The sequence below is a fragment of the Zea mays genome, chromosome 2 (genome assembly GCF_902167145.1).
Source record: "Zea mays cultivar B73 chromosome 2, Zm-B73-REFERENCE-NAM-5.0, whole genome shotgun sequence".
NCBI classification, from domain to species: Eukaryota; Viridiplantae; Streptophyta; class Magnoliopsida; order Poales; family Poaceae; genus Zea; species Zea mays.
In genome coordinates this window covers 229,082,773-229,154,861 of record NC_050097.1, presented here as the reverse complement: position 1 = coordinate 229,154,861, position 72,089 = coordinate 229,082,773, and the positions used below count along the sequence as shown (strand labels likewise).

General features: G+C 45.2%; 1 protein-coding gene across 3 annotated transcripts; it reads right to left on the bottom strand.

Annotated features, from left to right (window-relative positions):
• Window positions 1-43,319: 43,319 nt before the first annotated feature.
• Window positions 43,320-56,490, bottom strand: LOC100281739 (transport inhibitor response 1 protein). Of its 3 annotated transcripts, XM_008669721.4 has the most exons (5): window positions 56,304-56,490; window positions 55,683-55,845; window positions 54,361-54,870; window positions 52,877-53,378; window positions 43,368-44,372 (listed from the first exon to the last, which is right to left on the bottom strand). In XM_008669721.4, exons 3-5 carry the CDS (start codon window positions 54,810-54,812, stop codon window positions 43,605-43,607), a joined length of 1,722 nt encoding a protein of 573 aa, XP_008667943.1. In that variant the 5' UTR covers window positions 54,813-54,870; window positions 55,683-55,845; window positions 56,304-56,490; the 3' UTR covers window positions 43,368-43,604. The 3 variants fall into 3 exon arrangements, with proteins under 3 accessions (NP_001148131.1, NP_001398811.1, XP_008667943.1); NM_001154659.3 differs by lacking the exon at window positions 55,683-55,845 and having other exon boundaries at window positions 43,320-44,372; window positions 56,304-56,430; NM_001411882.1 differs by lacking the exon at window positions 56,304-56,490 and having other exon boundaries at window positions 43,320-44,372; window positions 55,683-56,285.
• Between the last annotated feature and the right edge of the window lie 15,599 nt (window positions 56,491-72,089).

Sequence of the window (72,089 nt, the reverse complement as noted above, 5' to 3'; positions counted from 1 at the left end):
TAACATATACAGTATAAGGTATGGTGTCATCATATCCCAAAGTTTCATTTCTACAAGAACAGAGCGTGTTTTTCTTTTCTCCTCCGTTGCTCTCTTCAACAATTTTTATTATATGTTGGGACAGAGAAAACGTCAACCGTGAGCTCAGCACAGATAAGGAGTGACGATCTGGCATACCTCACGTCCACCAGTCCTCCTCACTCGCACCGGCTTTACTTGCTCTCCCCAATTTTAAAGCGCACTATGCTTTTCTAATCACAAGTGTAAGATGATTATGGTAATATAAGGTCATATACAATCCGATTTACCACATCATCTTCTAAGTAGTTTCTAATTTTTTTAAAAAAGATGAAGAGGGTAGTTTTTTTTTAAAAAAAGAGGTCATCTGTAGGTGCACGAATTTTTAAACAGAATGAACGACGCCTTGTCATATTTATGAGTTTTAGTTATGTTTTTTTTCCGAGAAGACATTCAATACAACTACTAAAATATATTTATTAAAATAGTTACTTCCAAGACATAATAGTACAGTAGTTTTTAACTGTTTTTTTTATACTTGAAAAAACGTCGTGTATGCTCTAGGTTATATACATGTCCCAACGCCATTGACTTTGCATTGCACCATCAACGTCGCAATCAAGCAAGCGTGACGACTCACGATGTGTAGTTTAAACGCGACGCTCACGCTGAGATTCCTTTTGCCACCACGGCCTGCTAGCTGGGTTGCAATGCATGCACTGGTCGGTCTGCCAGTTCCTGTGCAAGTGTTATGAAAATTTTATTACAAAAATTGACATGTACTCCGTAAATATTTTTTTATAACATGATAATATATCTAAAAATAGTGAAAATAAAAAGGAAAAAAACTATGTTACCATCTATATAATTAAATATCTATAGGTTATGGAAGTATATAGGACTGACTATACATCGAAATTTCCTATTGATATTTTATCTACGTTTAGGGCTCGTTCGGTTGTACCGGAATAAGACAGGATTCGTTACAGCTCATCAAAATCTATATAAATTAGAGAAGTAATCCGGCTAGGGCTCCAATCCGGAACAACCGAACAGGGCCTTAACGTGGCCATCTTGGAAATGACGCCGCGAAACTACACTGGTGTCACGTGCCGATCGGGGTCTCCTTCACCCGCCATCATCATATCGGTCCACGGTGCAGCTCGTCGAGGGACAGTGAGTCTTAAATGCCTGTCAGTCTCAGTCTCAGCTCAGCTCCCTTATGGAATGTTCGTCGTGTATGGTGCACGCCAATCAAGTAGTGTGCGTCCACAATTCTATACTCCAAGGTAACGTACAGGTAAGGTAGTTCATTGTTGACTTCACGAGATCTGACTCCGACTAGCTTGCCTATCGGCTATATATTATTGATATTATTGGGTCTTTGCTCGCTCATTTCTTTACAGTAACAGTTGGATGGTTAAAAAAAGCTGCTCTTCTGACAGGAAGTTTCTTCTAAGATGTTTTTTTTTCTGAACCAAATATCAAAGAATCATAATTAAGATCCGGAAAGTGCTTTCATATACAAACTATACGTGGCGCCGTTTAGTTTAGCTTGGAAACTCAAATCCTTTAATTAGTTCATTTCTCTTTCAATTATTCCAATCTCCAATACAATTTAAGTTTCTAAAGTAGGGATATTTTTCTCTTCTTAATCTAATTAAGTAGTGGAAGTATATATTTAGAACCCAAGCAGAGCGACGGGTCGTCGTCGACTGCCGCCCTTCGGAGCCACGTGCATGTCTCGTGCTAGCCTGCTAGGTTCAGGTCCACGCGATCTCTCTCTCTATAGGTCTCAGCGTTGTTGCAATGGGTGGTGGACTGGTGGCAGGGACAGGGTTACCTCGGCGCGGTCACATTGCCGTCCACTGCATGTGAGTGACTGCGGCGTCTCGTCTTCTCGTCGCGTCTCGTAACAGAAGAAATTTGGAGCAATTACCTTTTCAGTTTCTAGATTCAATTTTCCCTTTTTTTACCTGCCTTCACTTTTAAATGTTTGTACTACTCAGCAAGAAGAAAGTACCTGAACAAAAGTATAACAAAGCAGAGCTCCATGCCAATGCCAATACATTACTAGTACCGAATTTTTTGCATTTTGGTCCTTCATCAGAAAAAAATTCACGTTTGAACCCTAAAAAATTTTAATGTTATTTTTGGACCCTTTACTCGGCGCCGTAGCCTGTGGCGCCGAGGTAACACAGCTCGGCGCCATAGGCTATGGCGCCGAGGTACGTGCTGCGTTGCACAAACAGACGTCGTGGCGCTACGATTTTTTGCATTTTGATCCTTCATCGGAAAAAAATTTACGTTTGGACCCTAAAAAATTTTAACATCATTTTTGGACCCTTTACTCGGCGCCGTAGCCTGTGGCGCCGAGGTAACACAGCTCGGCGCCATAGGCTATGGCGCCGAGGTACGTGCTGCGTTAGCACAAACAGACGTCGTGGCGCCGACGTGGCATCGAGCTCGGCGCCATAGATCATGGCGCCGAGCTCCGTTCTGTATAGAAAACTTGTCTAACTCAGTTGGTAAAATACAAGGCTCTTAACCTTGTGGTCGTGGGTTCAAGCTCCACGGTGGGCGTTTTTTAATATTTTTTGTCTTTATCACTTATTTGTTTTTTTGTTGTCCATATTTTTCGTTTATGTCTCTAATTTGTCTGTCCTGATTTATTTCTCATCCAGTTTTATTTTTGTGACTGATTTGTTTATTCGTCCAGATTTTTTTATCCGGCGAGCACAACAGTTGTGTGCCACAGTGCTCACAAGCCATCAACTTCTCCCCTTGTTTGCTCAGCTAATCACAATAAAAATTAAACGAGAACACTCTTACTTCAATCGTGATCAAATAAAAAATATTATATTTTCATTGAGTTCTTTTGAACATAAATTTTAAATACATAATAACATATTACCAGTAAAAAGAAGCATACATATTCATTTTTTTCTTCTGCACTAAATAAAAGTATAGTCCATTATGTAATTGTCTCATGTATGATATATTTTAGAATTTACTGCATATACAGCTGTTGTGCTCGCCGGATAAAAAATCTGGACGAATAAACAAATCAGTCACAAAAATAAAATTGGATGAGAAATAAATCAGGACGGACAAATCATCAACATAAACGAAAATATGGACAAAAAAAAGTGACAAAGACAAAAAGTATTAAAACGCCCACCGTAGGGCTCGAACCCACGGCCACAAGGTTAAGAGCTTTGTATTTTACCAACTAAGCTAGACAAGTTTTTTGTACAAAACGGAGCTCGGCGCCATGATCTATGGCGCCGAGCTCGGTACCACGTCCGTTTGTGCCAACGCAGCACGTACCTCGGCGCCATAGCCTATGGCGCCGAGCTGTGTTACCTCGGCGCCGAGTAAAGGGTCCAAAAATGGCATTAAAATTTTCTAGGGTCCAAACGTGAATTTTTTTCCGATGAAGGACCAAAATGCAAAAAATTCGGTGGGTGCGTACTACTAATCTACTATGCTTAGACGACCGGTCGGCGAGAGACCCTTATTTCTGTTTGAACTCTGGACGTACGTTGCCATTCGATTGTACAACTCTCTCTCTCGACGCTGTTGGCTCCCTCTCGACCGCCACCGACCGGCCGGGACCGACGGTAGGGTGAGATAACTAGGTATGCAAAATTAGATGAAGGTTGGAAACAATTGTATTAAAATACAGTAGGGTGAGAATGTTGCTGGTGACCGTCTTTCTGTATAAATTAAACAGTAAACACTGTATTAATTTGCATACTGTTTTTTACTGTGACAATTATATATATATATATAATTTAAAATATATTAGAAATATATGATGTGTTTTGTATAGAGAGATGGATTTGAAGGCAACCATTATGGGGGCTGTAATTTATGGATGGAATCTCTTAGTGGGTGGTGAAAAAGTGGGATTTAAAAAAATTCTAGGACTAGTTTAGCAACCTCATATTCTAATGAATTTTCTATTTTATAAGAGAAATTAGTTAATTTTCCTTGGAAAAATAGAGTTTACAAACTAGCACTTATTAGGGCCAGTTTAGAAACTCTATTTTTTCAAGTGATTTTTATTTTCCTAATAAAAAATAAACTCATTTTCCTCGAAAAATGAGAATACATCGAGAAAATAGAGAGCCTAAACTAGCACTTAGAGTATGTTGAAAGAAGTGGGATTTAAGGTGTATGATATAGAGAAAAACACCGCGGATAGTAAAGACATCATATACACGTATGTGTACTCCTACACCGACACCGTGCTTTAACTAATTTGTACGCCATGTATATCCAGAATGAATCACTACGTACTGCTACGCGCATAAAGCTAGGCAACGATATACAGCACAGCACACATGCATTATAACAATATAAACAAATCACCGATCGACTGATAGAATTGAAGAGTAGCATGGATGGCAATGGCATCCATCATCGACCCAACTTTTCCAGCTACGTATGCACCACTACGTACTGCTAGCTGGGGCGCTCTAGCGTACACATACCCAGCTGGCCCAGCAGCACGAGGTGCACGACAGAGACTGACCAGCAGAACAACCTGGCGTCGGTGTCATTACCTATTTAGCACTGAAAAAAATGGTCTTTCCTTTTATAAGCTATTTCCAAAATCCATGTTCATTAGAGCCTGATTCGTTGCCCGCGTATAGGACAACTAGACTCAAGGTAGTCATAATGTCAGAGGCTCGTGCTACTTTGGGGGTGTTTGGTTTATAGGGACTAAATTTTAGTCCTTCTACTTTATTCCATTTCAGTTTATAAATTGTTAAATAAGGAAACTAAAATAGAGTTTTAGTTTCTATATTTAGTAATTTAGGGACTAAAATGTAATAAAATCGAGGGACTAAACATTAGTCCCTAGAAACAAAGGTAACGTATCTGGTGCAAACCAACCCCTCCGTGCAACCGTGCAAACTTCTAATCTGAACCACATGATGTTGATCTAAGAGATGCAGGGGTGTGGATAATTTTACACTTAACCGCCCGCTGCTAATCACACTTTTTCAAATCCCTCCTCCCACTCCTTCGCACGTCCCCTTGGATCAATATCATGTGGTTCAGATTAGAAGTTTGTACGGTTGCACGGAAGGGTTGGTTTGCACCAGATACGTTCCCAGAAACAAACACCCCCTTTATCGTTTGTTTGGATCGTCGCATATGCATGGGCCTAGCGAACCCCTGTCGTTTCGAAACCGGTAGGCAGTGTGCATCCTCATCCTCTTGCGCCGCTTCTTCAATTCCAACACAAATAATTCAGGCCACTAAATTTTGATCACTTTCATCATTTTTTCGCACCGGCCCATCTGGTGATCTGTACCCCAGTACGCTCTTTGCAAAAAAGAGAGGAAATGGTCGGTACGAAATCTATGCTTTTGAAAAAAAATATTTAGAAAAAGTACTCTCCATCCCTATTCTAAAATATAGTTCTTTCTATGCCGTTTTTCTGTCCACATTGGAGTGAATGATAATAAATATATACATATATACAAATTATATATATCAATAGATAGACTAATGAATATGTGTTTAGTCTAAAACAAATTACATTTAATACATTTTTGTTCTCGTTGATATTTCATTTGGATCAATTGTCCCTACATTTGAATCTAAAGTATCCACCTATGCTACTATAAAATTTATCTAAAATGACTTTCTAAATTTACATAAAACTTACCAATTTTCGTCACTGTAAAAGAAAAAAAAACGCTAGTCAACTATAGCCTTCATAATAATAAAAAAAATCAACTACCACCTTCATAATAAAAAAACGCTGCAAGTTCTCCAATAATATATTTATAAAATTCTCAAGGTATACTTGCATGCATATATAATACATGCTTTCATGTAGACTAGGTACATACTCCCTCTGTTCTTTTTTATTTTTCACGGTTTAGTTCAAAAATGAATTAGCAAACGATAAATATTCGAGAACGAATGTAGTATATACGGACGCCATGCTAGATAATGTTGTTACTATATAATACTCTCTCCGTCCTAAAATAAAATATGTTTTACCTTTTTAGTTGATTAATACAATAATTAATGTATTTATTTTATATATAAGTTTAAATTCATCATTATCTATTTGAATATAGATATAAAAATCAAAAGCTAAAATGACTAATATTTAAGTACGGATGATGTATACATCAAACACACACATAAACGTACAGTGCATACAAAGGATAAAACCTAAAACTCGGGTTGAAAAGCATATAAATAGAGATTTTTAAGCCCTGTTTGGGAGGGCTTCACTTCAAGAATTTCAAGTCTATATCAACTTCTTCTATCCAAACAGGTCCAGCTCCACGAGCTTTAACTTTAAAAAACCGAAACTAAATGTCAATTTCATGAAATTTTAGAAGCTCCTCAAAGGGTGCTTCAAAAACGTTGTTTTTATACCTCCTCATGAAGTTGCATAAAAATTACTCACCATACCATTGGTTACATGATATACCAATTCATGTCTCTTTCACCATCTACTAATTAATAAGGGTAATTAATAAAAACTCACATAAATTAATTGAATTACAGAAGTTGAAGTGTATGCGCAAGGCAAACACTCTTGAACCCCATCTTACAAATCTAATGAAGTTGTTTTATGGTGAAGCTAGAAAACCGAAGCTACAATTTTTGAACTGAAGCCCTCTCAAACATGCCATTAATGACGTGCCTTTAGTTTTAGTTCAGCATTACTGTTCAGTTTTACCTCATTTTAATAGTAACAAATGAGGTATTTTTATTACTAGAGAAGAGTAAAATTGTGTAGTGGTATGGACCCATTTATTTTATTGGCCCCGTGGGACCGGACTGTAGCCCTGTTTGTTTCAGTTTTTTTCTGTGAGCTTTTATGAGAATTTGACTGTAGGAAGATTCTAGCTGTGGGGAAAGTTTGTTGGCACAGATCTATGCACCAATCTCTGGGATGCATACCGGCGGCGGTGCTCTCTACGACAACGCGGACGGTCCACAGCCGAGGGCCGAACGGTCCGCGATCGGGCATAGAGGCGGGGATTCCCTACTGACGAGTCGGACGGTCCGCACCTTAGGGCCGTATAGTCCGCGCGTGCAAGGGGCGGCGACGTTCGCCAACAACACCTAGATCTCACTCCTGGGAGGGACCCCATCGGGGAGAAGGGATCCTAGGGTTTGTCTTGGGATCGGCAGGCCATCCAAGACGTCTCTATACGACGTAGAGCCAAAGAGAGGTGAAGATTAGAGGGAGAAAGCTACGTTACTGTCTACTCCTAGAGCAAATGGTAAAGAACAGAAGATATATTGATTGTAATTCGATTGTTGGTGATTGCAATCGGACGTACCCCTTAATATGTATAAGGGGAGGTCTGCACCCGTTCCTAGGCGTATCCCAACAACAACCGTAGATTTAGAGGGATAAACACGCGTGTCGGGTACGACAATTAGGGGTACCCAGATTATCCCCCTAAAAACGCGCTTAAAACTCAAGGACGTCATTAGGGTATGTTCCCCGAGGTCAAAAGGATCGAGCTCCACCTCACATGAGGTCCCTCTCAGGGGTCTTCCAGAAACTCCACCTCGCCCGAGCCCAATCTTGGACAAGGCGTGTGCTAGGGAGAATCTCCACCCTGCCCAAGCCCCCCCCCACCCCAGGGAAGCCATGTTTGCCTCGCCCGAGCCTACCTCGGGCGATAAGGACAAAGCATGCGACTAGGCATGACCGAAGGCTGCTAGGGGACAGCCGCATTTAGTGCCCGTACCTACCCATGCAGGGTTGTAGGCGTACAATGATAATGAGATCACAGTCTTGTCAAAGATTCACCGCCATGATTATACATGCGTCACTATACATGTACGCCATCCACACGCCCCTAACGGGACACGTAATATGATAGAAGCGTAGACCAGCCCTCGGGCACAAACTCTGTCTCGCCCGACGCGGAGCTCGCCCTTGGGTACAAACTCTGCCTTGCCCGAGCCTGGCCTCGGCTACCTGCTCCCCTGCGAATCCCACAAGATGCCACTCTATCGATGTGGCACACGTCATCAAATCCCAGGGAAGGCTTGGTCTTGACATCGGGCAGACTTCCGCATCGCTCGAGCCCGGTTCTGCACTCAATATCTATGACGGATGACGTCCCCAACGTCATTAGATACAATGGGGCTGACACACCTCTTAAGAAGCTTTTCCCCAAACCTAACTCTATGTCAACCACTACAGTATGGGCGACCCCTCGCCAGGAGGGCTCGAGAACGTGATCGAGCCCTCCTCTTTGATGTCGTCTCTCAGCAGAAAACAAGCAGGCACAAGTCAACAACGAAGTACAAGACCATACCGTCTATAGGGCACAAAGACATCCCTTCACAATGTGTAGTCGGCTCGCGTCCTCTAGGCACTCCCCTTAGGCCTATAAATAGGATAGTCTAAGGCTTGTCAAGGGGCGGATGAATACTTCAAAAGTCTTCACCTCCATTCGATATTGGCACTTGTCTCGATTATCCCCTAGGACTTGGGACCCTTCCCTCTCCGGTTGTGCTTGTAAACCCTACTACGAGCACTTAGGTGCGAATAATATAAGTCTCATCCCCCTCTACTGGAAGTAGGGCATCTCCTAGCTCGAATCAGGATAAATGACTTGTGTCAACTTGCATCACCTTCTGGGTCTGGGGCACACGACGCTATTTCACTAGTTGGTTAGGTCCACGGATCCAAACACCGATAGTTGGCGCGCCAGGTAGGGGCTGTCGTGTGCTAACACTCAGTTCCCATCAAGACTCCAGATGGCTGGCTTTCACCACCCCTTGAGGCTTGGCACGGTGATCGGGTTTGGGAGTCTGGAGTTCATGTCGCTCAGGATCAAGTACGACATGGTGCTCCTCCCCCGGGTCCCCTGGCTGACACTCAGGAACGTTCAAGCGTTTGTCCTCGTCCTTCTCGTTGTAGGACAAGAGACGGAGCAACTGTAACCGCACCACCTGTTGCGCCCCATGTCCTAGCGAGGCTCCTGTGCTGACCGATGATGCAGACTCCCTTGTGAGGGACCTGGCCAATGTCACTATCACACCTAGAGCACCACCACCGGCACACGCATCCCCCGAACTAACTCTTCTGGCTCCTCCTCCTGTATCATGGGAAGTACCAACTCCCTACGCCACTAGACCAGACGTACCAAACATGCCGGACCTCCCACCTATGGGTTGGGAGAGCCGGTCACTCCTTGGCAGGACATGTCAAGGGTTGAGGAGAACTGTTTGTATTCAAACCCATCTCTTTTTAGCCAAGTTTTGACACCAGCTCTCTCGCCAACCTATATGCTGGTCTTTCTTTCCCCTCTGGATGTCTCAACTCCAAGGAGGAAGATGGTCCGGGCATTGGCATGGACATCTCCGGGCTTTGCGACCCCGAGTCCATGCCGTAGTTCCTGTTTGCGTGCGACGAGCTACTCTCCGACAGCTCGGATAACTACAACATGGATGAGGGGGTTACGACCCAACTCGGGAGTGCTTCCATGTCAGTCATGATGAACACGACGGAGGGAACCAGCTCGACATTCCTCGAGAAAATGATGTGCCACCCCCACAGGCTAGGGAGGCAGGAGAGCCAGGTGAGGTCCAAAACCCTCCGGGGAGTCACATGGCCCACCTCGAACAACTTCACGAGTTGCATGCTAAGCTTGGAGAAGAGCAACAATGACCGCAACAGCTCCGGTAGGTCCTCGAGAAGGAAGCAGCCGACAAGGTCCTTGACGAGGGCGCACGCGCCAAGGCACGCGACGTACACCGTCTCTTTATGGAAGATGCCAAGACCGAAGCACCCTTGGCCTTTCACTGGGCTAGTCAAAACCTCACAGCAACAACGATCTTGCTCCGCACCATGCCTGAGCCTTCTACCACCGAAGGACACCGAATCCACGGTGAAATTCAAGGACTCTTGGAGTGTGCTACGGTCCAGCAGGTAGAGAGCTCAGCCTCTCAGCTTTGGGAGCCTGCTTCAAAGCACCGAGCGGGACCATATCGCTTCAAGAGGGAGGCTTCGGTCCACCCCGAACCCACCCGAGAGAAAGCCCTCATGGTACAATACCGCCTCTAGGACAACCGAGGATGCCACAAGCTCACTCCCCCTTGGGAAGGACCTTTCATCATTACCAAAGTGCTGAAACCTGGGACATACAAACTCTGCAACGAGCAAGGGGAGGTCTATGATAATGCCTGGAACATTGAACAACTATGTCGCTTCTACCCTTAGAATTCTAGGCCCATTTGTATTCAATGTTTCATAGATAATAAAAGTCTAACCTTCAAGTGAGGCTCGGCCCTGTCTTCAAGACCGAGCCTCCCTCGGGGGCTAGATGGGGGGAACCCCTTTGTGTCATTTTTTCTCGAAAGTTTTTTTCTCCAGAAAACGGGGTTTGTGCCCTCGCACTAGTCATAAAATGGAACCCTAAAGAGCAAGAGACATCTCAATTAGAAAGTATGGACGAGCCGCGGGAACACCTACACCTCCGAGACATGGTTTCCTCACTCACCATCCTCCTCCTAAGAGGTAATTCGCGTTCCAACAGGAACTCCGGGGAAAGGCAGAACGATGAGCACAAAATTATGGGAAAAATAAACATGACAATCCACTCGAAATTCAAAATGAGAAGTCTCAAACCAAGTTTATATAGACAACTTAAAAATACTTTACAAAACCCCGCATGGCAAAAATAAGTTTACACTTCTGGGGGAGGCGAGGCATCATCCTCGGTGCCATCAGGAGGCGTCACGGTGGAGTAGGACCCGGTAGGAGAGGGCGACACTGGTGGAACCACCTCCTCCTTGAAGAAGTGCGCCAGCGCCGACCCCGGCCCCTCGACAACATCGGTGAGCCTCTGCACCTCTGCCTCGGTGAGGTTGTCCTCATCCATAGAACGTAGCCTTCGCACACCCGCTCGAGATTGATCTCGTAGTGGGAGACGACTACGACCAACACCCGCTTCACCCCACGGTGGATGACCTTGAGGAGTTCGCTCCGCATGTAGCCACTCAGGGCTTGCATGTGGCTCCACAAGGACTCACCCAAGGGGACATCCCTGGCTCCAAGGCTTTGGCCAAAATCTGCCACCACATCGGAGAGATCCTTTAGCTTGGAGATGTTTTGGTCCATAGCCTGGTAGAGCGTCTGGTAAGTCTTGATGGAGGTGTCCAAATCCTAACGGAGCTCTAGGGGATAATCGAGACACTGAGCCAGGGCCGACAAAAACCAAATAGACGAGGAGGTAGCAACGCGTACCTCCCATTTGGCCTTTTAGGCCTTGGACATCAGATTGCTCGGCCTCCAGATCCCTTGCGAGGGAGTAGGCTTGGGTGGAGGCCTCGGTGGCTTGGTGCCGATACTCGTCTTGTTCGTCGGTCATCGCTAGGAGGTCTACCCTCAGCTGCCGCACCTCCTCCTCTAGTGGCGCCACCTTCGCACGCACAACTGCAACCTCGTCCTTCAGCTCCACTCACAACAAAGTTGGGTCCACCGCCTCGATGCTATTTTGGGCTAGCTGCTTGTTTGAAAGACACAACAGACCCTGCTAGCGCTGTAGCATGGGCCAGACGTCGCGCTCATGACGGATGAAGATGGACTTGGCCGCAGTCTTCGCCATCAACCCCTAAGAAGAAAAACAACGTCACTACATCACTCAAAAAGGGATCTCTTGTGCATAAAGGGTACAATTCTCTTACCTGAGCCATCATCCAGAACTCGGACCACATCTAACTCTCCTCCACGTTGTCATGGACAAAGTAGGGCAGGCCATCTATGGACAAAGTCGTACCCCCCAGGCCGAGGGGTCTGGCCTGGCACGAATAATGTCGCTGCTCACCTCGGCGACGAGAGGAGACACGGCTTGATCCCTAGCCAGTTCCTCGGGCCGCTTTGAGGGGCCAGCCTCCTCGACACTGCCACCTCGGGGCTCTGTACAACGACTGGGGAGTCGAGGATAACGCGCAGGAGGTCAAAGACGGTGGGCGATGCCACGGTCGATGTCGCGTCTAGCACCCCGTCTCTTCCCCGAAAGAGATGGGGATGGCCTAGACCAAAGTCGTCGGAGGCGCCACAGCCACCTCGGTATTTAAAGCACCCTGCCCAGCCTGCCTGCCGAGGGCAAGTTGGGCCACCTCGACGCCTCGCTGGATGGCCTCTTGGCCAGCGTCGAGCCACGCGTGTGAGCGGGCCGCGGCCCCGGCCGACGTCTCCACACCGGACTTCACCGCCTTAGTGGCACTAAAGGTCGGGTCATGGGCCCTACCCTTTGTGCTGAAACACGACAAGGCAAGAGGTCACAGAGAAAACTCAAGGACAAAAAAATTCTCCCATATTCAACGGCTTACCCAGACCGGGGCACGACCGCTAGCCTCGGCCCTCGGCCCCGTTGCGGGCACCTAGAGCGGGACGACGACCCTCTTCTCCACGAGCGCCATGGTGGGCACCTGGGGTGGGCAACGGCGATCTCCTCCATGGCCACCGCCTCCTCTACAACTGCAGGGACATGGCTCTGCTCGGCTGACACCCGTGCCACGGACAGGGACACTGTCGCCCCTTGCGTAGGAGCATCGGCGCATCGGACAGGGACGCTGTCGCCCCTTGCGCAGGCGCATCCGCATGGCCGGATGGGCCCGCCGAGGCCGGCTTGGACCAAAGCCAAGCCTCGGGGCTGAAGCCTAGCCAGACTTCCATCCCCTGATCGTCACTGTCGTTGTCGTCTTCCTGCGAGCTCGGAGAGGGTTTTAGCAGCAACCCCTCCCTCGCATGCGCCCTATGGCGCTTGTCCAATGCGTCGTGGGTCACCCTCTTCCAGCGGGCCCACTTCTTGTCCGCATCTTTCCTCTTCTTCTCCTTGGCATCCAATCGACGCACCGTCTAGTTGGTAGCGTCCTCTAGGACTAGAGGTCGGGCGGTTCGATAGCCCCGCAGCCCCTGAGAAAGGGAGAAGGATGAGATGAAGGTGAAAGGGAAGAAGGAATGGAAGGAGAATCCGAAGACTCACTAGGGATATGTAGCCTTGGTCGGGATGCATCGAGACGGGGGTGGTGTAGTGTGCCTTCCCCACTGCCCCCTTCACCCACTGGAGGAGCTCGTCAGTGGAGAGGACATCCGAGGCCATCTAGGAGCTTTCCACAGAGGCCTCAGGCGTCATCTCGTCTAGGCGGAGCCGGCGCTCAACCAGCGGTACCACCCTCCTGCTGTGGAAGGCAGTGACGATTCCGGGTGCGGTAAGTGCGCGGTCCCAAAGCCTCCGCAGGGCGTCTAGCAGCGACAGCAGCTGGGCCTAGTGCTCCTATGGAGCACCCCCGCCAGTATTCTGCCGTCGTGAAGACAACACGCTGCGTCTATGCCGACATTCGCTCATCGTTGTTGCGGAGGTAGAACCATCGACCCTGCCACCCTTTGTTCGACGAGGTGAAGGTGGCAGGCATGTACAGTTGCGCCCTGTCCGAGCGCAGCATAGTGTGTAGCCACCAACCCACACTGCGTGGCACACCTTTTTCATGTCGGTGGAAAGGAATAACGGCTTCGCCTAGAACGGGTGGAGGCATAAGTCCCAATGGGGCTCGATCCCCAGGAACCCCTCGTAGACAGCGATGAAGATGGCTGCCTGAGCGATGGAGTTGGGTTGAAGTTGTGGAGCTCCACCCCATAGTAGTGCGGGAGCGCCCACATGAAGTGGCTCATAGGCACTCCAAACCCCCGCTCATGGAAGGGGGCGAAGCTCACCATATAGCCCGCAGGCGGAGCAGGCTCCTGCTCGTTGCCTGGCACAATCCACTCTGGCCACTGCCTGCGGGAGCGAGGGCGGAGCAGCCCGACGTCGACCAATGCCTGCAGGTCATCGTCGGTGATAAAGGAGATCGGCCATGGATCGCAGGGAGGCAGGACACTTAGTTTTTCGACCATCAGAGCTGGGGAAGAAGACAAGAGAGCGCAAGAGCTTTTTTGCGGCTAAGGAAGAAGGTGACTAGGACAGGAAGGCGAAGGCAGAAGGTAAAGAACCGAAGAGCCCATCTAGGGCGAATTTAAAGGGGCGAACGGAGTCACCAAAGCTTGGGCCGAGCCACGCCGAGACAAAACTAGGAGTAGGCTAGGTCGCTTCGAATTCCCCGTGCACACACACCGCAACGGTCGGTCTGCAGGTCGATGCGTCTCATTGCATTTAATTCTCGCCCTTCCTGTTGGGATGTCATCAGACAACGAGCGTTGCTTCGCATTACGCATCAAATGGTGTGTTTTCTCTCTCCCTTCCTTTCCATTCCCTTGCAGATAACGAGAAGAAGGCACCCGTACCTCGGGCATCCTTCCTTGAGAAGGAAAAGGGAAAAGGCAACATATTATTCAGGGGTTCGAAGGTTGGGCCCTCAACATGGTTCCGGAAACCGCCTCATGACATGTGGGCTCCGAGCCCGTTACTAATCAGGGATTTGAAGGTTGGCCCCTCAGAAGGGCTTCATAACCACCCTAGAGAATAGAGTCAGGGATGACTATGGGTATGCCCATACATGGCCAAGGATTGGGCTACGATCCTAAGGTACCCTAAGGCATATCCGAGACCCCCAGGAGCGATTCATGACGGTATCGTAGGGAGGCATTGAGCCCTCAGACCCCATCAAACAGGTTCGGTACCAAGCAAATCACCCGCAAGTACTTTTGGGACGTGTCTCCGGACAGCTAGCCGACTCCTATCGAATGGAGCTTGGACCCCCACTCGGATTACCCGATAACAGCTCACCTGAAATGTCATGCTCTTTGCCCATCGAGGGTAGCATGGCACTTTCCTTCTCTTCCTCCTTGTGGAGAGGCGACGAAGAGGCGTATAAACAGAAAAACTCAAGGCACCCCTATATCGTCCTCTCGCCCCGTGCAGAGGCTCGAGGGCTGCTCTTGCACCTATACTGTGATAGACTTGTTGGAAGCTCCAGTAATTCGATGAAGACACTTGGGGGCTCCATTCGCACCTAGGTTACGGTAAGTTGATGGATGAAGCCAACCACGCTTGCAGAGGAAAGAATTAAGACCCCGAAGTAGTCAACCACTCCTTCGAGGCCTCAGGGGCTACACCCGACGATGCGCTTGCATGCATCCATTGGAAACAAAACCTTCCACTCCTTATAAAAAGATAGCGCATCCACACAAAGAACAAAAGAACCTCCATATAAGTGCCAAAACACTTCTTTAGAAGGCTTGGCGACTATTGTCGGGTATGATAATTAGGGTACCTAGATTATCCCCCTAAAAATGCGCTTAAAACTCAAGGACGTCATCAGGGTATGTTCCTCGAGGTCGAAAGGATCGGGCTCTGCCTTGTCCAAGGTCCCCCTTAGGGGTCTTCCAGAAACTCTGCCTCGCCCGAGGCCAATCTCGGACAGGACATGAGCTCAAGAGAATCTCCACCTCGTCGAAGGCTCCCTCACCCCAGGGCAGCCATGTTCGCCTCGCCGGAGCCTGCCTCGGGCGATAAGGACAAAGTCTGCGACTAGGCACGACCGAAGGCCGCTGGGGGACAGCTGCATTCATTGCGCGTACCTACCCACGCAGGGCTACAGGCGTACAGTGACGATGAGATCATGATCTTGTCAAAGATTCACTGCTAAGATTATAAATGCGTCACTGTACACACACATCATTTGCACGCCCCTAACGGGACATAAAATACGACAGAAGCGCAGACCAGCCCTTGGGCGCAAACTCCATCTCGCCTGACGCGGAGCTCACCCTCGAGTACAAACTCCGGCTTGCCCAAGCCTGGCCTCGGCCACCTGCTCCCATGGGGGATACAAGAAGCCTCTCCATTGACTATGGCGCACGTTGTCAAATTCTAGGGAAGGCTCGGTCATGACCTCGGGCAGACTTCTGCCTTGCCCGAGCTTGGCTCTGCCCTCGATATCTATGATAGAAGACGTCCCCAACATCACTTGATACTATGGGGCTGACGCACCTCTTAAGCAGCTTTTTCTCATACCTAACCCTGTGTCAACTACTACGGTATGGGCGACCCCTCGCTGGAGGGCTCGGGAACATGACCGAGCCCTCGACTTCGACCTCGGCTCTCAACGGAAAACAAGCAGGCACAAGTCAACAATGAAGTACAAGACCATACCGTCTATAGGGCACAAAGACCTTCACAATGTGCAGTCGGCTCTCGTCCTCCAGGAAGCTCCCCTTGGGCCTATAATTAGGATAGTCCACGACTTCTCAAGGGGCAGGCGAATACTTCAAAAGTCTTCACCTCCATTCGGTACTATCACTTGCCTCAATCATCCACTGGGACTTGGGACCCTTCCCTCTCCCGCTGTGCTTGTAAACCCTACTGCGAGCACTTAGGTGCGAGTAATATAAGTCTCACCCCTTTTTGCTGGAAGTAGGACCTCTCCTAGCCCGAACCAGGATAAACGACTTGTTTCAACTCGCATCACCATCTGGGTCTAGGGCACGCGACGTTATTTCACTAGTTGGTTAGGTCCAGGGATCCAAACATCGACACACATGGAAAAGGGATTAGTTATGCCTGATCCAATCTAATCACGGACTATCCGCACCTAAGGGCAGACCGTCCGTGGGCCGAACCGTCCGGTCGTGCCTCGTGCTACAAATGGTGCTCACCACATGCCCCTTACTTTTTGGAGAAGCTGAGCGAACCAAAAGCACTGGTGCTGGCTGGAATCAAGTTGATGTGACCAAATCGGTTTTCTTAACCATATTTCCACATACTAGGATGATATTGCTTTAGGAAACGACCGTTCAGCGCCTTGGGCAAGTCTTCACCTTGCAATGTTTGCAACATGTAGGTGTTGCCAATTATTACCCGTGTGATCTTGTAAGGGCCTTCCTAGCTTGGCGACCATTTCCCGAATTTCTAGTCTCTGCTCCTTAGTGGCAAGATGGTCTTCCATAATAGATCTCCTACTTGAAATGACTTAGCCTTGACCTTCTTATTGTAAGCTTTAGCGACCATGATCTTGTCTTTCTCGATATCTCCTAGAGCTATCAATCTGTTGTTGGTAACTTCAATATTGTCCATCATCAAATTATAATAATCACTGACAGTTAGATTGTTTTGCCTGGCGAACCTGACAGCATTTAGGCTTACTTCCATAGGCAAAATCGCTTCCTGACCATAAACAAGCTCAAACGGAGAAACTTTAGTAGCATGGTGTTTAGATATTCTATGAGCCCACAAAGCCTCAGACAAGACCTTATGCCAATGTTTAGGATGATCAGGTGTCTTTTTTTTATAAGGCCAATCAATGTCCTATTACTAGACTCGGCCTGTCCATTGGCCTAAGCATAATATGGAGATGAATTGAGCAATTTGATCTTATATGATTCAGCAAACTCACGTATATCCTTTATCATAAAATAAGTCCCCTGGTCTATGGTCAAAGTCTGAGGAATGCTGAATCTATGAATGATATGTTCAGTTATAAACTCAATTACCTCTCTATGCATCATGTTCTTTAGAGCAACGACCTCAGTCCATTTGGTAAAGTAGTCTATGGAGACCAATACAAATTGATGCCCTCTTGATGATAAAGGATGAATTTCTCCTATAAAATCCAATTCCCATCCCTTGAAAGGCTAAGGTTTAATAATAGGATGTAATTCGGCTGCAGGAACTAGCTAGAAGTTGCCGAATTTCTGACACACTTGGTATCTCTTGTAGTACTTGAAACAATTAGCTATCATATCAAGACAATAGAACCATATCTTCTCAATAGCTACCTCATCTTCAGAGTCGATTGATGAGTACCACAAATCCCCTCATGTAATTCGACCATAGCTAATATACCAGCATCCGGGCCCAAGCATCTAAGCAGGACATCGTCGACAGTTCGACGGTAGAGTTCATCATTAACTAATACATATTTCAAAGATGTACGACAAACATTCCTGTCTGTCCTAATACCAAGATTACGCAGGTAATTAATTATAGGTGCCCTCCAATCAGTTGCATCAGTTGAGTTATCAGTCGAATTAATTAAGATGACATTTCTAGTACCATCGGACAACGTGGCCCCCTTGCCCGAACAGTCTGAGCACACCGCAGATAGTCCGGCTATGTAGCTCGGACGGTCCGCAACCTAGGAATTTGGCGCGACACCAGTTATCATACTTTTGGTACTGTGAAATCTCCCTCATTTTATCCGATAACCTGAGGCATTTTGTGCCAAATTATTAGCTCTGCAATTCTCATCTCTGGATATATGCTCAATGTTGAATTCATCAAAAGAATGGATTATGCCCCAACATTATTCAAGATAACTATTTAGAGTACCATCTAAACCTTACTAATCGTCTAAAATCTGTTGGACAACTAGCTGAGAATCACCAAATGCCCTGACATGTTTCACTCTCATATAATCTAAAAGTTCCAAACCAAATAAGAGGGCCTCATATTCAGCTTGATTGTTAGTGCAATAAGTTTTCAATTGGCTAGAGAAGTCAAAAGAGACGTTACTTGGTGAAACAAGCACGATTCCAATCCCTTGTCCTTCATTACAAATGGATCCATCAAAATACAAGGTCCAAAGAGTAATAGTGATATATGACATGTCTAGTTCATGAGCATCACAATTCGATGTTCTACAATAAAATCTGCTACAACCTAGCCTTTCATAGATTTTAGTGATTCATAGGCCAAGTCACATTCTATAAGTGTGTAATCCCATTTACCAATTCTACCACTCATAATTGGGTTTCACAACATGTATTTAATCACATCGGTTTGACCAGAAACGGTGCTAGGACTAGATAATAGATAACACCTACACTTGGTGTATGCATAAAACAGGCATAAGCATAATTTCTCAACAAAGATGTACCTTGTTTTAGCATCTAGTAGCCTCTGGGTTAAGTAGGTCACAACATGCCCCTTTCCTTCGGTCTCCTATGTCAAAACAACTCTGATAACTTTATATTCGGCTGCAATCTATAACCTGAATGGTACTCCTGCTTGCGGTGCTTTCAATACTAGAGCCGAAGATAAATAGTTTTTAATAAGATCAAATGCTTCCTGTTGTTCTTCCCCAAGTGAAAGTAGCATCATTTTAAGCCGAAAATAGGAGTGAAAACATCAATCTTCTCGGCTAAGTTAGAAATAAACCTTCACAAATAATTTACTTTACGCAGGAACTTCTGCACCTTAAGCTTACATGTTGGTGCTCCCATATTTCGAATGGACTTATTTCGGTTGGGATCTATCTCTATGCCATATTCATGAATGATGAATCCTAAGAACTTACCAGCCGACACTCCAAAAGCGCATTTATGCGGGTTCATCTTTAAACCATACCGACACATTTTATCAAAGGCTTTGCGCAAATCAGCTATATGAGAACCACAGTCAGCCGATTTGACTACAATATCATCAATGTAAACTTCCATAGTGTTCCCCAACAAACTCGTGAAGGATCAAATTCATAGCCTTCTGATAAGTAGGCATTGACATTTTTTAAACTGAATGTCATGACAACCCATTGAAATAAACCAATGAAGCCTAGACATATAAAGGTCGTTTTAGACGCATCTTCCTTGGCCATGAAGATTTGATTATACCCGACATTACCATCTAAACATTGATACTCCTTTAAAATAAGTTGGACAACTAGCTGAGAATCACCAAATGCCCTCACATGTTTCACTCCCATATAATCTAAAAGTTCCAAATCAAATAAGCGGGCCTCATATTTGGCTTGATTGTTAGTGCAATAAGTTTTCAATCGGCTAGAGAAGTCAAAAAGGCGTTACTTGGTGAAACAAGCATGATGCCAATCTCTCGTCCTTCATTACACACCGATTCATCAAAATACAAAGTCCAGAGAGTAATAGTAAGATATAACATGTCTAGTTAATGAGTATCATCAATCCGATGTTATGCAATAAATTTGTTACGACCTCGCCTTTCATAGATTTCAGTGATTCATAGGCTAAGTCATATTCTATAAGTGTGTAAGCTCATTTATTAATTCTACCACTCATAATTGGGTTTTGCAACATGTATTTAATCACATCGGTTTTACCAGAAACGATACATGGACTAGACAATAGATAACACAAACACTTGGTGCATGCATAAAACCGGCATAAGCATAATATCTCAATAAAAGTGTACCTTGTTTCAGCATCCACTAGTCTCCGGCTTAAGTAGGTCACAACATGCTCCTTTCCTTCGGTCTCCTGTCTCAGACAGCTCCGATAACTTTATCTTCAACTATAATCTATAACCTGGATGGTACTCTTACTTGCAGTGCTTTCAATAATGGAGTCAAATACAAATAGTTTATAATAAAATCAAATGCTTCTTGTTGTTCTGCCCCCAAGTAAAATCAACATCATTTTAAGCCGAAGAATAAGAGTGAAAGCATCAATCTTCCCGACTAAGTTAGAAATAAACCTGTGCAAATAACTTACTTTCTCGAGGAACTTCTGCACCTCAAGCTTACAGGTTTGAGCTCCCATATTCCAAATGGACTTAATTCAGTCAAGATCTATCTCTATGCCATGTTCATGAATGATGAATCCTAAGAACTTACCAACTGACACTCCAAAAGCACATTTACGCGGGTTCATTTTTAAACCATACCGATGAATTTTATCAAAGGCTTTGCACAAATCAGCTATATGAGAACTAAGGTCAACCAATTTGACTACAATGTCATCAATGTAAACATCCACAATATTTACCAACAACTCGTGAAATATCAAATTCATAGCCCTCTGATAAGTGGCATTAACATTTTTAAAATTGAATGTCATGACAACCCGTTCAAATAAACCAATGAAGCCTGAACATATAAAGGTCGTTTTAGACGCATCTTCCTTAGCCATGAAGATTTGATTATATCCAACATTACCATCAAGAAAGCTAATAATTCTATTTCCTGATGCATTTTTAATTAACATTGAAAGGGAAATAGGGTCAAACCTTTTCCTAAATGATTTTGGTGGTTGAATTGCCCAACACAAATAATTGGACTAACTAGTTTGCTCTAGATTATATATTCTACAGGTGCTAAAGGTTCAACACAAACCAATAAAAAGTTCAAGTTAGGGTTCAAAAAGAAAGGAGCAAATGAAAACCGAAGTGTGCCATGATCTGGCGCACCGGACTGTCCGGTGTGCCACCGGACAGTGTCCGGTGCACAAGGGACCGTACACTCCGAACTCCTCGGTTTCGGGTTTCTCGGAGGCCGCTCCGCTATAATTCACCGGACTGTCCGGTGTAGCACCGGACTGTCCGATGCACCAAGCGGAGCAACGGCTACCAGCGCAACGGTCGACTGCACAGTGTCCTGACAAAGCCACAGTTCACGGCAGAAGTCAGAATAGGCGCAGAAGGCGCACCGGATAGTGAACAGTGTCTGTCCGATGCGGCACCGGACTGTCTGGTGCCCCAAAAAGTTAGAGCTCCAACAGTCGAAACCGTCAGAACCCGGTTGGGTGACGTGGCTGGCGCACCGGACAGTGTCCGGTGATGCACCAGACTGTCCGGTGCGCCCATCGACAGGCAGCCTCCCCAACGGTTGGTTTGGTGGTTGGGGCTATAAATATCCCCCAACCACCACCACTCCAAGAATCCAAGTTTTTTCAGACATCCCATTCAATACAAGAGCTAGTGCAATCAATACAAGACACAATTCAAAAGAATCAAAGCCTCTCCAAGTCCCAAATTCACTCCAAACTCCTAGTGACTAGAGAGAGTGTTTTGCTCGTGTTCTTTGAGCTCTTGTTCTTGGATCGCTTTCTTCTTCCTCTATTCTTGTTCCCAAGCTACTTGTAATCAAAGCAAGAGACACCAATTGTGTGGTGGTCCTTATGGGGTCTAAGTGACCCATTTGATTAAGGAGAAAGCTCACTCGGTCTAGGTGACCGTTTGAGAGAGGGAAAGGGTTGAAAGAGACCCGGTCTTTGTGACCACCTCAACGGGGAGTAGGTTTGCAAAAACCGAACCTCGGTAAAACAAATCACCGTGTCATCCGCTTCATTTGCTTTTGATTTGTTTTTTGCCCTCTCGTTCGGACTCGATTTTTATTCTAACGCTAACCCCGGCTTGTAGTTTTGCTTTAATGTTGTAAATTTTAGATTTCGCCTATTCACCCCCCTCTAGGCGACTTTCAATTGGTATCAGAGCCCGGTACTTCATTAGAGTCTAACCACTCAAAGTGATGTCGGGGGATCACGCCAAGAGGGAGATCGTGACCGGCGAGAAGGCCACAAGCCGCGGGAAGGCTCTATCGAGGGAGTCTGGCAACAAGCTAAAGGAGGGATCACCTCCTCACAAGTCGCATCGGAGTGGCGACAAGAAAAAGAAGATGAAGAAGGTGGTCTACTACGAGACCGACTCTTCGTCACCATCTACTTCTGGCTCCAACGCGCCTTCCGTCACTTCTAAGCGCCATGAGCGCAAGAAGTTTAGTAAGATTCCCCTATGCTATCCCCGCATTTCCAAACGCACTCCTTTACTTTCCGTCCCATTAGGCAAACCACCGGTTTTTATGGTGAAGATTATAGCATGTGGAGTGATATGATGAGGCATCACCTAACCTCACTCCACGCAAGCATATGGGATATTGTTGAGTTTGGAGCACAGGTACCATCCGTAGGGGATGAAGATTATGATGCGGACGAGGTCACCCAAATTCGGCACTTTGACTCCCAAGCCACCACTATACTCCTTGCCTCTCTATGTCGAGAGGAGTATAATAAGGTGCAAGGGCTAAAAAGTGCCAAAGAAATTTGGGACGTCTTGAAGACCACGCACGAAGGAGATGAGGTGACCAAGATCACCAAACGGGAGACGATCGAGGGGGAGCTCGATCGATTCGTCCTCAACTAAGGAGAGGAGCCACAAGCAATGTACAACCGGTTCAAGACCTTGGTGAATCAAGTGCGCAACCTCGAGAGCACAAAATGGGATGACTATGAAATGGTCAAGGTTATTCTAAGATCACTTGTTTTTCATAATCCTACGCAAGTTCAATTAATTCGTGGTGATCCTAGATACAAGCTAATGTCTCCCGAGGAGGTTATAGGAAAGTTTGTGAGCTTTGAATTAATGATCAAAGGCTCCAAACAAATCATCAACTTAGAGCAAGGCTGCTGAGAGCACCTAGAGGGGGGTGAATAGGTGATCCTGTAAAATTCAACCACTAATAGCCACAAAACTTGGTTAAGTGTTAGAATGATAAAACCAAGTGGCTATAGAGCGAGCCCTTGCGAATCACAACAATCACACAGAAAAGCGATCACAAGAGACACGCGAGTTATCCCGTGGTTCGGCCAAGTAATACTTGCCTACTTCCACGTTGTGGCGTCCCAATGGACGAGGGTTGCACTCAACCCCTTTCAAGTGATCCAATGATCAACTTGAATACCACGGTGTTATTCTTTCTTATACTTTCTCCCATTTGCGAGGAATCTCCACAACTTGGAGCCTCTCGCCCTTACAATTGATGATCACAAAATATTTACATGAATATTTAAGTTTGAAGTAACTCTTACTTCTTATCCCACATTCAAAATACTATTTTTTCTAAAAAGAAGGAAAACAATATGAGTGTGTTTCATATTGCAAACATCTACCAAACAAATAAAATAATTAAAATAAACATATATCTATTGCATCATGTTGGGGTTTAATTATGTGTGCATATATTAGTAATAAAAATCTATAGAAAAACATCAAAGTTCAAATTGGGAATTTAATCATAAATTAGGAAATTCAAGAATTTAGAAAAGAGAAGGAGAGAAATATTATACAACACAAATTAAATTTATAAATAAACAAATTCTTCATATTTTGGGTATGATCAAATAGAACATTCATTTTAAGTACAGATGTACCACAAGTTTGAATTTAAATTGAAGATTTGGATTAAAACATAAGTTTGAATTCGAATTAAAAATGGAAAAGGGATAAAGAAATACTATAAAATATAAAGTAAACTTATAGATAAATAAATTAAATCCATAATGGCCTGAGCAAAGGGGTACATTCAAAGAGGAGTACAAATTCATGACATAGTTTAAATTCAAATTTGAATTTTAAACTAAGAGAGAAAAAAGAGAAAGAGAAAAAGAAAGAAAAGCTTATTTGGGCTGGGGCGCCATTTTTGGCCCGTTTCCCCCACTCCACGCGTGCACCAGCCCAAATTTCTACACCGCGCCACGCGTGACCTACTGACCGGCGGGCCTAGGAAGCCAGCGACCGCACCCACATATTGAAGTAATCGTTGTCCGGGGGGCCCATTTGCCAGACTCACTACACGTGCGATCACAAGCACCACTCGATGCCACAGCCCTGTGGGCTCCACCGGTCAGTCGGGCGACTCCCTCCCTCAACAACCTCGCCAACAATGGCGTGGCGTCGCCGTGAGCTCCAGGGAATCTGTTGAAGACCAATCACCTGCGCATAAAATGAGTTGTGTCACGCCCCTCCTATCCCTTAACCAGGCACGCGTCCACCAGAAGGGTTGTGCAAGAGGGAGTCGTCTCCGCCGTTCTGCGCTCATCGATGACGACTGGGGAAAGAAGAACGCCACCACCAATACTCGCGGCTAGTGCCACCGCACCGTCTGTGTGGGGGAGCCAGGTGTTCCGCCTGAGCTCGGGCTTGTGGTGGATGCACTCATAGGCAAGACCGAGGGAGGATCGACGTCTAATTTCTCGCCGTCGACCGCCCTGTGTCACGATTCCGCCGTGCTGACGACCGTGCCTCGACTGCTATCGATTGGTGGCCGGGATACGTCGCCTAGCATCCTTGACCGCACTGGTGGTGTCGCGTTTGGAAGATTTGGTGATCGGAGCGAGGAGAGGATTTCTCACCGTCCTATTCTCCACCACCGTGCCGCTTGCATGCGGGCACGAGGATTCGTGCCCAAACCCTCTGGTGCGACCTCTGGTATATGTTCACTCGCACCTTCGTTTCGCGTAGGTTCAAATAAGGATAGTTTTGGGTAGTGGGAAAATGGGGTTCCGGTGCCGGGCGTGCTGCTCACCGGTGGAAGCGCCACCGCGGTACTCGCACATCTCCACTGCGGGCGAACAGAAGGAAGAAGACCGTGTCCTGGCCATTGGATCTTTTGCCAACGCGCATGATTAGATCTAGGTAGCGCTTCGCCCGTGTCCGTTAGATGTCGATCGGATGGATCGGGGTAGACCTCTGGTATTTAAAATCTGGAGCGTTGGATGGCGATCCGACGGCCAGCAGATGGTACTGGTTCGGAATGAATCTGGATCTAATCCGCACCGTTCATTTGCAATCGTGTGACCCAGATCCATAGATACCCCTTCGGCCTGGCGTTTTTACATAAGAAACCTTATGAAATTAGGTAATGAACCCGCGGTTCAGTTCTGATTTGTCTGAGTCTAGGTAATTTTACCCCGAAAACCCTGTGTTCTCTGGTTATCTTGTGCCCAGTCTAGAGAATTATGAAATTCAGTAAAAGTAACTAGAAAATGATTATTAATACAAACATAAATGCTAGAATTTGTTTAATTCATAGAAAATTCATATTAAGTCCAAATCAATCCATTCTAATTTCTATAATTCTATAATATTATTGTTTATCACATAGTACCTCTGTTTTGACATGAAAGTCACATTAAAATTTATATCCTATTTAATCTTGTACAAAACACATAGAATCTTTAGAAATTCATAACTTAAAATCTATAACTCCGATTTGATCCATTCAAGTTGCGTTAGTCTCGTAGAAGTATTTACCACGTAGTAACAACATTTATTATACCATGTCTCATTCTTTTCTCATTATATCTTTTTTTAGTTTATATTGGTTAGTCTGGTTAAACTGCTTATCATTATAATCTACTAGAATATGATCTATGGTCAATTCATAACTTAGATTAAAGTTGAGATAATTATTTATAGAATAACCTCTCATATGATTTATATTAACCCATTTATAATATAGATTGATATTTTAATCACATAGATCTTCTATAAAATCATAACACCTTACTCGTAACTCCGATCTTAGTGGTTCTCGAACCCGCGATCTCGTAGCTTTGTGTAGATCATTATTATTCAGTTTGTACTTATGTTTGGTGTGATGTTAATTTTGTCTATACCATGTTTGTTTGTATTGCTACGACTAGCAGTGAGGTCACGAGGATCTGAAGAATCATCCTGGTACCTGGAATCTCAAGTGCCAGGCAAGTTGTGCCCTTGATCACTTCCTTTTTACCCAGTCATGTTCTTATTAATCATAATGATCTGCATAGGTTAATTTTGATGGGACCCAATAGGTCACCCTAGTCTGTTTAGCCTTTTTACCTTGTTTACCCCTGAATCACTTGGGTAGTTTTGCTATTGCTTTATATGGTTTTGGGTTAATATTTTATTACATCCATGTTCCAATTATTCAGTTATTTTATTTATGTTCATGATAAGATCATTATGTTAATGGGAACATGGAGAACCACCCGGGAAAATGTGCCACCACAAGGGAGAAATGGGACCCCTTGGCTAACTAATTAGGAAAGTTAGTGGAAGACTACCTTACCCGAAAGGGGCAAGGGCAGTAGGGGAGTTGCATGCAGGGAGGTTCTCGGGTTGATTTTACTGCGATGCGGTCAGACGGGGGATTCTTGCAAGTGCTCTTCCCATAAAGTGTAGCGGGTTTTCTGAAGCTAGTGGATCTTTGTAAAGGCCTCGTAGTGTTACCCTGCCTCGCCTCCTCGGTAGTGGTGTATGCGATTGGCCATCTCTTGGCAGATGGGTAACATGACTTGTGGGTACAGAGTACAACCTCTGCAGAGTGTAAAACTGGTATACTAGCCGTGCTCACGGTCATGAGCGACTCGGACACTCACATGATTAAATATGGAACTTAAATTCAATTTGTCATTTGCATTGCATGGGATTATTTATTAATTTTGTTCTTTTATTTATTATGGTTTGGTATTCACTTACATTTAGTAATTGCTAATAAAATTTTGGCCAACTAATTAAAAGCAATGCTCAGCTTTAACCCCTATTGTTGATTAGCCTTACACATCATATGAACTCCCACCTTTGGTGAGTTCATGCACACTGGTTCCCCACAACTTGTTGAGCTATGATCATGTGTGAGCTCACCCTTGCTGTCTCACCCCCCATAGAAGAAGAATAGGTGGTTCAAGAGGAGCCACACAATGAGGAGTTCGATTCGATCTAGGTAGCGTATTTTAGTTGACTTCCTGGCACCAAGGATGGACTTTAGTTCGATCTATATTTATAATTTATTTTGTAAGACTTCCGCTATGTAATAAGTACTCTAATTATATTGTGACATTTATATCTATACACTCTGTTATTATATATGTTGTCTTCTTTGGCGCATGTATGAGATGCACCCGACTTTGTTCCTTAAAATCGGGTGTGACATTCCTTGCCTGTCTTGGTCGATTTACCAAAAATCATTGGCCCTTTGTTGTTCCCTTGTATGATGACATCTATTGTGCCTATTTTGATGATGTCCCCTTTTGTCGTCCTTTTGGTGCCTGTAGACCATTCCTCTCCATGCCCCCTGCCGGATTGGTTGGCCTTTGTGGCCGAGTAGTCTGGTAATCTTGTTCGACCCGCGCCTAGTGACTGGATTGAGGTGCACTCAATCGGTCTTGCACTGGAGGTGCCAACCTATCAAATAGAGAAGTTTGGGGTGCCCCTAAGCAGGGTATTGTGGCCATATGAATATGGTGGCATGCCCCACATTTGATTTGGGATATAGGGTGGTGGCAAGTATGCATACTGATATGGCACGCGTGGGTATGGGGGTGGAGGTGTCCGTGAAGGTACATTGGGTCTTGAATAGATATTGTGATGTGCTAACTCCTCCGATTGGTGAGATGACCTAGTTGGTCGTACCTGTCGTCGTTCTTGGGTAGGTGAGCGAGGTCGCTTTGCTGGCCGGTCACTTGGGAGGGCCTTCTTTTTCACATATTTAGATACTAATTGATCAAAGGTCATGCTTGCTTTGACCAGTTGACCGTATGCCTTAAACGTGTTTGTCTTCCATGAACCTATTTCTGGTTGTCGAGATGTGAAGGTACGTGGTCATCATTGCTCGTGGGTGATGCCGGACCGTCTGCCTAACCTACCTGACTGTTTGGCCGTGTCCCGGACCGTCCACGGTGCGCAGAACAGGGGTCCGCGCCTAGCCGTCTACCTGCCTGCGCCTGCCCCCCAACGGTGAGGGTCATGATGGTGATCTTTAATTCTTCCCTCTATCTGGGGTCCTTTCTGCCACAACTTTCCTGCAAAATTTTTTACGTTTTCATCGCTCTCTCGTGTATTGTCGATGATGACCTCTTTGCCTTTGTCCTTATCGGCCACGCTAGGCTGAGCTAGGACTTTTTTACCATCAAAGTTGATCATATTTATTGGGAATGGCTCTATGTCCACCTGCATTTCTTAAAATTTCAGTCGGCCCTCATTAATGGCCGATTGGAGCTGTCGCCGAAACACATTACAATCATTAGTGGCGTGAGAGAATGAATTGTGCCACTTGTAGTAAGCACGATGCTTAAGTTCGTCGATAGATGTAATAGTATGATTTATTTTAATGTTGCCGCTCTTGAGTAATTCATCGAATATTTTATCACATTTACCAACTTTAAATGTAAATTTGACCTCCTCTTGTCATTTCTTTTGAACCAGCTGCAAAGAGGAACATACTAGAGATTTGGCCTACTTTGGCCAAACCATCTCAGTAGCGTACACTTCTTTTGATTCATCATCCAAGCTACTCTAGTCATATTCTACCACATGGATATTGTGATAAACCACTTTAGTAGTACCTTTGCTTCGGCTTTCACAAGCCAAAGCCCTCTGGTGTAACAGAGCTAGCATGAAAAATTGAATGCTTTCTAATCTTTATTTTAAATAGTAACACATCCAATTAAAGCTAGTCCTGCTAGCTGCTTTCTTGCCGGGTGAATTTGGAACCATCGGTTTTTTGTCCCGGAACCTCTGGATGTAATCATTAACCGATTCATCCTTTCCCTGCCATAGAGCCACTAAATCTACCAGATTTAACTCATAATCGTCGGAGAAAAAATGATCATGGAATTTTTGTTCTAAATCCCCCACGAAAAATAGAGTTAGGAGGCAGTGTGGATGCGAATGCAGTCCCTGTTAGGGACAATGAGAATAAACAAACGTGGAATGCCTCTATGTCGACCAATTCTCCTAATTGTGCTAGGAACTGGCCTATGTGCTCGTGTGTGCTTTTGTCTTGGTCACTCAAATTTTTTGCGAATTTGGTGTCCTTGTTCCCTGGGGTAGTGCTAGGAATTAGGTCGGGCCGGACCGGCCCGGCCTGAGTCCATCGTGCTTCGTGCCAAATGGGTTCGGGCTAGGAAAGCCCAAAAAACTTTTGGGCCGTGTTGTGCCAGACTGAAGTATAAAAACACTGGCCTAGCCCGGTACAAAACCACGCCATGCCTTCGTTGGGTCATGCCGACCCAAGCCCGGTCCATATATTTGACCATATAAAATCAAAATATTACAATCATATAAAGTCCATAACTTACTAAATTAAAGATATTAAACAATCCTAGCATCATTTGACCACATAAACTCCAAATATCACAACAATATAAAGTCGAAAGCTTACTAAATTAAAGAAATTAAACTTGGACTTCACTGGGCCGTGCTGGCCCAAGCCCGATCCATTTGTGTGGGCCGTGCCGGGGGCCCAACGGGCTGGAATTTGAGGTCCGACCTAGGCCCGCCTTTGGGTCGTGCTTTCCTGGCCCATATTATTTCGTGTCGGGCCATGCTTTGGGCTTCGGTTTTTGAGTCGTGCTCGTGCTGGCCAAAAAGCCCGACCCATATTCCCAGCACTACCTTAGGGTATGAGTGATAATTAAATCGGTTGTCATAGGGTTTCTGATAGTCGCCTAGAGGGGGGTGAATAGGGCGAAACTGAAATTTACGAATATAAACACAACTACAAGCCGGGTTAGCGTTAGAAATATAAAAAGTCCGCGAGAGAGGGCGCAAAACAAATCGCAAGCGAATAATGAAGTGAGACACGAGGATTTGTTTTACCGAGGTTCGGTTCTCTCAAACCTACTCCCCGTTGAGGAGGCCACAAAGGCCGGGTCTCTTTCAACCCTTCCCTCTCTCAGACGATCCCGCGGATCGAGTGAGCTTTCTCTTCTCAAATCAAAAGCCGGGAACAAAACTTCCCCGCAAGGGCCACCACACAATTGGTGCCTCTTGCCTTGATTACAATTGAGTGTTGATCACAAGAGCAAGTGAGAAAGGAAGAAAGCGATCCAAGCGCAAGAGCTCAAATGAACACGACAAATCACTCTCACTAGTCACTTAGGGTTTGAATGGAATTGGAGAGGATTTGATCTCTTTGGGTGTGTCTAGAATTGAATGCCTAGCTCTTGTAAGTGGTTGAGAAGTGGAAGACTTGGATGCAATGAATGGTGGGGTGGTTGGGGTATTTATAGCCCCAACCACCAAACTTGACCGTTGGTGGAGGCTGTCTGTCGATGGCACACCGGACAGTCCGGTGCCCCCTGCCACGTCATCACTGCCGTTGGATTCTGACCGTTGGAGCTCTGACTTCTGGGCCCCGCTTGATGTCCGGTGGCGCACCGGACATGCACTGTTCACTGTCCGGTGCGCCAGCATGGGCGTGCCTGACCTCTGCGCGCGCTGGCGCGCAATAAATGTGCTGCAGGTAGCCGTTGGCGCCTGAAGTAGCCGTTGCTCCGCAGATGCACCGGACAGTCCGGTGCACACCGGACAGTCCGGTGAATTATAGCGGAGCGGCTGGAGTGAAAAACCCGAGGCTGGCGAGTTCCTGAGGACGACCTCCCTTGGAGCACCGGACACTGTCCGGTGTACACCGGACAGTCCGGTGAATTTTAGCCGAGTCGCCTCTGGAAATTCCCGAAGGTGGCGAGTTTGAGTCTGAGTCCCCCTGGTGCACCGGACATGTCCGGTGGCACACCGGACAGTCCGGTGCGCCAGACCAGGGGTGCCTTCGGTTGCCCCTTTGCTCCTTTGTTGAATCCAAAACTTGGTCATTTTTATTGGCTGAGTGTGAACCTTTTGCACCTGTATAACTTATATACTAAAGCAAACTAGTTAGTCCAAAGATTTGTGTTGGGCAATTCAACCACCAAAATTATTTAGGAACTAGGTATAAGCCTAATTCCCTTTCAATCTCCCCCTTTTTGGTGATTGATGCCAACACAAACCAAAGCAAATTCAAAAGTGCATAATTGAACTAGTTTGCATAATGTAAGTGCAAAGGTTGCTTGGAATTGAGCCAATATTAATACTTACAAGATGTGCATGGAATCTTTCTTTCTTATATAATATTTTGGACCACGCTTGCACCACATGTTTTGTTTTTGCAAAATTCTTTTGTAAATAGACAAAGGTAAATGAATGAGAGTTGCAAAGCATTTTCAAGATTTGAAATTTTCTCCCCCTGTTTCAAATGCTTTTCCTTTGACTAAACAAAACTCCCCCTCAACTAAATTCTCCTCTTAGTGTTCAAGAGGGTTTTAAGATATCAAGTTTTGAAAATACTACTTGCTCCCCCTTTAGAACACAAAGAGATACCAATTTGAAATTTTTCAACCAATTGAAAATCATATGTTTAAAATTAGGGTGGTGGTGCGGTCCTTTTGCTTTGGGCTCATATTTTCTCCCCCTTTGGCATGAATCGCCAAAAACGGAATCATTAGAGCCCTTTGATGACTAGTTTCTCCCCTTTGGTAAATGAAACATAGGAGTGAGGATTATACCAAAGTTGGAGAGATGTTCGGAGTGACGGCGAAGGATGAGTAGTAGAGTGGAGTGGAAGCCTTTGTCTTCGCCGAAGACTCCAATTCCCTTTCAATATACCTATGACTTGGTTTGAAATACACTTGAAAGCACATTAGTCATAGCATATATAAGAGAGACATGATCAAAGGTATATTTATGAGCAATGTGTGCAAGTTTAGCAAAAGAAATTCCTAGAATCAAGAATATTAAGCTCATGCCTAAGTCTGGTAAAAGATTGTTCATCGAGTGGCTTGGTAAAGATATCGGCTAATTGATCTTTAGTGTTAATGTATGAAATCTCGATATCCCCCTTTTGTTGGTGATCCCTAAGAAAATGATACCGAATGGCTATGTGTTTAGTGCGGCTGTGCTCGACGGGATTGTCGGCCATTTTGATTGCACTCTCATTATCACACAGCAAAGGGACTTTGGTTAATTTGTAACCGTAGTCCCGCAGGGTTTGCCTCATCCAAAGCAATTGCGCGCAACAATGGCCTGCGGCAATATACTCGGCTTCGGCGGTAGAAAGAGCAACCGAATTTTGCTTCTTTGAAGCCCAAGACACCAAGGATCTTCCCAAGAACTGGCAAGTCCCTGATGTGCTCTTCCTATTTATCTTACACCCCGCCCAATCGGCATCCGAATAACCAATCAAATCAAATGTGGATCCCCGAGGGTACCAAAGCCCAAACTTAGGAGTATAAGCCAAATATCTCAAGATTCGTTTTACGGCCGTAAGGTGTGATTCCTTAGGGTCGGCTTGGAATCTTGCACACATGCAAACGGAAAGCATTATGTCCGGTCGAGATGCACATAAATAAAGCAATGAACCAATCATCGACCGGTATACCTTTTGATCCACAGACTTACCTCCCGTGTCGAGGTCGAGATGCCCATTTGTTCCCATGGGTGTCTTGATGGGCTTGGCATCCTTCATCCCAAACTTGCTTAGGATGTCTTGAGTGTACTTCGTTTGGCTGATGAAGGTGCCCTCTTGGAGTTGCTTCACTTGAAATCCTAAGAAATACTTCAACTCCCCCATCATAGACATCTCGAATTTCTGTGTCATGATCCTACTAAACTCTTCACATGTAGACTTGTTAGTAGACCCAAATATAATATCATCAACATAAATTTGGCATACAAACAAGTCATTTTCAAGAGTTTTAGTAAAGAGTGTAGGATCGGCTTTGCCGACTTTGAAGCCATTTGCAATAAGGAAATCTCTAAGGCATTCATACCATGCTCTTGGGGCTTGCTTGAGCCCATAAAGCGCCTTAGAGAGCCTATAAACATGATTAGGATACTCACTGTCTTCAAAGCCGGGAGGTTGCTCAACATAGACCTCCTCCTTGATTGGTCCATTGAGGAAGGCACTCTTCACGTCCATTTGATAAAGCTTAAAGCCATGGTAAGTAGCATAGGCCAATAATATGCGAATAGATTCAAGCCTAGCTACGGGTGCATAGGTTTCACCAAAATCCAAACCTTCGACTTGTGAATACCCCTTGGCCACGAGTCGAGCTTTGTTCCTTGTCACCACACCATGCTCGTCTTGCTTGTTGCGGAAGACCCACTTGGTTCCTACAACATTTTGGTTAGGACGTGGAACTAAATGCCATACCTCGTTCCTCGTGAAGTTGTTGAGCTCCTCTTGCATCGCCATCACCCAATCCGCATCTTGCAGTGCTTCCTCTACCCTGTGTGGCTCAATAGAGGAAACAAAGGAGTAATGTTCACAAAAATGTGCAATCCGAGATCGAGTAGTTACCCCCTTATGAATGTCGCCGAGGATGGTGTCGACGGGGTGATCTCGTTGGATTGCTTGGTGGACTCTTGGGTGTGGCGGCCTTGGTTGTTGCTCATCCTCCTTTTCTTGATCATTTGCATCTCCCCCTTGATCGGTGCCGTCATTTTGAGGTGGCTCATCTTCTTGATCTTCTTGTTCAGCATCTTGAGCCTCGTCCTCATCTTGGGTTGGTGGAGATGCTTGTGTGGAGGAGGATGGTTGATCTTGTGCATGTGGAGGCTCTTTGGATTCCTTAGGACACACATCCCCAATGGACATGTTCCTTAGCGCTATGCATGGAGCCTGTTCTTCACCTATCTCATCAAGATCAACTTGCTCTACTTGAGAGCCGTTAGTCTCATCAAACACAACGTCACAAGAAACTTCAACAAGTCCTGAGGACTTGTTAAAGACTCTATATGCCCTTGTGTTTGAGTCATATCCCAGTAAAAAACCTTCTACAGTTTTAGGTGCAAATTTAGATTTTCTACCTCTCTTAACAAGAATAAAGCATTTGCTACCAAAAACCCTAAAATATGAAACATTAGGCTTTTTACCGGTTAGGAGTTCATAGGATGTCTTCTTGAGGATTCGATGAAGATATAACCGATTGATGGCGTAGCAGGCGGTGTTGACCGCTTCGGCCCAAAACCGGTCCGGTGTCTTGTACTCATCAAGCATGGTTCTTGCCATGTCCAATAGAGTTCGATTCTTCCTCTCCACTACACCATTTTGTTGTGGAGTGTAGGGAGAAGAGAACTCATGCTTGATGCCCTCCTCCTCAAGGAAGCCTTCAATTTGAGAGTTCTTGAACTCCGTCCCGTTGTCGCTTCTAATTTTCTTGATCCTTAAGCCGAACTCATTTTGAGCCCGTCTCAAGAATCCCTTTAAGGTCTCTTGGGTTTGAGATTTGTCCTGCAAAAAGAACACCCAAGTGAAGCGAGAATAATCATCCACAATAACTAGACAGTACTTACTCCCGCCGATGCTTATGTAAGCGATCGGGCCGAATAGATCCATGTGAAGGAGTTCCAGTGGCCTGTCACTTGTCATAATGTTCTTGTGTGGATGATGGGTGCCAACTTGCTTCCCAGCTTGACATGCGCTACAAATCCTGTCTTTCTCAAAATGAACATTTGTTAGTCCCAAAATGTGTTCCCCCTTTAGAAGCTTATGAAGATTCTTCATTCCAACATGGGCTAGTCGGCGGTGCCAGAGCCAACCCAAGTTAGTCTTAGCAACTAAGCAAGTGTCGAGTTCAGCTCTATCAAAATCTACCAAGTATAGCTGACCCTCTAACACTCCCTTAAATGCTATTGAATCATCACTTCTTCTAAAGACAGTAACACCTACATCAGTAAATAGACAGTTGTAGCCCATTTGACACAATTGGGATACGGAAAGCAAATTGTAATCTAATGAATCAACAAGAAAAACATTTGAAATGGAATGGTCAGGAGATATAGCAATTTTACCCAAACCTTTGACCAAACCTTGATTTCCATCCCCGAATGTGATCGCTCGTTGGGGATCTTGGTTTTTCTCATATGAGGAGAACATCCTTTTCTCCCCGGTCATATGGTTTGTGCACCCGCTGTCGAGTATCCAACTTGAGCCCCCGGATGCATAAACCTACAAAACAAATTTAGTTCTTGACTTTAGGTACCCAAACAGTTTTGGGTCCTTTGGCATTAGAAACAAGAACTTTGGGTACCCAAACACAAGTCTTTGACCCCTTGTGTTTGCCCCCAACAAACTTGGCAACGACCTTGCCGGATTTGTTAGTCAAAACATAGGATGCATCAAAAGTCTTAAATGAAATGCTATGTTCATTTGATGCATTAAGAATTTTCTTCTTAGGCAACTTAGCACGAGTTGGTTGCCTAGAACTAGATGTCTCACCCTTATACATAAAAGCATAATTAGGACCAGAGTGAGACTTCCTAGAATGTATTTTCCTAATTTTGCTCTCAGGATAGCCGGCAGGGTACAAAATGTAACCCTCGTTATCCTGAGGCATGGGAGCCTTGCCCTTTACAAAGTTAGATAAGTTCTTTGGAGGGGCATTAAGTTTGACATTGTCTCCCCTTTGGTAGCCAATGCCATCCTTAATGCCAGGGCGTCTCCCATTATAAAGCATGCTACGAGCAAATTTAAATTTCTCATTTTCTAAGTTGTGCTCGGCAATTTTAGCATCTAGTTTTGCTATATGATCATTTTGTTGTTTAATTAAAGCCATATGATCATGAATAGCATCAATATCAACATTTCTACATCTAGTACAAATAGTGACATGCTCAATGGTAGATGTAGATGGTTTGCAAGAATTAAGTTCAACAATCTTAGCACGAAGTATATCATTCTTATCTCTAAGATCGGCAATTGTAACTTTGCAAACATCAAAATCTTTAGCCTTAGCAATCAAATTTTCATTCTCTAATCTAAGGCTAGCAAGAGAAATGTTTAATTCTTCAATCCTAGCAAGCAAATCATTACTATCTCTAGGATTGGGAATTGAAACATTACAAACATGAGAATCAACCTTAGCATTTAAACTAGCATTTTCATTTCTAAGGTTGTCAATCATCTCACGGCAAGTGCTTAGCTCACTAGACAATTTTTCACATTTTTCAACTTGTAGAGCGTAAGCATTTTTAACCTTAACATGTTTCTTGTTTTCTTTAATTAGAAAATCCTCTTGGGAATCCAAAAGGTCATCCTTTTCATGAATAGCACTAATCAATTCATTTAATTTTTCTTTTTGTTCCATGTTAAGATTGGCAAAAAGGGTAAGCAAGTTATCCTCCTCATCACTAGCATGGTCATCACTAGAGGATTCATATTTTGTGGAGGATTTAGAGTTAACCTTCTTCTTTTTGCCGTCCTTTGCCATGAGGCACTTGTGGCCGACGTTGGGGAAGAGAAGTCCCTTGGTGACGGCGATGTTGGCCGCGTCCTCGTCGTCGGAGGAGTCGCTTGAGCTTTCGTCGGAGTCCCACTCCCGACAAACATGGGCATCGCCGCCCTTCTTCTTGTAATACTTCTTCTTTTCTCTCCTCTTTCCCTTCTTGTCGTCGCCCCTGTCACTGTCACTAGACATAGGACATTTTGCAATAAAATGACCGGGCTTACCACATTTGTAGCATACTTTCTTGGAGCGGGATTTGTAGTCCTTCCCCCTCCGTTGCTTGAGGATTTGGCGAAAGCTTTTGATGATTAAAGCCATCTCCTCATTATCGAGCTTGGAGGCGTCAATTGGTTGTCTACTTGGTGTAGACTCCTCCTTCTTCTCCTCCGTTGCCTTGAAGGCCACCGGTTGCGCCTCGGATGTGGAAGGTTCGTCAAGCTCGTTGATCTTCTTTGATCCTTTGATCATGCATTCAAAACTCACAAAATTCCCGATAACTTCCTCGGGGGTCATTAGTGGATATCTAGGATTACCACGAATTAATTGAACTTGTGTGGGGTTAAGGAAAATAAGAGCTCTTAAAATAACCTTAACCACTTCGTGGTCATCCCACTTTTTGCTCCCGAGGTTGCGCACTTGGTTCACCAAGGTCTTGAGCCGGTTGTACATATCTTGTGGCTCCTCCCCCGGGCGAAGACGAAAGCAACCGAGCTCCCCCTCGATCGTTTCGCGCTTGGTGATTTTGGTGAGTTCATCACCCTCGTGCGCGGTCTTGAGTAGGTCCCAAATCTCTTTTGCACTTTTCAACCCTTGCACCTTGTTATATTCCTCCTTGCTTAGAGAGGCGAGGAGTATTGTTGTAGCTTGAGAGTTGAAGTGCTCGATTTGGGCCACTTCATCCGTGTCATAGTCTTCATCCCCTACGGATGGTACCTGTACACCAAACTCAACAACATCCCATATACTTTTGTGGAGTGAGGTTAGATGAAATCGCATTAAATCACTCCACATTGCATAATCTTCACCATTAAAAGTTGGTGGTTTGCCTAATGGGACGGAAAGTAAAGGTGTATGTTTAGAAATGCGGGGGTAGCGTAGGGGGATCTTACTATACTTCTTGCGCTCTTGGCGCTTAGAAGTGACGGATGCCGCGTCGGAGCCGGAGGTAGATGTTGATGAAGTGTCGGTCTCGTAATAGACCACTTTCCTCATCCTCTTGTGCTTGTCCCCACTCCGATGCGGCTTGTGAGAAGAGGATTTTTCTTTCTTTTCCTTGTGATGCGAAGAAGATTTCTCCTTCCCTTTGGAGGAGTCCTTCTTCTTTTCTTCGCGGTGCGAAGAAAGTCTTTTCTCCTTCCCTTTGGAGGAGACCTTCCTCTTCTCCTTCCTCTTGGTGTGGGACTCTTCCGACGAAGTGCTCCCTTGGCTTGTAGTGGGCTTGTCGCCGGTCTCCATCTCCTTCTTGGCGTGATCTCCCGACATCACTTCGAGCGGTTAGGCTCTAATGAAGCACCTGGCTCTGATACCAATTGATAGTCGCCTAGAGGGGGGGTGAATAGGGCGAAACTGAAATTTACGAATATAAACACAACTACAAGCCGAGTTAGCGTTAGAAATATAAAAAGTCCGCGAGAGAGGGCGCAAAACAAATCGCAAGCGAATAATGAAGTGAGACACGAGGATTTGTTTTACCGAGGTTCGGTTCTCTCAAACCTACTCCCCGTTGAGGAGGCCACAAAGGCCGGGTCTCTTTCAACCCTTCCCTCTCTCAGACGATCCCGCGGATCGAGTGAGCTTTCTCTTCTCAAATCAAAAGCCGGGAACAAAACTTCCCCGCAAGGGCCACCACACAATTGGTGCCTCTTGCCTTGATTACAATTGAGTGTTGATCACAAGAGCAAGTGAGAAAGGAAGAAAGCGATCCAAGCGCAAGAGCTCAAATGAACACGGCAAATCACTCTCACTAGTCACTTAGGGTTTGAATGGAATTGGAGAGGATTTGATCTCTTTGGGTGTGTCTAGAATTGAATGCCTAGCTCTTGTAAGTGGTTGAGAAGTGGAAGACTTGGATGCAATGAATGGTGGGGTGGTTGGGGTATTTATAGCCCCAACCACCAAACTTGACCGTTGGTGGAGGCTGTCTGTCGATGGCACACCGGACAGTCCGGTGCACACCGGACAGTCCGGTGCCCCCTGCCACGTCATCACTGCCGTTGGATTCTGACCGTTGGAGCTCTGACTTCTGGGCCCCGCTTGATGTCCGGTGGCGCACCGGACATGCACTGTTCACTGTCCGGTGCGCCAGCATGGGCGTGCCTGACCTCTGCGCGCGCTGGCGCGCAATAAATGTGCTGCAGGTAGCCGTTGGCGCCTGAAGTAGCCGTTGCTCCGCAGATGCACCGGACAGTCCGGTGCACACCGGACAGTCCGGTGAATTATAGCGGAGCGGCTGGAGTGAAAAACCCGAGGCTGGCGAGTTCCTGAGGACGACCTCCCTTGGAGCACCGGACACTGTCCGGTGTACACCGGACAGTCCGGTGAATTTTAGCCGAGTCGCCTCTGGAAATTCCCGAAGGTGGCGAGTTTGAGTCTGAGTCCCCCTGGTGCACCGGACATGTCCGGTGGCACACCGGACAGTCCGGTGCGCCAGACCAGGGGTGCCTTCGGTTGCCCCTTTGCTCCTTTGTTGAATCCAAAACTTGGTCATTTTTATTGGCTGAGTGTGAACCTTTTGCACCTGTATAACTTATATACTAAAGCAAACTAGTTAGTCCAAAGATTTGTGTTGGGCAATTCAACCACCAAAAATATTTAGGAACTAGGTATAAGCCTAATTCCCTTTCAGTTTCTAATAAGACTGCCCCTGGGGGTCATGCTAACTCCGAGCTTATCTTGGAACGCCCCAGCTATCTCCTGTCTTACTATGTCAATGGCAGTCGATGTTAGTCCAGCAGCCGGTGGTAGTCCAGCAGCCCTCTGGTCCAGCATAGGTGTGGGTGTTTGGAGATTATGTTGTCTCCCCATCTACTAGTTTGGGTTTTTTGGGGCATTAATGCTTGCCCTATGCGGCTCATATGGTTGGTCATCCCTTTCTGTCCTTCTAGGGGGCAAAAAGTACTCGCCCCCATGTGTCTGGGATGTCATATTATGGTGCTAGGGTGCTATATGATGTAGAAAGAGGTTTGGTTGGGACAAATGTATATACAGGTAATAATAATTATTGTTAGGTTATGTGTGATGTGCGCTGAACTGTCTAGTCAAACACGCGGACCATTCGGCAGTGCGCATGGACTATTCGGACGCATGGTCAGACTGTCCTATGATGTATTTGGACTGTCCGATGTTGTCCGCAGACGGTCTAAATTGGCTATTTAGGGTTTGCGCGGGATGCGGTGGCTTAGGCGTGGATTTCGGTAATTCAATTTGGAAAAAAGGGATGGCCGCCGCTAGCCTGGACGGTCTGGTCATGCGTAGATCGACAGGTTTACCCCCGATATGCGCTGGAGGTTGTGGTTGTCTAGGATGTGTCTATCGGCATCCCGTAAATGGGTTGGGATTGGTCATGCCAATCTGCAACCGATGAATTGCATGTGTTTTCCCCAGTTTCAACCTTATGCGATGGAAAATTTGCAACAATAGATTTATCAAATGCACATGCTAGCCTCTTATAATCATTTTGCATACCCCCTATGATCTGTTCCATTTGTTCTCGTTGCTCATCTATATAAGCTCTAAGAGATTGAATTTCATTTGTCTCGCTTACCTTGGGGGTAGCTATAGCAGGTTGGAGCGAAGCTAGATCATTCGCCCGCTGCCGGACGACCTTGTGATTCTTTTCCACCTTAAAGTTGGCCAGGAATTTTGCTTGCATTTTGTTGATCAGCTGCTCCTTGTGTTCCTCAAACTTCTGGTGATCTTCGGCTACTTCTGCTGATCTTCAGCTAACAGAGTCTCCATAGTCAGCTCGTTGATGTTGCTGGGAGAGATGTCTGAACTATCTTTTGAACCAGCCATTTAGGCTCGATCTGACAGATCATCACACGATGTCCCCAGCGGAGTCGCCAAAAAGTGTGTTGGTACCAATCTAGGCGCCAATCACTGTGATGCATACCAGCGATGGGGCTCTCTGCGGTAGCGCAGACGATCCGCATCCGAGGGCTGGACGGTCCACGACCTAGCGTAGGGGTGAGGATTCTGAAAGCTCTCTTGTGGGTTTTGGTGGTTTGGATGACAACCCAATTAAAGGATTGATAGGTGTGTTAAGTGTTGGACATGTGCTTAGTGTAAAGCTTGTAAAGTTCAACATGAGTGTTCAAGAGTGATGGTCCAAAGTCTGAGTTGATTATGGTTGTGGACATCACAAGTGAAGAAGAACATTGCTTATGTGAGACTTGGTGTGCATATCTTGGAGTCAACTGGTCAAGCCAAGGATGGAGGCAAGAAGAGCTTCGAGGTACCGAGTGTAGGGAGAAGTTCATGGAGGCCGAGGAACCCAAAGCCAGGGGTGAAGAAGAAGACTTGCAAGGTCAAGGATGATCAAGTTGAGAAAAGATATGGTGCATCGAGGATCACGACTTAAGAATGTGACTTATAACCAATGAGGCAACATCTATGGTTATGTGGTGTAAGTCACAAGGCTCAAGATCAAGCTCAAGACATAGAGCAAGGTCACTAGAAGGAGTAGTGTCAAAGCCAGAACCTGGAAGCAACCCAAAAGAGCTAAGTTTACTTTGACCCTGAGTTTGGGTTGTTCCTATATTTGGATATGTTCTGTGTGACCTATGTAGGATGTTGGAGCTCATAGATGACAATCTGGATCAAGTCTTGGAGACTTGGAGTTTTGGAGTCCAACATCGACCTCAAACAGGCCAAAAGGAGCGAAATGAAGACAAAGGTTAAGTATGCAGGTTTGAGTGTTCAAATATGTTGCATACACCTTCTACTATACATATGGCACTTTGGTTTTGCTCTCTAACCTTGTCTATAGAGAAAGTGACATTTGGTGCTCTAGTTGAGGTGAAACAGAAATCCTAGAGAAAAGAAGTAAAGGAGGTATGAACCCATCACTTAGTCAATTGGGTTATGCTCTAATTATATTTATCTAAGTTCTAAAGAACCTCTCAAGAAAAATACTTATGTTCAAATAATAAAAATGGTGATATAAACAAAGATAAGTATTTTTTTAGTAATAAAATTTATCGAGTGTTTGATACATTCATGGTGAAACATGTGTTTTGGTTAATTAAAAGTTTGAATCTAATTTTTGGAATTAATCTTGTGAAGAGAATCTCATTTGTTTAAATAATAATGAATTATTAAAATAATATTTTGTTAGCTTTATGTTAGTCTGCTAATCAGTTTAAATTTATAGTTACAACAATTTACATGTTTTTAAATTAATTTATATTATGTTTGTTATACTTGCCTTACATGTATTTTTTAGTAAATAAATTTGACGTTGTTATAATCGATTTATATGTAGATTTTCTAAATTATAAATTTAAAAAATATATATCACATCTTTCTAACCAAAAGATAGATATTTCTTTTGGTGTGCTAGTAAAAGTGATAGTACAGTAAGAAACTTCAGTTTTAAGTGTTATTTTTTATTCGCCTATTCACCCCCTCTAGGCGACATCCAAATCATGTTCCGGGGCAAATGGAACTTTCAGATTCCCTACTAACGAGCTGAACGGTCCGCACATGCACTGCGGCGTCGTTCACCAACAGCACTTGGATCTCGCTCTCGAGAGGGACACCCCATTGGGGAGGAGAAATCCTAGGGTTTGTCTTGGGATCGGCAATCCACCCAAGACGTCTCTATATGATATAGAGAGGTGAAGATTAGAGGGAGAGATACATTACTGTCTACTTTTAGGGCAAAAGGTAAAGAACAGAAGATATATTGATTGTAATTTGATTGTTGATGATTGCAATCGACCGTACCCCTTAATATATATAAGGAGGAGGTCTGGACCGTTTCCTAGGCGTCTCCCAACCGCAACCTTGGATTTAGAGAGGGATAAACACGTGTAGAAAAAGATTTAGTTACGCCTGATCCGATCTAATCGAGGACCATCCGTATGATCCTCTGTCCGGTCCTTAGGGTTGGACCGTCTGACCGGTGTACAGTGCCTCAAATGGTGCTCAACATAGTCTAAATATTGTGTGGATTATGTGTGTAATAAGATGAATGGATCGATGGGGTTTAGGAGCTAGAAAGTAATAGATTCCTACTGTCGTAACGACTTGATCGATTCTGTGTTCACATTAATTTGGATGGTTTTCACTAAAGCGATTCTAAAAAAAACGGGCTGAAAAGTTAGACATCAGTCTAGAGCACCTTCTGGCGGCTAGAAACCAGAGAAAAGCTGAAACAAACAAAGCCTGTTTTAGAGAATTTCAGGATTCCTTAAGTTTTTAAATGCATATTTGAAAGATCAAATAGAATAAATCTAACACTATATCAGATTCAAATGAAAGGTCACATACCCAATTTCATTTTGTACAAAGAGACATTTCAATGTTGCATAAAAAAATCAAAAGTGATTGAAAGTGGAAAAATGGTAGCCTTATAAGAAAGAAATATGGTGAACACATATATGACTTCAACCAAATAAAAAAGCAGATCAGCTCTATTCTATGTGCCAAACATGGAGCAGAGCTATTCTGTTCTTAGGTTCTAGAAAACAGAGCCATTTCATCTAAGCCATTCTGTTCTTAGGATCTAGAAAACAGAGCCATTTCATCTAAGGGTCTGTTCGGTTTCATCTCAATTTCATATGGATTAAGGGTCTGTTCGGTTTCATCTCAATTTCATATGGATTAGAGGGGATTAAGTGAGTTTCAATACATAGTAAGTCAAAATTATTCATATTTTTTTCTAATCACTTCCAATCCATGAGGTATATGAATATCTGAACAAGGCTTAAAATGGTTCCAGAACCAAACACTACCTTACGCAAATAAACATCATGTTTCCGAAACACTACCAGACAGTAGCACAGCCACAGCCCGCAGCAGGCACGGTTAAGAACATCGGGTTTCCCTGAACGCCACCAACAGTAGCCATAGATACAGCTCACAATATCGAGACGAACCCTGGCGTATCGCATCTAGGTCCAGCCAGAGTACGGTAGAGGTAGAGCATGTCCACCTTCCTCGCACCGCTGACACCACCATCCATCGCACCAAAGCTCGCCCCACCGATGACCTCGACATTGATGTTTGGCATGGTGGCCGCAAGGGCCTTGCAGCCACCCAGGGTGATCTGGCAGGACGACATCCAGAGACTGCGCATTGACTCGTACCTGTGCGCGCCCGCGAGGAGAGCGGCGTCACCGAAGGGGCTCTCCTTGATTACCAGCTTCTTGAGGTTCCTGCAGCCATTGAGCACATAGACCATGCCGTCGTCGGTGTCCCCCGCGAACGTTACCGAGAGCATCTCCAGCTTCTCCGCGTACATGCCGATGTACAGGAACACGCTGTCCGTGAGGAGGCCGGACATGGCAAGACGCCTCAGGCCTCTGCAGGACCGCACTATCGCCCCAAAGCCTTCGTCCAGTGGCTGTCCTGTGACGGCGTCTGCTGACCTGGGCTTGCGAATGCATAGTCTGAAGGACGTTAGCCGTGGGCAGTACCTTGCTATTGTCATCAGCGCCGTGTTTGTCATTCGAACACAAGAGAAGAGCACATGCTGTAACTTCCGACACGAAGATAGGGCTACCAACCCTTCCTCCGTCACAGTACCTCTTGGTGCAACAACACTTGGATATACCCTCAACTCCTGAAGATCAGGACAAGAAAAGGACACAGCCTTCAAGCCCTCATCACCAATGTGATCTAACACCTGCAGACAATAATCAAGCCTAAGAAACCATGTAAGGAGGCAAAACAGTAAGGGTGTCACAGGAATCAAATCCATACTGGTTGTATCATATCAACTGTAATCCTAAGGGTATCATCAATGCAGGGTTACAACTCATACCCCTAAGGATACCATTAACATACAGTTGAGGGAGCAACCTTTTCTTGTGAAGACAAACACAAAACAAACCCAATTTTGGCGGTTCCACATGAGTGGGATCTGGGGAAACAATAACCAAGGCAAGCCTTACCCCTGCATTTTACAGAGAGGCTGAGTTGAAAGAGAAACACAAAACAGTATCAATAAACTGTTTTGATCTTACTAAACATGGCAAAGAAATTTGAAAAGGTTTTTATTTCAGAAGACTCTTACATTTAGCCAACTCTTATCACAATAAAAATACAGGAATGTATAGTGTTGGCAGGTAGTAAGGTTCTGACACGTCTATATTGGTACAAGCTGGAGATTACGAAACATGGGTGTGGTATTAATGTATTATTATGGCTCTGTGCATCGCAATTGCCAGACAGTTTAACAAAAGTGTTACAGTATGCAGACTTTTGCCTATTAGGCACAACTTATATCTAAGGCTGTATCCAACATATTATGTATAAGGTCGTGCAAAACACTGTTTTTCACTGTAGATATCACTGTTTGGAGAGTGGAGTTTGAAATAGAGAAAATGATAGGAGAGCTGTTGGAGATAGCCTAATGGCAAGTTTAGTTCCCAAGCCAGCCCAAAAAAGCATACCTTGCCAGAGCTGGTGGGTCAAATTCGCTCGCTTGTAAAAGCAAGCAAAAAAAAAACTCACTGCCTCAGGTTTCAAGGACATCTTACCCAGCAATCAAATGGCCGTGTCTTTCTAATTCCTAGTTCAGTAAGGTTGTAGAGTACTCATCAAGAGAACTGGATGTAACCTAAGTAAATTGCAGTAGAGCAATTGTAGCAAAAATAAACAGGGTACATGCATGAACAAAATATCCCATGCCCATCATTCCAGTGTAATCAACCTTGAAATAGATGGACCCAGAATCTTTTGTAAGCTGAGAATCTAATACAATCTAGCTTGTTAAACACTCAACTGCATCGGGTGATCAACATATGTAAAGCTACAGGAGCATCCAAGAAACCAAAACAATCCAAAAATGTGAAATATCTGGGAGAGAATAAGGAACATAAAGGACATTCTTATTTATCAAGAGAGAAGGAGAGATGTACAATGCAAATTATGTCAGTCTAGATGTCAAAAGGCTAAGATTAACTAATGTTGTAATAGTTCCAGAACAATGCAACAACACCCAATAGGCATTATAGTCATAGGAAACACGATAGTTTTTTCAACCATAACATAATATTATCAAGAGAGAAGGAGAGATGTACAATGCAAATTATGTCAGTCTATATGTTTTTTTTTCTGGAATACGCAGGAGAGCTGCGTATCATTGCATTAATAGAAGAATAGAAAGGGGGATAGAACCCCGGTACAGAACACACACACCACTTAGAGACTAACTAAGGATCACCGACTATCATGGAGGAAACACGACCCACAACGCTGATCTAAGCTAGCAACTCATCAACTTGGAGGAAGGACAAGGCCTTGGCTCCAGTCAAGGACCATAGCACCGCCTCTTCCCTAGCCACTCTAAGGGCTGTGACCAGGCTGGGATTACAACCATCAAAGACGCATCTATTCCTATGCTTCCAAATGGTCCAAGCACCTAGGATCACTAAAGAATTAAAACCTTTTCTCAAAAAATCAGATGCCCGAGAGCTGCTAGACTTCCACCACGACTCAAAGGAATCCTCATGAGCTGGACACAGATCCTGCAGCCCCACTAAACTAAGGAAATGAAACCAGAACTGTTTGGCAAAAACACATTTGACCAGCAAATGATTCATGGTTTCAACCTCTTGGTCGCACAGGGGGCACTGCTCAGGTCGGTCTAGTCCTCTTTTTATAAGCCTGTCAGCAGTCCAGCACCTATTATGTTCCACAAGCCATATAAAGAACTTGCACTTCCCAGGAGCCCAAGATTTCCACACACGTTCTGCTGGTTCGAACTGAACCGAACCAAGGAAGAGAGCTTTATAAGCAGAACTAGTTGTATACTCCCCTGAAGCGCTGGATTTCCATAAGTGGCGATCCCTTATTCCAGGTTGGAGCTCAACTGCATCAAGCACTTCACAAAGTTCCAAGAATTCAGCAATGACTCTAACTGAAATTGCCCCATTCACATCGGAGATCCACTGAAAATTAGGGAGCGCATCTTTGACCAACTGTCTGTTGGCAAGACGCGGGGGCACCAAATCAAACACTGCAGGAGCTATGTCCTTAATACATTTCCCATCCAACCATCTATCCTTCCAGAAGAGGGTATTGGCTCCATCACCGAGCTTAGTAATAATGGCTGCAGCGATCAGATTTTTAACCACCTTACATACACGAGTGGGGAAGTCCGTCCAAGGCCTACTGGGGTCTGTTTTCTGCAGCCATGGCCAACGAGCTCTCAGAGCCCAACATAGGTTCTTTAGCTCACTAATCCCAAGACCACCCAGCTCCTTGGGACGGGTAACCTTAGGCCAAGCCAAGAGGCAATGACCACCACGGAACTCTTTCCTGCCCCTCCAAAGGAAGCCCTTCCTCAACTTATCAATAGCTTTGATGGCCCAAACAGGAAGGTCGAGTGCCAAAGCTGCATAAATCATCTTTGCCGTCATGACAAACTGCATATGAATAGCTCTACCAGCCCTGGTCATAAGTTCAGCTTTCCATCCTGGCAGAAGGCTAGCTACTCTATCAACGATGGCCTGAACCTGGTCCCTTGTGAGTTTCTTGGGAGACAAAGGCAGACCAAGGTACTTACATGGAAAATCTGAAATATTACATGGCAGCAAGTCTTGTAAACAATTCAAATCTTCTTCCCCACAGCAGATTGGGAACACACTACTCTTCTGGATATTAGTCCTTAGACCCGAAGCTGAACCAAATAAATGAAGAATATCCATAACCATACTGATGTCTGGGGCAGTCGGACATAGAAATATCACTGCGTCATCCGCGTACAGCGAGATACGGTGCTGCATATTCCTTGTAGAGAGAGGTTGAAGAAGCCCTTCCTCAGAAGCTCGCTGCACAAGCAGATTCAAGACATCCATTACAAGAATAAATAACATAGGCGATAGTGGATCACCCTGCCTCAGCCCGCGTTGATGCCCAATCCAATCCCCTGGCAGACCATTTAGTAAAATCCTGGTAGAAGAGTTAGCTAACAACCCACTTATTATATCACACCAAATCTGACCAAAACCAAGTTTTTTCAAGACCTCGAGAAGGAAGGCCCACGAAACCGAGTCAAAAGCCTTTGAAATGTCAAGCTTGAGAAGGATACGAGCCTGCTTCTGACAATGTAGGAATTTGGTCGTCTGCTGGACTAGCATAAAGTTGTCCAGAATAAACCGTTTCTTAATAAAAGCGGTTTGATTGGGGGAAACCATATTTTGCAGCCGGCCTGCTAACCGGTTAGCCAACAATTTAGTCACCAACTTCGCGAAACTATGAACCAGACTTATTGGGCGGAAATCCCTCACACTAGTGGCCCCCTCCACCTTGGGAAGAAGAGTAATGAAAGCTGAATTCAGAGGACCCAGGTTTCTGAAATTTCTAGCCCAAATGCAGTGAACGGCCGCCATGAAATCAGTCATGATTACCGACCAGCAGCTTTTGTAAAATCTACCAGTGAACCCGTCGGGACCCGGGGATTTGTCCGAAGGAAGGGCCTTAATTGTATCCCAGACTTCCTCCTCAGAGACAGGCACATCAAGGGCAGCAAGGTCATAAGATGGCATCCCTAGAGCATCCAGATCCACTGTAACATTCCTTATTTCTGCAGTACCAAGTAACCCTTGATAAAAATTAAAGAAGGTTGCTGCCTTTCCTTCCTGGGCGGTCCAGATCTGCCCATCCTCTGAGTGAATTGCTGCAATGAAATTCTTTTTCTTCCTGAACCTTGTTTGTGCATGAAAAAGAGAGGTATTGGCATCCCCTTCTTTGAGCCATCCAATCCGCGATTTCAACCTTGCCATGGTACGAGAAATAGAGGAGAGGGCAAGGGAGTGCTTTTTGAGCATGTTTCGGAGCCACAATTCAGCAGGAGATAAAGAGCGATTGTCTTGCGCCACCTCTAATTGATGTAGGAGCTCCCTAGCCATCTCAAGCTGCAGTTTAATCTTCCCAACTTTTTTGTCATTCCAGCTCTGCAAACATCTAGCCGTTGTTTTTAATTTCTTGGCCAAGGTGATAAGTGGGCAAGGCCCTGCAGGAACAGACGCCCAGGCCTGAGTTACCACATCATGAAAACCCTCCATCTTAGTCCAGAAAGCTTGGAAGTGAAACCTCCCTTTTCCTCTGCTGAAATCATGAAACCCAAGCAGCAAAGGGCAATGGTCGGAGTCATCCGTGGCTGAGCTCTGGAGAAGAGAATCTGGGAATTGTTCTTCCCAATCTGTTGTGCAGAAAACCCTATCCAATTTGACCAGGGTAGGATTAGAGTGCCCATTTGACCATGTATATTTCCGGCCAATCAACGGAATTTCATTAAGAGCCAAGTCATTTGCCCATCTCCTGAATCTACCCATCATGGCACGGTCTAAGTTATTATTATTCTTCTCTTCCTCCCTTAAAATCAGATTGAAGTCCCCGAGCACAAGCCACGGCCCATTACAGAGAGCTCTTACTTCTCTAAGAGATTGCAAAAACTGAATCTTGTCACGGTTCCCTTGTGGACCATACACACATGTAAGCCACCAAGGAGAGTTGGTGCTAGAATGAAAATTCACAGAGACGCTATATTCATCCACCCTACTGCCCGCACAAACACCAATGCTATTTTTCCAAGCTACCAAAATGCCACCACTAGCACCAACAGAAGGTAGGAAAACAAAATTATCAAAAGCTGGTCCTAGCATCCGCAATAAAAGGAACCGAGAAACATCCACCATTTTAGTCTCTTGAAGACAAACCACATCAACACGAGCTGAATCCACCAAAGTGCGTACAGCATCCTGCCTAGCAGCCCCATTAAGGCCTCGTACATTCCATATTAGAATTTTGGAGGGATCCATAAGGAATGAAAGAAGAACGACTACCAGTGAGGGACACCCAAAAAATCAGCAGATTGGTCCGCCTTGCAGCATCTCCATAGGCCTAGACCACCCAAATAGCGCTGCTATGGCCGTGATCTGCACCTCTGAAAGCCCTTTGTTGAAAACCCTGGCATACTCATCAAGGTCTTCTGGCCTTAAACTTTCAGTTTCTTCAGCATTCCCAATACCCAGTTCCTTCAAGATACGCTTCTTGCCCTGCGTGGCTGGTGGAGGAGGCAGCCTCTCCACTCCTACTCCAGCGACCCTTCTACTGCGTCGGGGTACCACCTCATTGGCTGTAGCTTTGCCTTGTCGCGGCCTTCTGACTGGCGCCCTCAGAATCCCACCTGCTGGTTTGGTCAGCCTATCAATAAACTTTATAGCAGCCGTAGGGGGGGGGGCGTGGACGTGTCTAACAGCTGCTTTGGTTGACTGTCCATCTTCCTCCTCTGCCGAAAATATGTAATGATGGGGCTTTTCCGTGCGAGGCGACTCGAATTTCGCACATCCACCAAAGCTGACTTCTGCCCACCCATGTCGACTGTGACCCGAGACGGGGATATCGGGGGTGGCACCTGTATGGCCTGCTCCTTCTCGCCTCCTCCCAAAGTGCAAGAATCTGCCGGAGCCCTCAAGGGTGAAGAGGGGGAAGATGGTCCTGGCAGGGAGGAATGAGATGGGCCACCACCGGACAGCCACGATGCCGCTGCAGAACAGGGGGGCGGCATCACCAGCTCAACAGCGACAGGCTCATCAACAGGACAATAATCGCCCTGGACAAGCGCTGCAGCCGGAACTGTGGCGCCCTTAGGTGTCCCGCTGGCTAGAAGAGAAACCGGTAACAAAGGCTCAACATCAGCAGGTTCATCGACAGGGCTGGGGGGGTCGCCCTGGACAAGCACTGTCGCCGGAGCAATGGCCATCATAGGAGACATATCAACAGAATCAGTCCCTGTCGCAGCCAAATCATCAGAAGTCATTCCCCACCCGGCTTCAGACGGAGTCTGGGAGACTACCACGTCCACAGCCGGAGAGGATGAAAGGTGTGGGGGGCAGGTGCCACCTCGGTCCCGATGCGATGCTTCGGACTTTGAGCCCAAACGGTCGAAGATTGATCTCCTTCCCCGAGGTTCCCCACCGTCTTCCCTGCCTTCGTTATCATCACCGCCATGAGGAGGAGAGCGGGAACGATGACGCCTCCTCTGTCTTGAAAAACCACCATCTACTCCGGAATCTTGAGAAGGGATCAACCGATCACTCCTCAACGTCGAGAAACTAATAGAAATCTGATACACAAGGCCAAGCCTTCCATCTTCAGTGTTAACTCCCGTAGGTTCCACAATCCAAAGGTCTCTGGAAGCAGGGATGGTTGCCGGGTCAAAGCACCATCCAGAACAACGAAAGACGTCAAGATTCCGGAGCTCCAGGGTATCAAGATGGACTTCATGCACCCAAACACACTGATTCAGTAGCTGCTGAACTGTTGATAACTCCCATGCATGTAAAGGAATACCAGTCAGTTGCACTTCCACAGGGATCGGCAGGCTCACTCCAGACGAACCCAAAAGCTTGGACCATTTCTTGGACAGCAACGAGAACGTGCTGGATCTGATCAAGCTCCACCTCTCTGTTAGTACCAGAGCTAAACGCTCATTTGGAAGCATGAGCAATAGATTGGCCTTGGTAAACTGCCGCAGAACCAAAGAAGATGCCTCAGCATCCAACTTAAGTGCAATCGCCTCTGCAATCTCTGCAATCGGAATCACCAAGTCACTGATAACAACAATAGACACTGCATTCTTCAAATCATCTTCAGCCTGCGTTAGAAGATTATTCCAGCCAATGATGCAAGGCACATGAGACTGTACTGCTATTCCTTCCAAAGGGGTCTCATCACTTCCTGGCAAGACAGCTCCATCTTGGCCTTGACCAGGATCCGAACCACCCCTCGACGATGAACGACGCTTGCGATGGCGCCTGCGACGTGGGCGAGGCGGGAGGGGTTGCTGCGAGTGTGCGGCAGTTGCGACCTCCATGACCGTGGACGATGTCGCGACGGTCGTCGACACAGTCTCCTTCCTCTTCTCACCTTCAGCACTAGGGGGTGAAATCCTGCGCCAAACCTTATTACGACCCTCGAATCGACTTGGATGAAAAGTCGGGATGCGGAGCCGGTTCCAAACTGACGCTTTAGAAGCCTGCTGCGAAGGCTTGGTTACAGACGTCGTCTTCACTGCTGTCTGAACACCGGCCGCCGGCGCAGCTGAACCCAGTCTATCCCACACGGAGCCTCTAGATAACCGCCGGTGAACCGTGAGCCTGTTGTCGTTACGCACCGGCCCTGGACATGTATAGGATCGATGTCCCAGAGCCTTGCAGCGAAAACACCTTGGCTCCCTGCGGCACGACACAGCGAAGTGGTCGTCGGCAAAGCAGTTGAAACAGCGGCCGATCAAGTCGACGGGCACAGCCTTGCTAGCCCGCAGCAATTTAGCACTCCGCTGCCTTGTCTTCTTCGACCTTACTTTAACCCAACCGTCGGCATCCTTCTTCGGGGCTCTCTCCAGACCACGAAACCAGCGGTGCTTATACCCCGGCGAGATATGGGGGCTCTGTACCGCGATCTCAAGTGGGGAGGGCACACTCGATGATGGCTGCGTAGCAGTTGCCCCGGAAGACGACTGCTCGGCAAGGATTCTGGGCGACGGCGACCTTGAAATAGCACTAGGAGAGGATCGCGGGTGGAGGACGACGTCACGAAAAGACGGCCGGTTGCCCGCCGCCAATATGGACTGATCTCCGTCCGGCGAGTCAGGGCTGCTGTCCGTCCATCGTTGAGACTTGGACCGCCCAAGGATGTCACAGGGAGACGCTTCAGCGGAAGAGGTAGGGGTGAGGATCGGGGCCGACGTCTCAGGGGGGGAGGGATCCGTAGAGGCAGTAGCGTGATGGGAGGTGGTCGCCGGCCCCGGAGTGGGCACCGGCGAGGGCTGGTGGGGAGGTGAGACGTCGGGGGGAGCGGGAAGGTCAGGAGCGGGAAGGTCAGGAGCCATCTTCCTTTTACTGGGTATTCGCGTAGACATAGTCCTGTCAGTCTATATGTCAAAAGGCTAAGATTAACTAATGTTGTAATAGTTCCAGAACAATGCAAAAACACCCAATAGGCATTACAGTCATAGGACACACGATTGTTTTTTCAACCATAACATAATATATAATAGTAATAATACAGTGAATTGCACTAGGTTCTCCAATCAGGCCATATATTTGAACAGACAATTAGGCTAGTTCAATGTAACGAGAGGCTAAACTTCCTAGCAACACCACAAGTAAATCTTACCCATAAGACATGGAGCTTCTTACAATGACGAATAATACCGATAAGCTGGGTACTCTGAATCAATGTAGCATAGCTGAGATTCAAGCATGTAAGATTTCTGATCTTGCAATTTGACAAAATTCCTTGAACATAAAAGCCTGGAGCATCCCAAAAACCAGATATACTCTTCAGTGAAGTGCAGTTCTCAAGAGCTCTACATAAACTGGCATATGCAGCAGGGTCATTGCCTTGTAAAAAGGATCCTGTGCCTAAATCCTCTAGCTTAGGTGTGCGAGAAAGGATTCTGGACAAAACATCAAATGGAACTGCAAGATTCAGCCTTAAACTTTTAAGATTTGGACTCCTTGCAACAAGTTCCTCCAGTGCAACAGCATTCACCTCCCCAGTCAAGCAGGAAAAATTCAAGCATTCTAGTGATGTTGAAGACTTGGGAAAACAATTAATCCACTGATGGTCTTGATGTTTCACACAACTCTTTTGTAAGTCTAGTTCCTTAAGAAACCTGAAAGTGAAGAGCTACAAGATATGTAAAAATGTAAAATATTGTGGACTAACCATGAGTAACATCTCTTTAGCAAACTAAATAGTAAGATGACACTTTGTCAATTAAAATGAAGTTTTCTTAACACAATAGAAGATGCCAAAACTGGAAGCCAATAATGTTATATAACTGCAGCTTGAGCTTTCTTCCATCATTGAAATCTATTTGTTCTAGCTAGATGTCTCAATCATGCCTTTTCAGTATGTACTTTGCTAGAGAGATAGAAACAAGGAATGGAACTCATACAATCACTCAAGCACTAGACAATAGGCATGTACTAAGCAGACTAGAAACTACTGTACCATCTTTGTCAAAGATTTTAGTTCGAGAGCTTAGAAACCGGGAACGTGGAACTTGGCCATGTTCCTCGTTCCAAGAACGTTCATTCCGTTCCAGGAATCTGGGAACAATCTCATTCCCGTAGTGTTAAAACCTAGTTTAGTAGCGTACCACTACCACGTTCCCGTTCCTCGATCCCATCGACCCGGGAACCTAGATACTAAGTTTGAGAGTTTATGCTCTGCCAAGCATTGAAGATCTCAATTATGGTATTTGGATATAAACCAAAGTAAACATAAACAATATTTCAGTATTCAAGTATCATACAGATAAGCTATGGAAAAAACTAGAAGTGTAGATAACTTCTGTTTCGTAGATTTTGCATTGCGTCAATTATTTGCATTGGGAAGTCTTTATCTATAAACACACAGCAGATAACTTTTAATAATCAATAACCAAGGAAGTATACAGAGATGGAAAGGCATACATGATCTGGTATAATATGGTGTAGACACAATAAACTCAGCATCAGCAGGATGAAGATTGCAAACATAATACTGAAATGGATTGTTTGTTAATTAAATGGGCATGCTAGATGAACTAAAACAATGGTCACTAGGCACTTTCCCAAACATGATAATGCCTAAGTTTTCAGAATTCTCACCTGCAATTGGTGGCAATATTAGCAAGCCCGGTAGTACTGAACCCCTCACAACAAACAAGGACAAGTGATTTAAAGTTGGTAAAGGATAGAGAAAGCAACTTGAGGCATTCATCAGTCACAACCATAAACTTCAGCCGGAGCTCCTCAAGACCTGGGCATGCACGGGCGCACGCATCCACCCATGGATTTGCAGTGGCACCCCAACCCGCCGGGACAAGGTTGAATTCAGCAAAGTGCGGTTTGCCCTTCAAGCTCAGTGCACGCATGTTGGGAAACCGCATGTGTACACGCTCTGGGCACACCGCATAACAGTTTCTTACAAGCACTGAATGGCGGCCATGACGCTCAATGTCGTACCATGCCCGGCAGACCAAGGACACCGCGTTGCGGTCCTGATGCGACGTTACATAACCAAGGATATACCCTACTACTTCATCAGGAAAGTATGCCATTGTGACGCCCCTGGAATACTAATAAAACTCCATACACGTGTAGTTCCCCAAAAGTTGCCTGCTCACAAACAAACAACATGGACAGAATTTTATATTATCAGCTAGAGGCATTAAGTAACGAACATTTGCAGCAATGAACGCCAATTTGGTACTCCTCTACGGGCCAGTTTGCACAAAGCAGACCTTGGTTGTAAAGTTCTACTAATCGACAAGAGTTAACACGAATACTATTAAATATATATTCCATGATTTTAATATTATTAACTATGTGTTAATTATATTATCTATTAACAAGAAAAAGGCATATAAAGAAGAGTAAGATAATTTTTGTATGATAAAGGTATTTTGGTCTATACAAAGGCTAAAAACATGGCAACGACTGCTATGCAAGCAGTCCTTCCTTGCAAGCGTGCAAGCAAACCATCTGATCCATTAGATTACGATCCAACCGTAGGTCACATTTAACACTTAAACCCTTCCACCACCAGCTCAATAATCTTTATAAAAAACCCTTAACAAACCTTCTTTGTATCTGTGGTTGGGTCGTAATATAATGGATCAGATAGTTTGCTTGCACGCTTGCAAAAAAGGACTGCTTGAATAGCAGTCGTTGCCAAAAAACATAAGATATAATGTTACAAAAAAAATAGGAGTATTATATCAATGTATTTATAGGCATTTTGGCAAGTTCTACGGCTCCATGACCATTTGGCGAAGCCACGTGTTGGCTGGCGTGTACATTATTTCAAATATCTCGCACAAAGCAACGCTTAATCGACAAGAGTTAGCACAGAACACGGATCAGAAAGCAGTTAATGGATTGCGTAGCAGAAGCAGTTGAATTAGCAACAGCTCATATAAAATCCATACCTGTGTGTGTTCTGACAAATTGCCAAATTGGCCCTGAGGAAGAGGGCAAACATCACAGAACACGGATCGGAAAGCAGTTAATGGATCGTGTAGCAGAAGCAGTTGAATTGGCAACAGCTCACATAAAGTCCAAAACTTCAGACTGGCAGAAATCGTATGTGTTCTGAAAAAAATGCCAAATTGGACCTGAGGAAGAGGGCTAACTTTTTCGTTTTTGGACCAATCCGAGGGCAACCTCACTACCTCAGCCAAAGAATCCCTCCTACGAGAGACGAAGTCCCCCAAAACTACAAGATCAGATGATCATTCATTTCGTGACTCAGAATCCGAGCCCTAATAAAGAAAACAGAAAAAAAAACAAGGCACCACACCGAACCGGATTTACACGAAATTGGAAAATCATGAGCCACAGCAGGGAGAATCGTTGGCCTAACCACACTAGATCGTCCGATCAACCCCAATACTAAACCCTAAATTTCCCCGCAGAGCCCACAAGAGGGGAAAGAGGTAACTCGCTAAAAAAATTCCCCAATAAACCTTGAGGAACCAGGAAACGCAGCGATCAGAGACCGATCGGATCGGAGAAGGGGGCGACGAGATGGAATCTGCAGGGGAGAATACCGGGGATTTCTCGCGTGAGGGTGGCGATTATTGGATGGTCGCTTGGAACCGCCGCCTCCTACGCTACGCCAGTCGTGAGTCGTCAGTCGACTTCGACTCCTAGTCGTAGAAGCCGAGGTTGTTACGTTACGTCTCTCTATTGTTGTTTTTTTTTTTGCTAAATATTTATAGATCAAACTTCCGTGCAAACGTGCAATCCTGGTCCTGGATCATGCGTCCTTGATTGCCGGCTGATATTTTACAACTACACCCTCTCGCCAAGGCAATTCGATTTTACGAATAACCCCTTCAAATTTGTTCCCTCAAAAATTATTCCTTAGCCCACGACGAGCCTCAGCCCTCATGTAACCATCGATCTCCCACGACGGTTCCGTTCTTGCCGCCGCCGGCGATGGCACAAGAAAGGGTGGTAATGGATCATGGCCCTAATACTTGCTTTAAAAATCAACAAAGCTCTTAATTTTGTTAGTTCAAAATTGTATCGTTTTATGATTTGGTCCTAACTTGACTCGATCCTTAAATTTGCTAGGCTAAATTAAATGGCCCGTTACCACCCCTAGGCACAAGACGATGGATGGTAGTCCCGCCGCCTCTTCCCTCCTCTCGATCGTCGCCTCCGCCCATGTCTCCTAGTCCATATGTGCGCCATGAAGATTAAAGAGAGACGTTATTGGGTCTTTTTATCTTTACTAGGTAGGTGCCCGTGCGTTGCGACGGCACATAAGTTGTTTAGAGAGATCTATGGTTGCTCGTCCAAGTCAATGACATGCTATCGTTGTTGCTAGGCACCATCATCCGAATAAGGATATAAGTATTCGGGATAGAAAGGAACATGAAGTTCTAAACAAAACCGAACATGTGCTTGGCGGCTCCTATCTTGCGAAACGATGGAGATCCTCTTGCATGGACGACAAAAATAACATTAATTAATTAAAAACTATAAGATTGATTAAGCTAAAGTAAACGCTCAACATCCACAAACAAGTATTGTAGTGCAGTGCACTTTAATACGCAAACGCTCCCACTGCTCACCTCTGCATGCAGTTCATAACACCTCGTGCAAATTCGTCCCCTATCAAAGAACGTGCTGAAGTATAAAAAGGCTCGTATGATTCATCATCATTGACTGATCAGTTTTCATAACTACAGTGAAATTGTAGGCTCATGCCACACCATATGCGATAACATCATCGCTTGGTCATTCACACAAGTGGAAATTGTATGTGCGAGAGCAATAACAATAGAAGTGAGCAGCCCTCTATTTCATTGAAGGCTTCATTTTACCAACAAAATAGTGGTATGAACAGCTCGAAAACTAATTCTAAAACTTAAAATCTTGAACCACATTGTATCTCTACTACTCTAAATGTAGCCTCCCAAAAATTCAAATTCTGAAATTTTCTCAAACTCGCCCTAAATTCAAAATGAATTTGAAATTTCATTTCAAAATGTTTGTTTGCGAGTTGATATCAACAAATAAATTATAGTGGTCTATATTCTCTCTAAAATCCTCCTCAAAATATCCTACAAATATTTCTCCAGTGATCCCCCTCAAATTGTTTACAGAAATACTGCCCAGATATTTCCCTAGTGATCCTCTTCAAGTTCTGTCCAGAAATACTGCCCAAATATTCCACCGATATATCTCCAGGTATTTTCTTCTTAAGAAATACCTTTAGAATCATTTTTCAAGTCCCTACAAATATTTTCTTCATAACTTTCGTCATGCTCATACGTATACGTATGCCTCCGGTGTCATACGTTGAGCTCTACAAGCTAATTACACTCATATAAGACAAATACAAGCTAATCTCCCACTAATCCTCTCATCCTCCCACTAATCCTCTCATCCCTCCTAGAGATGGCAATGGGTACCCGCGACCCGATACCCGATGGGTATTTACTCCATTAGGGTATGTATGTGGGCTAAATATTCTACCCGTGGGTCTGTTATTGGGCAAAAACCTTCACCCAATGGGTAAACGGGTATTAGAACGTTCCGCCTTCACCCATACCCGTTAACCCGTGGGTATAAAATACCCAATATAAACTTATCCGAAGAATGCACTTGGAATTTAGTCATCCAACTTTTTTACTATTGAACAACAATTTAATGACCATATAATGGAACAGGTAATGTGCTATGTAGTACTATCATAGTATTACTACTTTATCCAATTATCTTTGGTGTGTTAAATGGATGGTTAAATGATGCTAGAAAATTTTGTAATGTTATTTATATGGATATACTTACCATTTGTATAGTATAGTATTTTGATAGTTGTTTAATTTTTGTGGGTACGGGTGACCCGATGGGTGACCCATACCCACATGGGTATGGGTATGGGGGTAAATCCATACCCGCCAGTGTATATGGGTGACCCGGTGGGATTATTTTTGTGTCGTGGGTATGGGTATGGGGTAGTAATACCCGGTGGGTATTTACCCATTGCCATCTCTAATCCCTCCCCCTAATCCCCCCACCATGGCTATAAATAGAGGGGCAAGGGCCTCCTCTCATCCCACCCCAAGCCATTTCATGGCAACTCTCTTCCCCCCCCCACACACACACACCCACTCCATGTTCCACACAAGCACACACTAGCACAAGGATCGTTCGATCGTTCTTCGATCGTTCGTCCCCTGTTCTTAGTTTGTTCGTTCGTTCGTCCGATCGTTCGATCGTTCGTCCGATCGTTCATGGTTCGTTCGTCCGTTCGTCCGATCGTTCGATCGTTCGTCCGTTCGTTCGTCCTAATAATCTTTTTCCTACCGTTATACTGCCGAAATTCCGATCGTTCGTTCATTCGATCATTCGATCGTTCATCGTTCGTTCATAGTTCCTATTCATCGTTCATCGTTCGTTCATAGTCCCTATTCATCGTTCTTCCAGATAATCTTTGTCCTGTCGTTATGCTGCCGAAATTCCGATCGTTCGTTCGTTCGATCATTCGATCGTTCATCGTTCGTTCATAGTCCCTATTCATCGTTCATCGTTCGTTCATAGTCCCTATTCATCGTTCTTCCAGATAATCTTTGTCCTGCCGTTATGCTGCCGAAATTCCGATCGTTCGTTCGTACGATCATTCGATCGTTCGTCCGTTCGTTCGTCCAAATAATCTTTTCCTGCCATTATGCTGCCGAAATTCCGATCGTTCGTTCGTCCGATCATTCGATCGTTCGTCCGTTCGTTCATAGTTCCTATTCATCGTTCATCGTTCGTTCATACGAACTATTCACTATCACTATTCACCATTACTATTCATCGTTGCTATTCACATACACTATTCATCATCGTTACTATTTATCATTACTATTCATCATCGTTACTATTCATCGATGATATCTATAATTTCTTTTCCATCGCCACTATTCATCGTTACTAATCATCGTTACTATTCATCGGTCATCTAGTCATCCCAAATTTCAACTACTCATCCATCATGTTGTCCAGTCCACCTAAGACCAGCCAGACCCATGTTCCAATCATACGAACTCCGGTGACTGTGGTTTTCCTTCCAGTGGGAACTTCCCATCTGGTCACCCATCCCAGGTTTCCCCAAGTTGATCACGCTTGACTTTGAGATTCCTTCGAACCAGGCTTCCAAACTCAGATTCCAATAATTCTTGTTTCTAAATTCTTATCAAACTATTCCCTATCCAACCATGTCATCCCTTAAGCCTGATCCATATTCCAGAAAAACTCCCAAAATACTCTTGTCCCATATTCTGCCTATAACTCTCCTGTTCATACTAAGTCAGACGATTCATTCGTCACTATTCTCACCAACAGTGAACTTCACTGTGCTACACCACATACACCCAGCTATAAATACACCCAACTACCCTCTCCCTCTCCACACACACTCAACACCCTCAACCAAGGCAAACACCCCACCCACTCAGTTACTCCGCTCTGCCGGCTACACGCATAGTGTCGCTTCGCCTCCAGTCCACCCTCTTGGTAAGCACCTCCGCTCCACCACCAGTAATATCACAACACCACATGACACAGATTCTACTCAAGACTCTACCCATCCATATATCGCTTTTTTGACCACTATACTAAATATTTGTTGGTATACTTGCTGGTTTGTATGTTTGCTTGTTCATGTTGCATAGTTATCGGAGCGTTCGTGTCGTCTCGTGGAGGCCAGATCTGCAAGTCTACGCTAGGCGGTGGAGCCAGAAGCCAGTTCCGCGAGCTCCCCTTCCCCCTTCGCCGAATAAGCACGACAAGCTCACTGATCCCTTTGATGCATAAATTACATATGATTTTTCAACCACAACCCTCAGCCTGTTATTTTATGCATGATATGATTTTGAGACAAGTTATTATGGCCACCCAGCCGCTTGCCGCAATCAATCCCTGATATATATGTTCCAAATGATTTGAGAACAGGTGTGAGTTTTCAAAAGAAAATGCTTTTCAAAATGTGTGTGATGAAGGGTTTTCACCCTTATCACCTTGTGAGTGGGATAATCAGGGACTCCCTGGTTTAGGGGAGGGCCTAAGGTGTTGGCTCAGCTGGTTTAGGCGTGAGCAGAAGGATTGTCCCCTCATATAAGGACCGGTTTGTCATCTTCACTACCTGTACTCTTTAATAGTACAACCACTCGAGACTGTGTGGGCAGTCACTCAATCTGAACTCGTACGGTCCAACCCCAGGGTTATGAAGGCTGGGGAGCACCGGGAGGATAAGGAGGGGGAAAGTTTTGTCCGGTTTGGACATGGTGGTGGCCTGACTCTTTCCGGATAACCGTTAAGGTTAGGACGTGCGGGGAAAGAAAGAGATTCGGATTCGGATCTCATTGATCATGAGATCGCAGAGCCGGACTAGTGGGTAAAGTGTACACCTCTGTGCAGAGTTTGAAAACCTATTCGGATAGTCTGTGTCCACAGGAATGGATGAGTCTGGTGTGGTATGGCAATTAATGTTTCGTTTTCCAAAAAAAGAGATGGTTTTGAGAAAAGTGGTTTTTTAAAAGGTTCGGCGGTTGAGCCGTGAGCTATGGTGGACGGGAAGTCCAGTAGCTGTTTTTGAAAAGGAAAACCAGTGGGAAACTGCTGAGATACCTGGATGGTTTAGTCCAGGGGATTTTGTTATAATACTGAAAAACTTCCTGCTCCTTTTGGAGAGGATGCGCTTTGCAAAAATACAAAATGTTTTTCAAAACAACTCTGCATAAAATATTGCTGTTTCTGCAAAATATCCTGAGCTCCACATATTCCATGCATTATATCTGATTTCCCCATTCCGCGGGTGAAGGTGGGCTGCTGAGTACGTTTGTACTCACCCTTGCTTATTTGTTGTTTTTCAGAAAAAGGAGATCGGGTAAGAGTTACGACTGTTCCCAACCTTGCCTGTGGCTGTTGGACCGCTGAATTGCTTCACTGCGTATATCGGGCTGCTTCAGCCCCACTCTGATGTTATGTCCCGAGTTGTGGACCAACTCTTAAAGTTGTTCGCCACCTTTGTAGGTTTGTCTTGTTTAAGCAGATTTGGTATCATCTGATGTATAAATGTGTTTACTAGCCTCCTGGGACTAGTAATTGTATCACATTTGAGTCCCAGAGGATTGGGGACGCTTTAGGTGGTATCAGAGCTGTTAGGTTGGCCGCAGGACGTAACCCTTAGCCTGATCAAAAGTTTTTGAGTCCAAACTATTTTCTTAAAAAAAAATCTTGCTCTCATCCCTTCATTTCAAAAATGTTTTCCCCCTTTCCTTCTCTCAGAAGTCAGATGGAGGTTCAGTGCCAAACCAGCTTCTGCCAGAATGAAGATGGTTTCCCCAAGTTGCTGAGAGCATGCACAGTCCGCCTCGGAATCAGGAGCCAGCCAGAGTATGATGGTCGTGAGTTCGTCGAGCATGGCACAGAGAAGTGTGTCGTGACTGTATACATTGGATCCAGTCCACACCATGTGGAATGGAGTGTCACTGCTGCTGGGCACAGATTCAAAGACACCTGCCAAGTCGTCGCTCGCAAGGCATTGAGGGCCCTGTGTCAGATCTATGAAGAAGAAGTGGCTGACACTCCGCTCAGATTCTTTCCGCCCTTTCAGAGAGACCGTCCCGCTTGGATGGCCAGGATGCGTGCATTGGAAGGGCAGCAGCTGCTTGAGGATGACCCCACAGTCGTGTACCTCACTGCATACCTGCTCACCCTTGATGCACAGTATGATTTCTTGGCTCGGCACCACCGTCAGATGATTGCCCGAGCAGAAGATTCAGAGAAGCGCAATCGTCAGCTGCATGTGGATCTCACCACAGCTCAAGCCCGTGTAGCTGCCTTGGAAAGTCGTGAAGTCATTGCTGTGGAAGCCCTGTCACACCCGGCTTTAAGGAACAAAGCCAGATGCATCTCATACATGCGCCAAGAAGACAACATATATAATAACAGAGTGTATAGAGATAAATGTCACAATAATCAGAGTATTTATTACATAGCGGAAGACTTATTACAAAATAAAAGATAAAAGTAAAACGAACTAAGGATCATCGGCGCCAATGTCAACTGAGAAACGCCACCTAGATCAGATCAAACTCCTCGCTTTGTGGCTCCTCCTGAACCACCTGCTCTTCTCCTGTGGGGGGGGGGGGGGGGTGAGACAGCAAGGGTGAGCTCACACATGATCATCGCTCAACAAGTTGTGGGGAATAATGTGACATGAACTCACCAAAGGTGGGAGCTCATGGAGTGTAAGGCTTATCAAAGAGAATGGTTAAAGCTGAGCATTGCTTTTAATGTTGGTCAAACTTTTATTAGCAATTACTAGATGTAAGTAAATACCCAAACCTTAAATAAAGTAATAGAACAAAATTAATAATAAACCCATGCAATGCAAATGACAAAATTGAATTTAAGTTCCATAATTTAAACATCAGAGAGTCCTGAGCTGCTCATGACCGTGAGCTCGGCTAGTATACCAGTTTTACACTCTGCAGAGGTTGTACCCTTTACCCACAAGTCATGCTACCCATCTGCCAAGGGGTCGCGAATCCCATACACCTCTACCTAGGAAGCGCGGCAGGGCAACACTACGAGGCCTTTACAAAGTTCCACTAGCTTCCGAAAACCCGCTACAGTTTATAGGAAGTTCCAATGCAGGGTTCCTGGCTGACCGCCATCGCAGCAAAATCAACCAGGGACCTCCCTACACTGACCACTCCCCTACTGCCCTTGCCCCTTTCGGGTAAGGTAGTCTTCCACTAGCTTTCCTAATTAGTTAGCCAAGGGCGTCCCATTAAACCCTTGTGGTGGCACGTGGTTCTCAAGTTAAGCTCTATGTTCCAATTAACATTAATGATCTCAACATGAACATAAATAGAATAACAAAAAGAATTGGAACATAGAGGTAATAAATGATTATCCCAAAACCATGTAAAGCAATAGCAAACTACCCAAGTGATTCAGGGGTAAACAAGGTAATGAGATAAACAATTTAGGGTGACCTATTGGGTCCCATCAAAATTAACCTATGCATGGATAAGTGATATTAAAGAACATTATTGGGTAAAAAGTGGTCAAGGGCACAACTTGCCTTCAATGAGCTCCTGCTCAGCTACTTCAACCTGCTGCTCACCAGGATCCTCGGTCACGGGCTCTTCTACTCGCCACAATACAAACAAGCACAGTGCATATAGAGAAATTAACAATACACCAAACTTATACATAAAATACACAGTAATAATCTACACATTAAAATAAAATCCTAGGAACAGGAATCATAATTTTTGGAGTTATAGAATTTAAGTTATGGATTTTCAAAGGTTTTATGTGCTTAAAATAGGATTAAGTGATAAATAAATTTCTTACTGTTTTCACGACATAACAGAGGCTCCAGGTGAAAGAGAATAATATTACAAAATTTTTGCAACTGGAATGGAGTGATTTGGAGTTCACATGCATTTTCTATGAATTATTGAAGTTCTAGCAATTATTTTGTAGTAAAAAGTAATTTCTATAATTAAATAACTGAATTTTAAAGAGCTATGGACTGGGCCTCAAATCCTGGAAAGCGCAGGGGGCTCGGGGCAAGATTCGCCAGACACAGGGAACAACAGCCCTGGACTGTGGGTATAGTTTCCAGAAAACGCAGGGGCTTGACTGCAAGATGACATGGTCGAAAGGGTATCTACGAATCTAGGCCGCACGATCCCGATCTGGCGGCCCGGATTAGATCGACATTAAAATGAAGCGGTATGCGATCACGGCCTTTGGATCTAAATCCAACGGTACGGATTTAACAAAGCCGAGATCCCGCCGCAGCCCTCGGATCAAAATCATACGGCTGCTATGAACTGAGCAAAGGGGTATGGAGTCTTCTAATCCTAGCCGCATAATGTCGATCCGACGGCTAGAGGCCCGTCTTCCCCCACCCATCGGCCACCACGGTGACGGCACCCACAGCACGGCGGCGCCATGGCCGAGGTTTCTCAACCCCCAATCTCTGTGCTTAAACTTCGATATAGAGACGGAAATACGTAGGGAATGACAGTAAGGAGTCATTAATGGATTACTCACCGAGGTCCCAGGGACGCAAATATCCTTCCCAAGGCGCACGTCGGAGAATTGACACCGGCGAAGAATTCCAAAGCTGCAACCAACCCGCAGACCTTGATACTTCGCAGGAGCGCTCCTCGTATATCGATGAAGCTCAACAACCCCTCGGTGACGACCCAACTATGATATACCCCCGGACCGGCCAGCGGCGGATCCACCCATCTCACCCGCGCAAGCACACGACGTAGCACGTATTGCGGGTGAAAGCTCGAGGGGGAAGGCCGGAAGGCGATTGGCGACATGCGGTAATCAAGGCCGGGGCACGACTTATAACCCAGGCCGCACGTGGCCTGCCCCCCTGGAGACTCGGGCGGGATGGCCGAGCTGGCGGCGAGCCAAACTGCGTGGACGGGTGGCGAGATCCACGGAGAAAAACGCGCCCCGACAAAACGGACCCGCACGGGAGTGGGAGGAACGGGGCTGACTGGTTTCCCCCGGGTCCGACGGCTTGAGGGACGGATCCGTCAACGCGGTGGGAGCGACGAACGTAGAAGCGCGCATCACGACGTTGAGTTGTTACAGGAAGGAAGAAAGATCTGGTTCCTGGGGGCCATCTGCCAGCGCCAGCGGAGAAAATACCAAGCGCGTGGGCGCGCGAATTGGGCTGGCGGGGCACGTTTTAGCCCATCAGGCGAAATGAAGAGGGAGTGGGCATGGGCCGGTTCGCGCTGGGTTAAAGGGAAGGTGGGCTGAAATGAGCTGACCGAGCCCAGTTGGTTTTTTTTATTTTCCTTTTCTTTTTCTGATTCCTTGTCCCTTTATTTAAAAATTTGAATTTGAATTTAACCCGTGATGTGAACTTACACTCAAATTAAATATTGAAAATAAACTTAGTAGTATGAAAGGGGGTTTAATATGATTATTTCCTTTAGTATTATTATTTTTTTTATAGTATCCTTTCTTCTTTTCTTCCCTCTCAAATTCAAAACTTCTTTTCAAACTTAAATTTAAATTTTGTGGTAGATTTGTCCTCGGATTATGGTGCACAATTAAGGTACTAAGTGTGAAGATACATTTATATATATATATATTAGGTAAGTTTTATGCTCTTTCTCTTTAGAGTTTATTTCCAAGTACTATGATTGAGTTTAGATTAAATTCCTTAATCTTCATCATTCATGTGTCCTTATTAATTCTTTTTATTATTAAATGCACAAGCAAACAAAACCCAGCATGATGCATGTATTATCTTCGGGTTTTTTTTAACGAGGTGTTCACTAGTGATAGTAAGTAGATACAACACACACATATAGATAGAGGAAAAATAACTTTTCTCCTTTTATATTATATCTACAAATTGGGTATTACAAATCCTACCCCCCTTAAAAATAATCTCGTCCTCGAGATTTAGGAGGAACGAGGAAAAAAAATGGGGAAAATCTATGCGAAGCTCTTCTTCTCTTTCCCAAGTCGCTTCATCTTCGCCATGGTGACTCCATTGCATTTTGCACATCTTTATCACCTTATTTCTTGTAACTCGAGTCAAAGTATCCAAAATCTTGATTGGGTATTCCGTGTAAGTTAAATCACCCTGAACACTAAGCTCTTCCATTGGTAACTGTTCCTCAGGGACACGGAGACACTTCTTTAGTTGAGATACGTGGAACACGTTATGCACATCCGATAGACTATCCGGTAACTCGAGTTGGTATGCCATCTCTCCAACTCGCCTAAAGATCAAGAATGGTCCAATATAGCGAGGGGACAATTTGCCCTTAACTTTGAATCTCCTCATTCCACGAAGTGGTGACACCTTGAGGTACACATAATATCCTTCTTCAAATTCCAGTGGCCTTCTTCTATTATCTGCGTAGCTCTTTTGCCTTGTTTGAGCCACCCTCAAATTCTCTCGAATTATACAGACTTGTTCTTCTGCTTCTTGAATCAGTTCAGGCCCAAAGAACTGTCTCTCTCCAGTATGATCCCAATATAGAGGAGTCCTGCACTTTCTCCCGTATAAAGCTTCAAAAGGTGACATCTTCAGACTGGCCTGATAGCTATTATTGTATGAGAATTCAGCATAAGGTAGACTTTTATCCCAACTTCCTCCATGCTGAAGGGCACAAGCTCTCAACATATCTTCTAAAACTTGGTTTGTCCTTTCAGTCTGTCCATCAGTCTGAGGGTGATAAGCCGTACTGAAATTCAACTTCGTACTCATGTTCTCATGAAAGCTTCTCCAAAATCGTGAGGTAAACTGCGAACCTCGATCAGACACGATCTTCTTTGGTACTCCATGCAAACACACAATCCGAGCCATATATAACTCTGCTAGCTGAGAACCTTTATAAGTAGTCTTGACAGGAATAAAGTGAGACACTTTAGTCAATCTATCCACAATCACCCATATAGCATCATATCCTTTCTGGGTGCGAGGCAATCCAGTAATAAAATCCATACCAATCTCTTCCCACTTCCACTCGGGTATCTTCAGTGGGTGCAGTAGTCCAGCTGGTCTCTGGTGTTCAGCCTTAACTCTTTGACATACATCGCACATAGCCACATGTGCAGCCACATCTCTCTTCAATCCATACCACCAATACTTCTGCTTCAAATCCTGGTACATCTTAGTACTACCAGGATGAATAGAATAATCCGAATCATGGGCCTCCTTTAAAATAGTCTCTCGAAGGCTTTTAATATCAGGAACACACATCCTGTCCTTGAACCATACAGTGCCTTGCTCATCTTCCGTAAATTCTGGAACTCGACCTTCAGTAATCAGCTCCTTGATCTCTTTTATTTTAGCATCACCAATTTGTCCCTTGCGGATCTCTTGCTCCAAAATAAGTTCCACATCAATAGTAACTCCTTCAGTATGAGCAACTATCCCCAGGTTAAGTCTCCTGAAATCCTCAACAATCTCATCGGGTAACTGGGCAACAATAGCTGAATGAACATGCTCCTTGCGACTCAAGGCATCTGCAACCAAATTTGCCTTGCCCGGGTGATAGTGAATCTCCAAATCATAATCCTTAATAAGCTCCAACCAACGGCGTTGCCTAAGGTTGAGATCCTTCTGAGTGAATATATACTTCAAACTCTTATGATCCGTGTACACTTGGCACTTGGTCCCCATGATATAATGTCTCCAAATCTTAAGCGCATGCACAACGGCTGCCAATTCCAAGTCATGCGTGGGGTAGTTCAATTCATGCTTCCGCAACTGACGAGATGCATAGGCAATCACATGTCCCTCTTGCATGATCACACATCCTAAGCCTTGGCCACATGCATCACAATAAATATCAAATCCTTTCTGTAGGTCTGGCATAACCAATACTGGTGGCGACATCAACCTCTTCTTCAATAGATCAAAGCTGTCTTGGCACTTCTCGTCCCATTTAAATTCTCTTCCTTTCTCCAAAAGTGAAGTCATAGGCTTAGCAATCTTAGAAAATCCTTCAATAAATCTTTGATAGTATCCTACAAGCCCCAAGAAACTCCGAATCTCCATAACTGTAGTGGGTATGCTCCACACCACTATCTCCTTGACTTTAGCAGGATCCACTGATATCCCTCCATTAGAAATGATATGTCCAAGGAATGACACCTCGTCAATCCAGAACTCGCATTTACTGTACTTGGCGTAGAGTTGATTATCTTGTAGCTTCTGTAGCACCAATCTCAGATGTTCCTCATGATCACTATCACTCTTGGAATAAATAAAAATATCGTCGATCAAAACCACGACGAATCTAACAAGATCATGAACACCTTATCCTTCAGATCCATAAAATAGGCTGGTGCATTAGTTAGTCCAAATTACATAACAGTGAACTCATATAAACCATCTCGGGTCGAGAAATCCGTCTTGGGGATATCCGATGACCTAATCTTCATTTGTTGGTAACCCGGTCGGAGATCAATCTTCGAGAATACCCTAGCATCTCTCATCCGATCAAATAAATCCTCAATGCGGGGTAACGGGTACTTGTTCTTCACAGTGACATCGTTAAGAGATCTATAATCCACACACATCCTTTGTGATCCATCTTTCTTCTGTACAAACAGAACCGGTGCTCCCCAAGTTGAAGAACTCGAATGAATGTACCCAGCCTCTTGTAACTCAGTTAACTGCTTCTTAAGTTCCTTTAACTCTTCTACAGACATCCTATATGACCGTTTGGGAGTAGGGGTAGTCCCAGGTAAGAGATCAATGACAAAACTCAACATTCCTCATCTAGTGGCATCCCTGGTAACTCCTCTGGAAAGACATCCAGAAAATCCTTAACTGCACGGATGTTGTCACCCACAAACTTCTCATCTACTAAGAATGCCACTAGTCTGATGGTGGTAGTTACTGCAATCTCAACTTCGAATCTTTCTCCTTTGGAACTGGTGAGTTCTACGGTTCCCTTAGCACAGTGTATAAACTGTCTTTGCCTTTCTTAACCTTGACATACCAAGGATCACGTCTATACTGCTCTCTTCTAACATTATAGGGGTAGCCCATCTGCGTTAGAAACATAGGGTACGAAAGAAAGGATTGTAGACAAGGCAGGTGATTACGAATTATGTTACTTTGGGGGATTCATTTGCTAAGTGTGTTGCCTACTAAGGCTAATTCATTACTGAAAGTTCCCTTTGACCCGGGAACAGGATCTGGATGTCGCCTAGAGGGGGGGGGGGTGAATAGGCGAATAAAACTTATTACTTTAAAACTTAAATTCTTACTCTACTCGAAGACTTAGTACGCAGTGGAGTGAGAAGACTCTTCGAGTAGGTTGCAGCGGAATGGAAGATCCTGTCTCAATATGTCCTGCACTTCAAATCAAGCTTATAACACAGATAAGTATTGAAGTGCAGATATAAAAACGAGTAAGGCAGAGAGTCAGGATAGAACAGAGCACACAGACGCAAGGGTTTATCCCGAGGTTCGGCCAAGCCTGAAATGCTTGCCTAGTCCTCGTTGGAGTTAGCCACACCTGGGCTTGGAGTCTATTTCAACTCCTTCCTCCGTTTGCTCAGATCTGTCAATATGACAGATAGAGCCTTTCACTATTGAGTGGGGTTACAACAGAACCGCGGCTGCTTACAAACTTCTTGGCAGCACCCCGGCAGAGTAACGACACGCTCAAGACCTTGCTCTAGCTCTAAGCAGCACTTCTCCTCTCTCTTAAGGCTTATAGCTGTGCCTTCTACACAAACTATAGAGTTACACACACGAGGGAGAGTGAGAATTGATTCGAGTGATGTCTACACTTGTTGGCTACACTTCTATCTTGCTTGAGGCGCCTAGGGGTCCCTTTTATAGGCACAAGGGGCCTAGGAGCCGTTGGAAGCAATCCAGGAAGGCAAATCTTGCCTTCTGTCGGGTGGCGCACCGGACAGTCCGGTGCACACCGGACACTGTCCGGTGCCCGATTTCTTTCCTTCTATGGCGAAGCCGAACGTTGGCAGTCTTGGAGCCGTTGGCGCACCGGACATGTCCGGTGCACACCGGACAGTCCGGTGCCTCCATCTAGCCGTTGGCTCGGCCACGTGTCCCGCGCAGATCGCGCGGCCGACCGTTGGCCCGGCCGACCATTGGCTCACCGGACAGTCCGGTGCACACCGGACAGTCCGGTGAATTATAGCCGTACGTCGCCGGTGAATTCCCGAGAGCGGCCAGTTTGCTCGAGCCAGCCTGGCGCACCGGACACTGTCCGGTGCACCACCGGACACTGTCCGGTGAGCCACCAGACAGTCCGGTGCACCCAGACTGAGCAGAGTCTTGGCTGTACACAGCCAAGCCTTTTGCACCTCTTTCCTTTTCTTCTTCTTTCTGTTTCTAACACTTAGACAAGTATATTAGTACACTAAAACCAATGTACTAAGTCTAGAAACACACCTTCTCTTAATTATTACATCTATAGCATTTCACATGCTTGAGTTTCGATGTTGGACTCATAAATCATCAAGTCTGCTTGACTTGATCTAGATTGACATTTCTTGGCTCCAACATCCTGCAAAGATCACATAGAACATCTCCAAACATAGGAACAACCCAAACTAAAGATCAAGGTGAACTTAGCTCTTTTGGGCTGCTTCCAGTTCTGGTTTTGACACTTGTTCTCCTTCTAGTGACCTTGATCTCCTTCTTAGAGCTTGGTCTTGAGCCTTATGACTTACACCACATAACTGTAGCTGTTACCTCATTGGTTGTAAGTCACGTCCTTATGTAGTGATCCTTGATGTGCCATAGCTGTTCTCAACTCGATCACCCTTGACTTTGCAAGCCTTCTTCTTCACCCTTGGCTTTGGGTTCCTCAGCCTCCTTGACCTTCTCCCGTGCACTTGGTACCTCGAAGCTTTTCTTGCCTCCGTCCTTGGCTTGATCAGTTGTCTCCGAGCTACGCACCCGAGTATCACTTTTGCAATGTCCAACTTACTTGTGATGTCCATTATGTATCCATAATCCAGTTCTTGGACCATCACATTTGTTCACTTGTGTTGAACCCTGTGGGCTTTACCTTAAGCACCTGTTCAACACTTAGTACACTTGTTAGTCCTTTAATTGAGTTGTCATCCAAACACCAAAACTCACAAGAGAGCTTTCAATCTCCCCCTTTTTGGTGATTGATGGCAACACAATTAAAGCTTACATAAGAATAAGATTTGAAGCACAAATTTGAATTCTAAGATTATAGAATGCTCCCCCTAAATAAGTGCTTACTTCAAAAACATAATTTTGGCCTCAGACGCCAATTTGCACATACTTAGGCAAATCGAAACATTTCTACACCTTAGCACTTTTTAGTATGCATTGTGGCAAAAATCAAACCATGATGCTATACCACACAAATGCATGTAATCAGAGTTAAACATCATTCAATTTAGTGGATATATCACAGGAATATCAACCTTACCACTATTCACCATTAATATACCAATTTAAACTAAGATACCAATTTAAAGCAATCTTAAAGCACCATTAACCACATGACTATCTATTACACTATAGAAGCCAATTAATAATCTTAAAGCATCATTCACCACATGACTATCTATTACACTATAGAAGCCAATTGATAATCTTAAAGCATCATTAACCACATGACTATCTATTACACTATAGAAGCCAAATAATTCATCGCGCTCAAACTAACACATCACCCCTTAGGATAAGCTTTCCTCTCAGGTTGAGATAAGCTTTAATGCACAACTTCTCCCCCTTTGACATCAAACACCAAAAACCATACTCAAGCAAAAACATAGGATGATGTCAAGGGACAGCA

Excerpts from the sequence above, each read along its gene's own strand:
- LOC100281739 (XM_008669721.4), bottom strand. The coding sequence starts at position 54,812 with ATGGCATACTTTCCTGATGAAGTAGTAGGGTATATCCTTGGTTATGTA. Across the intron at positions 53,379-54,360 it reads AATATTGCCACCAATTGCAG|GTTTCTTAAGGAACTAGACT; the intron begins GTGAGAATTCTG and ends CTTCACTTTCAG. Across the intron at positions 44,373-52,876 it reads AGAAGCTCCATGTCTTATGG|GTGTTAGATCACATTGGTGA; the intron begins GTAAGATTTACT and ends TATTGTCTGCAG.